This window comes from Dermacentor albipictus, chromosome 2 (assembly GCF_038994185.2).
Source record: "Dermacentor albipictus isolate Rhodes 1998 colony chromosome 2, USDA_Dalb.pri_finalv2, whole genome shotgun sequence".
NCBI lineage: Eukaryota > Metazoa > Arthropoda > Arachnida > Ixodida > Ixodidae > Dermacentor > Dermacentor albipictus.
This window is the reverse complement of record NC_091822.1, coordinates 87071756-87143075: the sequence shown is the minus strand read 5'-3', so window position 1 is coordinate 87143075 and position 71320 is coordinate 87071756. Positions and strand designations below refer to the sequence as shown.

The 71320-nt window shown below is 48.4% G+C and overlaps 3 protein-coding genes across 5 annotated transcripts; all 3 read right to left on the bottom strand.

The window, feature by feature from the left end:
• Nucleotides 1–16514: 16514 nt before the first annotated feature.
• LOC139055737 (uncharacterized) lies at nt 16515–16865 on the bottom strand. Its single transcript, XM_070533269.1, has one exon. It carries the CDS (start codon nt 16863–16865, stop codon nt 16515–16517), a length of 351 nt encoding a protein of 116 aa, XP_070389370.1.
• A 27-nt stretch (nt 16866–16892) lies between these two features.
• LOC139055736 (uncharacterized) lies at nt 16893–20147 on the bottom strand. The gene is made up of 5 exons (XM_070533268.1): nt 19571–20147; nt 18743–18952; nt 18262–18635; nt 17340–17763; nt 16893–17119 (listed from the first exon to the last, which is right to left on the bottom strand). Exons 1-5 carry the CDS (start codon nt 20145–20147, stop codon nt 16893–16895), a joined length of 1812 nt encoding a protein of 603 aa, XP_070389369.1.
• A 1885-nt stretch (nt 20148–22032) lies between these two features.
• On the bottom strand, nt 22033–60365 carry LOC135900998 (monocarboxylate transporter 9-like). Of its 3 annotated transcripts, XM_065430627.1 has the most exons (5): nt 60230–60365; nt 51510–51711; nt 37993–38136; nt 33434–34621; nt 32991–33304 (listed from the first exon to the last, which is right to left on the bottom strand). In XM_065430627.1, exons 3-5 carry the CDS (start codon nt 38027–38029, stop codon nt 33003–33005), a joined length of 1527 nt encoding a protein of 508 aa, XP_065286699.1. In that variant the 5' UTR covers nt 38030–38136; nt 51510–51711; nt 60230–60365; the 3' UTR covers nt 32991–33002. The 3 variants fall into 3 exon arrangements, with proteins under 3 accessions (XP_065286700.1, XP_065286699.1, XP_065286698.1); XM_065430628.1 differs by lacking the exons at nt 32991–33304; nt 51510–51711 and adding an exon at nt 22033–23905; XM_065430626.1 differs by lacking the exon at nt 51510–51711.
• Nucleotides 60366–71320: the final 10955 nt, after the last annotated feature.

Here is a 71320-nt window from a genome sequence, read left to right as displayed (position 1 = left end):
TGTTACATTCAGGATAAATACCTATTTTTCAACGCCTGCTATAAAAGGGGGCATTCCTGCTTCTGTCAATTGCAGTAGACCGCAGCTCTTGGAGTCTGCAGTAAGGCGCGCTCGTACTGTTCACGTTTATCAACATTTGTCTGATTTCTGGTGGCACGGTGTTTACGAGATGTGTTCCATGGTTGTTCAACATTTTCTGCCAAAAGTAATGAGTTAGGCCCACGAAATATTCTTTTTTTTTTTACTTTAGCTGCCTTCGTGCAGCTGCGCGGGCCGATTGGCTTGCTTTCCGACGAAGCGACCAGGGGCCCTATAACGTAAAATTATTCCAATACGTTTTTATTCCGAGCTCCGGATGTCAAATTAGCGTAACCGCCGACGCAAGCATCGGGCAGTGACCGGCAGCGTTGCCTGAGCAGCCCGATCAAACGCTCTCCTACTTTATAGCAGGTAACTTTTTCTTGCCTTCATAATGAATAATATTACCTACATTGAGCGGTTTTTCGTTTGTAATTGGATGCCAGGAGGCGAGCAGCACGCTCATGTGGAGAGGGTATCGATGTGGCTGAGCCGCAGCCACGCGTGTCATATCTTGAAAGCGATCTGCGTTAAGGGTAGAGTCTAAGCGCTTCGATGGCTGGTACCTTCGCGCTGGCTGCGCTCTCTCGCCGCTAAGTTTGCGTTGAACCGATAGTCAGTACGACGGTCACTTCGCCTGCTGATACGCGGCGTAGTCTAGGTGCGCCGACGACTCATACCATTGTGAGTGCTGCGTTCTCGCCACTCAGTTTGCTTTGAAGTAAAAGACAGCGCGAAGGTCCATTCGCTCGCGGCTGCTGCCGCGCTTCCTGACGCCAGCGTTTTGACGACGTCCGCACCCGTGGAAGTGGGGTGTGTTCATGTTTGCCTGTGCGCGCTGACGCTACGCTTGTTAATTTAGTTAATAAGCGAACGTTTGCAAGTGTGCACGACCGATAAAACTGCTCTCTTTGTTTAGCTGTCTATAACTTTGCTTTTCCAACGAAAGGCTCTCGCCTTTCCGGCGGCAGGGCACAATTCATTGAAACACTCATCGAATCAAATTGCAGGGCGTTTAAAAATGCAGTCCTAATGGCCGGCGACAAAAACAAATTTCGTACTTTTGACACGAAAAACATCGTTGCTTCTGCTTCTATAGGACATCGCGTTACATTACATATCACCATAATCATAATCAGCATCATCATAATCATCCTATTTCATGTCTACTGCAGGACGAAGGCGTCTCCCTGCGATCTCCAACTACCCGTGTCCTGCGCCAGCCGATTCCACCTAGCACCCGCAAATTTCCTAATTTCGTCGCACCACCTAGTCTTCTGTCATCCTCTACTGCGCTTCCCTTCTCTTGGTGCCCATTTTGTCACCCCAATGGTCCAAGGGTCATCTAATCTGCGCAATACATGAACTGCCCAGCGCCATTTTTTCCTCTTAGTGTCCATTAGAGTATCGTGAATACCCGTTTGCTCTCTGATTCGGACCGCTCTCTATCTGTCTCTTAAATTTATGCCTAGCATTCTTCGTTCCATCTATCTTTGCGCAGTCCCCAATTTGTTCGCAAGTTGCTTTGTCAATCTCCAAGTCTCTGCCCCATATGTGTACACCGGTAAAATAGTATAATAATAATAATAATAATAATAATAATAATAATAATAATAATAATAATAATAATAATCTACATATATACCGTATTTACTCGTTTCTAAGCACCCCCTATTTTTCACGATCGCGATGCCCAAAGTGAGGGGGAGGGATGCTTAGTTTCGAAAAGTCTAAAATTCCCCCCCCCCCTCCCTGCGCGGGAACAGCACATGTCCTATAGCATGCTGGAGCAGCTGTAACCGGGTGCATTGCGCGCTAGCCAGCAGAAGCATGCTGTTCGGCTTCACGGAAGCGAGCATGTTGCGTTTGCGCCTTCGACAAAAAAGTTATCGCTCGCCGCGCACTTGTCCGCTAGCGCGGCGGCAACACCTGATCGCAGCGCTGCACGTTTACAGCGAAGGACAAACATTTTAGCGACCTTCTCCGGCATGACGTATCCGACTTTACCGGCTGCTGCCTGGTACGTTTGAAGCTACGGACCTGTCAACGTTTTAGAGAACCGCCGTCAGTGTTAAAGGATGATAAATAGCTGAGCCTTGGCACGGCCGGATTCAAGAGGCTCAGCGCTAAATGTGCGTAAACTCATGGCCAGACAGGCCGGTCTGCGGCCGTGATAACCTTTCGCCCGTTTCACTCTGGCGGCATTGCATTGATGCGTGGCTTGCCGCAGCCGCAACCATGGCCGCGGCGCGCTCTCCTTCGCGACAAATGCAGCATGCGGTTCCGGCCCGTTTCTGGCACTGCATATGTAAGAAGGGATTTCGTTCGACTAGTTCGACGCGTCCGATGCAGAGACGCACGAAATATATTGAAAATGATGCACTACCGGAAATGATCGCTCGAGAATGTCCCTCTTGAATATAATTTTCATTTGAACGTGATCTTTTGTTTTCGTGCGCTATCGCGGTATATAGTAGTTAAAGTCATCACGACAAAGCGCTTGCCAAGCAAGTCTTGATGGGTAAGGGACTGTGCTGTTGAAATGTAGCTTGTGCAGCTTCTTCAACTGCAGTTTACATGATTTGTGCGTGTTGGCTTCCCCGCGTCACTCTTACCTGCTGCGCCGCGGTGCATGCTCCCGCTCTGAAAGTTGGGGCAGCAAAGATGTGTTCGGCCTTTCTGCACTCAGGGTTATGTACTTCACAGCCATTGGTCGTGCTCGAGTACGTAATCGAGCACCCGACGGTCACGCAACTCATCGGCATTTTTGCAGCAGCTCAAATGATGAGCGAGCAATGCGGCTGCCTGCCTAAGTGCAGCATGGCGCAACTGAGAGATCGAATATGTATGCAGAACCCACGCACTGTGCAAATTGATGTAAGCGAAGCTTCGTCTGCGGTTAGCGTTCATAGAAGTTATTTGGCGGTGATATATTGACGGCATACGACAGTCGTGACGTGATGTGAAATGTTACCTTGCCTGCTCCGCTCAGCGCTATATACGAGCCTTCGTCTCGTCGGCACTAAGTCCACGCTTCGGCACCATTCTGGGTTGGAGCTCACAAAACTGCCTCCTTTCTCTCTCTCTCTATTATCTCGGTAATATTCTCCCCAGCTCCTCCATCTACTGTCGTTGCTGTTTCAGATGAGCGCGGAAATAAGCGCGGCAGCTCCTGCAGAGCATTTGTGAGGGGTCACGCCTACTTACGGCGTCCAGAGTGCATTGTGCAAATGCGACGCGGCGTAAATCTTGACACGAGCTTCTCTGGTCGTCTATCCTTTGTGCCACACTCCTGCCGTATACCAACGCGATAGCGTTAAGGGCCCCGTGAAGTAGAAAATCCGGTTCCGACGCCGCGGGCATTGCAATATTCATTCTGAACCACAACCGCGCAGGCTTTCCACGTGGCGCATATATTGTGTTGGATATTTTAGAAAGTTATTCCTGGGTATTTTGAGAATGACAGCTCACAAACAAATGTACTGAAACAAAAGACCGACAGCGCATGCCTTTTAAGATTTTGTTACATGCCCACGTGTCGTTTACGCCCCGACGCTGCCTCCGTTAGTGGCGTCCATCTGAACTACGTCCTGACGTGGCGGCGTTGCAGCAGCAGCATCACCAGCAGCGGAAAGTCGGAGGCAGAGGCAAACAAAGCTTCGCTTTAAATGTTACGTACGGTTCTTCAATATTCACCATATCCGCATCGCCACCGCTTTGCCGTCAGGTGCACATGTCGCCTGCATATGCGCTATTTATGAGCTGCTAATACCAAAATTAGTCTATTACCAACGCTGCGACTTTGCAGAGATTACTCTGTGAGTATACGCTGGACATTTCTAGTCAAGTTAGCCCAAGTGAAATTTGGCAGCAGTTGGCATTCAAGTACCCCTTCCGGCTCTAAGCATCGGCGGCGTTATACCTTGTAACCGAGCGAACGCGGAACGCAGTGCCAGCTGAAGGAAGTACGCGCGAGAAGGAAAGGGGAGGAGGGTACAGTGGGAGCATGAGGCGGAGGCGGAGGAGGAGCGGAGGGGACGTGGTCTGCGCATGCTCTAAGTTGCCGGCGGCCAGGAACTTTTCAGCCGCGTGGGCATTCTCAGCTGCAGATCCGAGATGGAGCCAGAGTGGAGTGAGGTGGTGAGGGCTGTGGTCGTCCGCGGTGTCAGCTTTCGAGGTCATTCCTCGGTACGAGTGTGTGTGACGGGGATCACTGCTCCTGCAAGGGGAGATGGCGAGCGGCTACGAGCAAGGCTCGATGTGACGCTCCCTTAGGTGTGTATCGCCGCTGACACTGGTGACACGATTTCCCTGCGACGAAGGGTCGCTCTCGTTGGAGCGGAGGTGAGCGAGCGCATCTAGAGAGAGAGAGAGAGGGAAAAAAATTACCGACGATTACGTTACTTCCTAATGCGAAATTTGAGCGCAGCAAATAAGCTGTTTCACCTTTTCGACAGATTGAGGCAAAGAAATCGAGCAACACATGTATGCGCTATCACAGAATTTTTTTTTATTTTTCACACGTATTCCTTTAACAAAGACTCCACTAACAGTTCTTGACAGTCATGAAGGAAGCTTTGTGGTCGGAGAAATAGACTGATATATGTTCGACTTGGTACACCAATGCTTGATTCTCAAAGACGAGATCTATACAAGTGCCTCGCGAGGTTGTCACAGCCGTGGGACGCGTTACGAGCGAGAGGAACGGGATGTTCTCCCGCATAAGTGTTAGGAAATTGCTGTTTGTCTTTATGTCAACATTAAAGTCCCCCACTACTAACATCGGTGTGGATCGATGGACGGTTCATGCGAGTTGCAGGAAGTGCACGACGTCTTTCGTGAGTGCGGTAGGGGCGAAGTAGGCAGCTACTACCAGCAAGCCGTTGGGCAACTTTGCGGCGCACAGTTCGCCAACTTCATGTGACGTGCCAAACATTTCGACTGGTATTGCAGAGAGACCTGTGCGCAAGTAGATAGCGACTCCCGCCGCTCTGTTGTGGTCTCTGCGAGCACCACAGCAGTATAGGACGGCAGCGGCATTTTCGGCTCGGGCGGTGCACATATACAGATCCGCCGCCACCGATCTGGCTCTCTGATTGCCACCGCACAGGGGTTGCATTGGAGGAGGAGCGAAGAAAGGAATTAAGTTCGAGCCGGCGCTTTGACAACCGGAGACTCGCAGGAAGAGGGGGGAGGGGGGCGGCGTGTACACCCAGCGGCAAACGATGGGGGCAGAAGCGCGCGCAGCAAGCGGACAACACGATAAAGGGAGGAGGGAAGAGATAGCAGCGACTGACTGATGCCGCTGACACCGATAGTGAGTCAACCCCAGCTGCGGAGTTGGTTTCAGGGACAACGCCGCCGATGCCGACACAAACAATATGATACCCTCGCTTCCGCAGCGCTAAGAACCAGGTCTAGCCGTGGGAAGGTGGTCACGTATTTGTCGACGTGCCGGGGCCTACGTGAAATAACCGGCGCGTCGGCAACTGAAGAGCACCCTATCCGCCACACAAGAACAGGGGGGGGGGGGACCCTTTCCTCCTCTTTCTGCATGGCGGCGACGGTGTTCTATGCAGTCACGTTATCTTGACTCTCTAGCGGCGTCAGCGGCATCCAGCGGTATCCGTCGGTCGCTGCTAGCGCTGGGGGGATGAAAGGGGGGCGGAGCTGGTTACGAGGCCGACGACAACGCCGACGACGACGCGAAACCCAGGAACGGACGCCAAAGAGCTGCGCTCTAAAACATTTATTTCACTCCGGCCCCCTGTCAGGGCCTACTGGGCATTAGGGTGGTGGTGAGAGGCTGCCGGAAACGGGGGCGAAGGTGCGACGTTGGTAGCGTCGACTCTTGGTTGGGCTGGGCCCGCTTCTTGCTGTACTCCAAGCCCAAGCGCCATGGTGAGATCCGTTAACGCGGCCACATTACGTGGTGTTGGGTCAGCCAGCCACTCCTCTAGTGTCTGTGGTCTTTTTGGTAGCATCCTAAGAATATATTGAAGTGCGTGTTGAATTCCCGGGCAGTCCCAGGGTGTATAGGGTGTATTGGGGTATCCTGCACACTGTGTGCACTTGAGGGAGCCGTCTTTTCCAGTTATTTAGTGTAGAATGCTAGGTGTGGGTAGGCAGTGCGTTTGGGCTTGGCGCTAAGTGGCAGCGGCCTCGCGTGTTGAGGAGTGTGGTGGAGCTGAGAGAGTAGTTTCTTGTTCATGCCATTCCTCTAATTTAGGCGTCGCATATTTTAAGCTATTTGCTTTAACTCTGTAGAACTGAGTGCGTCTGCCACTGAAGAGGAGGTCCCAGAATATTTGCGCGGGATAGAGCGTGGGCCTTTTCGTTTCCTTCGATGTTACAGTGCCTAGATACCCATTGAATAGTGATGTGGTGTGTCGGATTATTCATCATATATCGATGTAGGATTTCGCGAATGGGGTCGGGCAGGTTTCCCGCGAGGAACGCTCGGCATGCTGCTTGAATGTCTTTGTGAATGAGGATGCTGGTATGTGTGTGCTGTGGTGCTGTGACTGCTCCAGTTATCGCCACTATTTCAGCTGTTACTTGGCTAGGGAGGCCTGTGTACAGGCCTTGGGTATACGCATTGGTCACGGCGTTGTATGCCGCCGTGCGGTGTGCTGTGGGGTCCGTACCCGGGAATGCGTCTGTGTAGTACACAGTTGTGTCCGGGGTGTTATGTTGGGTGCGTTTTGCGCGTGATTGTCTTCTTCCTTGGTCTGTTTGCGGGTCCATGTTTCGGGAGCATTGGTATCGTGTGAATTTTATTAAACGCTTACAATGGTGGAGGTGGCAGCGTTATTCGAGGCATGTCGTCTCGAGAATGTCGAAGATCTTTAAGCAGCGCTTGACCTTGGTGTGATCGTTTCAATCTATTTATTTGTGATTCTGTGTGGACGCCCAATAGTCTGCTAAGACTTGTAGGTATGTCGGTTTGGCTTACTTTGTGATTTGGTGCGTATCTTGGAAGACCTAAATTGATTTTGGCGAGTTGCCTGTACAGGTTATCCAGTCTCGTGCACTGCGTTATTGTGAGTTGAAGGTATGGCAGCTGGTATAAAATAGAGGGTTCTGCAAATGATGTGACTATTCTACATAGATGGTGCTCGCAAATTCCTTTCTTTTTCCGTCTAATGCGGTATAGCAGTTCTTTAAATTGGTGAAGTTTTTGTGCAGTTTTTTTGCATCCAAGTGTCGGCCTTGCCGTCATCTTAGATGTGGAATGTGGAATACGAGAATACGAAGTGTTTTGCGTTTTGCAATTGGTTCATTTTCAATGCGGAGATGGATGAGGTTGTGGTACCGGTTGGCTGAGTGACCTCTTTGGTTCGTAACTATCATATATTCCGATTTTTTCGGTGAGTTAGAAAGACCAATTTCTTTGAGATGGGAGTGTATGACGTTGATCGCTTGTTGTAGTGTGCTTTCGATGCCACCTGGAGACCCTGCATGTGGCCCTAATGTAATATCGCCTGCATAGATGATGCATCCTAGGTCAGGTAGGTTTTGCAGCTGCGCGCTGACACTGTCCGATGCCATGGAGAAGAGAATCGGGGATAATATTAATCCCTGAGGTACTCCCCGCATGAGATAACGTTTCTGATATTCCTCTCCGTTTACGTTGACGGTGACTGTGCGATCGCGAAGAAAGTTGTGTATGTACTGTGTCATTCGCGGGCCGTGTTTAAGTCTTTGGAGGCCTTCTTGTGCAGCAGTGTGGATGACATTGTTGAAGGCGCCCTTGACATCAAGTCCCACAACTGCTCTGATTTGGCTGGTACTTTCTGTGGCATATACATCTTGGTATATCATATACATAGCGTCTTCTGTGTTCATATGAGGGCGGAATCCTATGACTCTCGGGTCTGATCTTTGGCCTCGTTCCTGGAACCAGTGAAGATGTGCTGCAACCATTTTTCCATGGCTTTGCGTGCGTACGAGGTCAGCGATATAGGTCGGAAATGTTTTGGGTTGTTGGGTGATTTGCCAGGTTTAGGGATTGGTATAACAGAGGCGTGTTTCCAGCTTGGTGGGATTTCGCCTGTTTCCCAAACTTTATGTATTCGAGAAGTTCTTTCTGTTGCTTCGCAGGTAGATTGGCCGGCATCTTGTTTGTGATGCCGTCTGTTCCTGGGGTTGTGTGGGGTTTGGTGTTGTTAATTACCTCGAAGCTCTTGCGTTGTGAATGGTGCATCTGCTTCGTGTGGTAGGCTGTTTTGCTGGGTTTCTAAGTGTGGTGTTTTGGCTGTGAGCTGGCCGTCGCAAAAAATACGTCTGCAAACTGTTTGGACAGCTCTTCATTTGTTATATTGTGAGTGAGTTGGATTTCGACAAGACGGTTTTTTCGCGGGGGTTGCCCCAGAAAACTGAGAAAAAGTGTTCAGGGATTTTTTGTATGCAGTGATTCCCCTGCCTGTTAGCATGTGTGTATCCAATTGGAGGCGGCGAGGCTATCGGCATATGTTTCAGCTTCTTCTGTGAGTTCCTGTGTGCGTTTCTGTAGTTATTTGTTGCGTTTGTTTCTTTTTCACTGTTCCACTAATTTGTGTAGTTTGTCCCAGATGGCCAGAAGATCACCATCTACTTCGGGGAGCTATTCTGTACGTTGTATGGCGGCGGTATGTTTGGTGTAGGTTGAGGTTACATTCTGCGTCCACTCATCTCACGTGGATGATGTAAGGTTTTCAAGAGTACATCAGAATTTTGTCCAGTCCGTCAGTGCAGCAGGGCCAATTGGGCAGTCTTTGTTCCTTGTGTGTTTGCGTTTCTTTTTTGGCATTGGGATGCTTGTAGTGATGATGCAGTGATCACTACCGAGTGTTTCCTGTTTGTGTTCCCATTTCGGTTCCTGTGTTATTCGTGTCCAGGTGAGATATGGGTTGGTGTCGAGTTCTACCGAGTTTCCCGTGCTCGTGTGTTGGATGATGTCGTTAGCTAGGCTGAAGTGGAATTCTTCGGAAAGAACTAGGAGTTGTTTTCCGTTGGGTTTGTTAAAGGTGTAGCCCCATTCTATGTGTTGGCTATTGAAGCCTCCCAACCAGATGGCATCACGTTTGCTGTAATTGTGGAGGTGTTTGCGCCATTGTGGACCATACTTCATTGCTTTTGGGCAGTGATAGGTTTTTATTACGTCTAGTTTGCACGTTCCGTAGAAGCAGCTGCGCGTGTGTACAGTTTATTCTGTGGCCGTGGTGATGGAGTCTGGAAATTTGGTTCGCAGTGTGCTTGTTCGCTATAAGTGCGGTTGTCATAGTGGGCGTGTGAGTCGACGGTGTTGTTTCCTTGCCAAGAGAGCGTTTTATCAGTTTTTGTGTAATGCTTGGGCTTGAGTAGCCTGGAAAGGTTATTGGGCCTACTGTTTCCTGCAAGGTGATAACATGTGGTTTGTGTGGTGCTGCGAGAATGAATTGCACGAAGTTCTTTTTGCGACGAATGCCTCTACAGTTTCATTGCCAGCTTGTTATTGGGGGTGACACGTGGCTTTAGGTTGAACGGAATGTATTGGGGGGGGGGGGGTGTCTCTGCTTTAGGGCTGGCCATATTCATGTGTGGATTCACTGTTGTTGTCGTGTGTGGCCTTCTTGCTGGGGCCCTTGGTTGGTGTACTGTCTGTTTGCTTGCGAAGATTTCGTTGTGGTTCCAGTGCATGTATTGATTGGTGCATGCTTTCTACCGTACATCTGAGAGTACAAATGCTCTCTACTAGCATATTCATTTGTGAAGTTAGTTCGGCATAAGGTAGCTCGGAGCGTGACGTCAGTTGTTGTATGCTCTCTGTGAGTTGGTTTGTGATGTGTTCATGTGCGTGTCCACGGTGGCGTTCCCGTTTCTCTACGTTTTCGAGTCTGCGCAAGACGTCAGTAATGTAGCTGGGAGTATGGTTGTCGTGTAGTGTGGTAGTGGCTGACTGACTTACCTGAGTGGTCTGTGGCCTGGGTGGTTGGTCGGTCAGGCGGTCCTCACTTCTGTCTTTCGATGTTTCTTCTTGCGTGGCTATTTGGTGCGGTTGTCGAGCGGACGTGGGCCCCTTCTACAATGGCTGTAATGGTCCCGCGGTTTTTGATGTTTTAGGCCGCACGATGTTCCCTTGCATGGGCTTAAGCTTTATGGTCCGTGCTGCCATGGCATAAGTTTTGTTGCATTGTTTTGTTCTTTCTGCTTCCTTTGGAATGCTGCCCTGTGTCTGCGCGTCCACTTCAATGGATTGTTTGATTTGTTCTATTTCTTCCGGCGCTGCGAAGTGGTTATGCGTAGTTATGTGGGGGAAATTATTTTTTGTATTGTGTGGCGGCTGTTGTCCTTTTGCCTGCAATTGATTTCGCTTGGGCTTTGGTATAGAAGATTCTGGATGATCTCTCCTGTAGGCAGCTGTTCGAGTGGCCTTGTCAACGGCTTGTTTTTTTGGGCAGGTGGGGTCTCGGGAGCTGTGCGCGCCTTCACACTTTAAGCACTTCATGTCGCAGTCTTGGGTGTGTATTTAGGGTCAGTTCCCGGAGTGAATTGGGTGCCGCATCCTTCACCCGCAATGTAGTCTTGTGCTGTGGGGCAGACGTCCCTTCGGTGTCCTATGATTTGGCATAATGCGCACTCTACTGCGTTGGGCTTGTAGGGAGCCAACGATGTGACTACCCGTCCCCCTATGCGACGCGCGGGAGCTTTGGGCCTCTTACTGTGATCAGGACGCATTTACTCTTGCCGAGGCGCCGCGTTCTGAGAAGTTCAGCGTCCCTGACGGGGATGTACGCACTAATTTTGTCATCCGGGATTTCTGTTGGTAGTCCTCGAACTACTCCGCGAGCGTTTCCTGGCTCACTGGCTTTGTAAGCTGTGGCTTGGTGTTCGGTGCTGTTCTCAACGACTGTGTGCAAAGCGAGAATTTTCTGCAGCGTTGATTCTCGCTTCATGGAAGCGATTAGGAAGTTCTGGGTGCGCCTGATGTGGATGTCGAGGTCCTTGGTTTCTGATGCAGTCAGTGCGGCGGCCGTGACTAAATCGTTTGTGAGGTGGAGTGCCGATGCGGTAGCTAGGTTGATGCGGTTCTCGAGACGGAGGACAACGTTCTGTGTTTCTTGCGTGCGTCTGATCGAAGTGACCAGCGTGAATACAGTTCCGGATTCTTCGGTTGTCGCCCGCAGGCTCGTCTGTGTCCATGCTATGCACTGACTGGCCGGGCCTACCGAGCCGTGGTGTCGTTTGACTTAGCGGATTCGAACACAGTGATCAGCGTTGTGGCCTCGTTGGTTAGAGTGTGGTTCAGATAGCCATTGTAGTCACTCAGGTGGTGCTTAACTTCCGATGAAAATGCACGGAGCTGGGGAGCCCGAGCCGCCGGGGTCTCGTGGCCAACCGTGCCGCTCGCGGTGCCTCGGGAGCCCCCGGCTGGGGGCGGCGGTTCGAGCCGAAGTACGTGCCGTGGAGCAGCGGTCCGGCACGTCTGACCTCGACGAGCGCGCGTGGTGTTCGCGAGCGCATCTAGACACCATAGCTCTCGGCGTTGGTGGAACAAAAGCACGCGAAGAAACGCGTTGTGCCGCGTACGACAGACTCTGCGGCGACGATGGCTGCGATATTGAGTCTGAGTAGCGCGCGTCGTCTATGTGGAAACAAAGCGCTGTATGAGCTGCACGGCGGCTGCTGCGAATCGCACCCGCGCAGCACCCACACGCTACCTTTCCCGATTAACGAGGCGGTCGCACCGCACTTCACTGCGTTTGCAACGCGCCGCGTGAGACAGATTATCCGCGCCAGCTGTGCTACCCACAGCGTCGTTCTCTTCATAATAAGAACCATGCATCTATATATTATTGACACAAAATGTTGACACGCGACATGAAAGCATATATACAGCTGTGTTCAAATTTCGCATTAGTGAGTATCGCAATCGTCAGGGATATTTTTTACCCATTCCCACTAAAACTAAAAAGTTTGCATATAAATAAGCTCATACTTTGTGACTTATTTTTCTTGCATTAACTAGCGACCAGCCGATGACACGCCAGACGCCCCTGATGCATGCGCCAGACATGCCACGAGGCCGGATGCGAATCTGAGCGTTCGTCTGTTCGATGACCCATCCCTCGCCTTTTCTTTCCTTTTTTTTTTGAAGCGTGGCTGTTATCCTTTAGTTAGTCGGGATTTTTCGTTGCCTGCTGTCCAACAACACGGCAGCTGGAAAATGTGTGTGTTTGAGTTTCCGGATCAGATAAGTATGTTTTTTTCGTGCCTTTGAATTACAGACCTTTGCTATCATGTCTAGGTTGGGTGTAAGTCGTACTTTACGAATTTTCGTCACACATATTACTTTGAGAAATTCGATTAGATCGCTAATGCACTTGCTCCAGGCGGAGGGCCCAAAAACAAACGGCAGCTGGAAGGCTTTGTGTTCGAGTTTCCGCATAACCGAATTCTGTTTTCTCGTGTATTCAAATTACAATCTGATGCTATCATGGGTGCAGGTTGTGCATAAGGCGTACTTTACGAGCTTTTTGAAGCGCTTCACTTTGAGAAATTCATTCACTTTAATAACGCACTTGCGCTACATGGAGGGCCTACAAGATGAGGATCTGTGCTGTGCTTACGGCAGTGCCACCTAAAGGCCGCGGCCACTCAGACATTCGTCAAACGGCAGCTGGACATATTTATGTTTGCTCGTCTATTCAAATAATAGTGCGAGGCTATCACGTCTGCAGCTTGCGTGTAAGTCGTACTATACGGCTTTTAAAGCGAAATCCATAAGTGTCTCTTTGCAATTGCTCACACCCGAAAAGAACGGCGTCTAGTCCAGCGATGCAAAAAATTAGTGATGCAGAAAATATGATGAGCATGAACGGCTCATACGCCCGTGAGCAAGCAAATATGCAATGGCTGAATATGAATGACGAAATGAAAGCAAAAATGAAGGAACGAAAGAAAGATTGAAGACCGAAAGAACAAAGAGAGAACGAAAGAAAGGAAGACGAAATCAAGACAGAAAGGAAGAAAGAAAGAACTTTTTGGCAGATAGCGCATTAGGTGCTCGCATGTTTCGCTGAGGAAATCGACCTACAGCGCCATACGTTTACTTCACACAGCGGCTCGGTATGTCTTGCCAGAAGGTTGACCCCTCCGATCGTATAGCCTAATGCATTTCTTCTGACCACTTTCTGATTATGAGGCACGCCGTAGTGGAGGACTCCGGAAATTTCGACCACCTGGGGTTCGTTAACGTGCACCTAAATCTAAGTACACCGGTGTCCTCGCATTTCGCCCCCATCGAAATGCGGCCGCCGTGGCCGGGATTCGATCCCGCGACCTTGTGCTCAGCAGCCCAACACAATAGCCACTGAGCAACCACGGGGGGTGCCGCCTGCAGATGTGCTACGCGAAGAGAATGGACACGAGACGACACATGCAAATACACAATCAAAACTTACATTGGAAATCAATAATCAAAGTACAGGCAAGAAGTGCGGGAAAAAAAACGAGCAGTTCACAGAAAATTATAGCATCTCATGTAATATATCAGGACATGCAGAATGAAGAAACAATGAGATTTTAGCAGAGGGCTCACAGGTTGCACCTCCATCATTCGACGTGACGCGGTGGTGTCATTTGATCAGTTCAGTTTGGCGTTGTGGCTCCGGTGTGCCTACCGGTTTAGTTCCTCCTAATTATCGGCGGCGGCGGCAGCGACTGGCTGAGTTGTCGATGACGGCGCCTGGAACTGCGCAAACTTGCGGGCCGTCTTTCTTCCTGCGGATCTCTTAGCGACCGCCCGATCCGAAGTTAAACGCGTCTCTCCTCCAATTGGCGTTCTCAGACAAGCGGTCATCCAACAACCGGCCGGGATGCGGTGTTTCCTTCTTTCGCCTATTTCTCCTCCTGATGCCCTGTACCGAAGCACTTTTGTTTTAGTCTGTTTTTTTTAGGTTTGGCTGTATCGGGACCATTTTCAATGTTCCATCGGGTCGTCCGACGCGACTGTATGGCTGCTCCTTTGCGGTCCAGTATTCGGTGTCTAGCGGGGAAGTACTCCTGTGACTACACACGGGCGCGTGACGTATGTCGCTTGTGGTGGTAGTGCTTGGGTAACGTCGTCTGACCTCAGTGGAATGGTGGCGCTTGTCTAGCCTCCGTTCTAGCTTTGCTGTACGTCCACGTTCACAGGGTCGAATGGAGGCGGATTTAATTTTGTGTAGCTCTGGTTTGTTGGGCTTTTGGCGTATTCTTGCATTCCTTCTGTACATCGACGCGGCACCATTGCGCTATCGGACTACGGCAGCGTGAGAATTTGTTTTTCGACAATCTGCGCTGTATTTCAAGCGCTTTAGGCTTACGGCACGGCATCGAGCGTTTGACGCAGTTAGCGAAAACAGCTTCGCCGTTTAGGCGCAGTTAGTTTGGCCGGTACTGTATCTTTCTGGGACATGTTCGTAGCCCTTTCTCTGACCCCTAACATTATTGAAACCGATTTCGTTACTTTTTTGGGTACTTTTGTGGCACGTAGTCTGCACCGGGCGTTCAGAGGCCGTTAGCGAAAAGCAACTCCGCCATTGTGACGCAGTTTTCGCGTTGAATGAATCTAACGAGGCTAAGAATGTGACGCATTTTTTGGCCTCCACAATAAAATATACCTTCTTTCGGTACTCACGCTTCTCGAAAACGCGACAACTGATTGCAAGGAGTGATAGCACGGCAGTATATTCCTTGCGCCAGCAGAAAGCCCAAAAGTTAAGGCCGTGAAGCTCAAAAACCATGAGCTTGTAACTCGCATATTGTATCTTGGGGAGGACTGAAAATTCGGCGGCGTGTTACGCTTCTGTAACACCTGAAGGCGAAAGCTTGCACACGCTTGGAAATGAATAAAGTTATACGATGGGAGGTGTCAGATTTCTTGCATGACATATAACGAGCCGCAGTGTGTAGCAAACGTGTGGCGCTTTAGGTCGACCTCCACAACGACAAATACGAGCACCTAATGCTCGTATGCGTAAGTTCATATGTATGAGCACCTAAAGGCGCAACAGACTTGTCGTCAGTAAGTGTTACAGATATGTAACACAAGCCGTACCCAATTACGTTACATCCTCGCAGCAGGGGAAAGCAGCACTCGCGGTCAAACGCCTTGCTCCTGCCGTTTCTCACGTCGCACCTCGTTAGTCGCTTGGCGAGCATCCTCGGCCATTGTGTACTTCCGAGTCCTATCACGTGATCCACTAGGCCCCGGGCGTGCGTACTCCAATCGCTGTCTCACTCGTTTCATAGACAATTGTCACCAGAACCGCCACTACCACCGCGGGACGTCAGCGACGCAGCACCTGGCTGCGCACGCCACTTGTTCGCCTTTCCACCCGCCGTTCGTTCGAAGAAGATGACTTGCGTTTTTTTTCTGTAAAACTCGAATAGACGCCTCCTTTATTGAAGGCCATCGCACAACAAGCCAGTTCTCGCCTTAAAATAGGCTTTGAACTTATGCATTTGTATTGAGTGCGAGTAGTAGGTATTCTGCGAACGTCTTGCATTGTCTAGGTGGGAGCCTGTGCTGTGGCCACCTCTATGTACTTGGCGCACTGTCGCGGCGGCTGGGGCCAAGTTATGTAAAAAACGTGCAGTCGTCCGTATATTTGTGACCTTAAAGTGCAGGAACTAAGGCCCGAGAATCGGGGAGTGTGTGAAAACCAGATGTTTTTGTCATATTTGATGCACGGCATTGTTCAGGATGAGTCAGATTGTCACGATCCGCCCGGGTTCGTGAACAAGGGAGGGCTCGAGGCACGCCGCTAGATGGACGTTCCGTAGCGTGGTGGTGGTGAACGATGACTGACCGCCGAGCAGCTGTGCTCGTCGGTGTTTATTGCGGTGAGGTGACCAATGTTGCCTACCAAGCATGGCAGGCCACGGAGCCTGGCGGGCCAACGAAGATTATTCCCGAGGGTGCGTCACATGCTTGCTACACCCCCTTACCACCAGTTTGTTTGCCCTGAACAAAAAAAAAACTTCTAAGCTCAAAGTACGAGGCTGTGCCTCTGTCATAGCCGGGTCGACAGTGCCTGCTACCCAGGCGAGTAACGGTCCGGTGGCCTCCGCCGCCGAGTACTCCGCCTGGGCACCGGTGTTGACGGGCCGGGTGCCTCGCTCCATCTCACTCCATTCGGAGGGTCTGCAGTGGTCGGCCTTGTGACTGGTAACGGGCTCGACACTGGCCGAACGGGCGCCACGCCACTGGAAGCGCTTGCCACCTCTGAGGTGGGTGGTACTCCACTTGAAGCGACTGGTGCTGCCGCTAGTCCTCCTGCGGGCTGGAACTCGGAAGTGGCAGTCGAGGGTGCTTGCCAAGTCCCAAGGCGAGGCCTAACATGGTTCGCGTATCTGTGCCAGGTGGCCCCGTATGGCATGCGGACGAGCAGCGATGAGGCGCTGGCAGGAGACACCACCAGTCCGGCGAACTAGGGTGGGCCAGGACGGAAGTTCCTGGTGAAAACTGGAGCTCCTGACTCAGGCAAAGGCCCGGGACGGGACCATTGGTCAGCAGCCAGCTCCTGCTTCAGCTGCTTCAGGAGCACTGTGGATCGGAGGTTCGTATGCAAGACGTCCAAAGGTGTCTTGACCATCCGACCCAACAGGAGCTCACAGGGGGCACGGCCAGTGACATCGTGGGACGTGGTCCGGTACTGAAAAGGTATCCGGGAAATCCGCGTCCAGAAATCCCCAGTCTGGCTCTTCTTGAGCTTGTCCTTGATGGTTTGCACCACCCGCTCGGCTGCACCATTTGAAGTAAGGTGGTACGACGCAACCATCAGCCGGCGGATTCCATTCTTCGTCAGCTAGGCCAGGTACTCTGTGCTGGCGAAAGCCGAACCATTGTCGGATACGATGACGTCCGGCAACTGCTGGGCGGCGAAGACCTGTCGTAGCGCTGCAATGGTCGTGTCTGCTGATGGAGTGGTGACAGGTAGAACCTTCACCCACTTGGAAAGGCGTCCACCACCCCCAGGAAGTAATGGCCCTTGAAGGTTCCCCCAAAATCCACATGTAGGCGGGACCAGGGTCTCTGTGGGAACGGCCAGGGGGCGATTTCCACATGACGTGAGGTCCGCTGATGCTAATGGCAGATTTGGCAGCTCTGCACCATGTGAGCGATGTCCTGGTCCAGGCTAGGCCACCAAACATGGGACTAGGCCACCATCTTGGTGTTTTCCACGGCAGGATGACCCGCGTGCAGCAACTGCAGGACCCTGGGCCGGAGACTTTGTGGGATCACCACCCTGGACCCCACAATAGGCAGCCCTGCTGTGAGCTCAGCTCAGCGGCCTTGTGGCTATAAGCCTGCTGAGCCAATGCCCCACGGCACACCGCCTTGGTAACCTTAGACAGTACTGGGTCCTGGCTGGTCGCTTGAGATACCGCAGATCTGGAGAGCGCCTTCGGGTACACGTGCTCCAGCATGAATACTTCAGCAGGTTCGGGAACAGCATCCGGCACCTCTGGCAGCGGCAGGCGGCTCAGGGCATCAGCAGGTCCCAGGTCCTTTCCCGGACAGTAAACCACCTGGTAACTGTAAGCTGCCAGCCTGAAGGCCCAGCGTACCACTCGAGGTGATGCGTGCACAGGAACTGCCTGCACAGGAACTGCCTTGTCAGGCCCCAGCAGCGGCTTGTGGGCCGTGACTGCCTCGAACTTCCGAACCCACAGATACTGGTGGAAGCGTTAGACACCGATCATGAGGATCAAACCTTCCTTGTCCAGCTGGCTGTAACGTTGCTTTGCCGCATGAAGCCGACGAGAAGCAAACGGCACAAGGCGTTCCTGGCCATCCTTGTCCCGGTGGGCCAGGACTGCTCCCATGCCGTACGGCGACGCATCTATGGTCAGGACGACAGGCTTAGCAGGATCGATATGTACCAGCACTGGAGCCTTGGTGATTAGCTCCTTGCTGCGCTGGAAGGCCCGGTCTTGCTCCTTCTTCCAGACCCATTACTGACCATCTCGAAACAGAAGATGGAGCTGCTGTGGATGTTCCGACAGGTTCGGCAGAAAACTTCTGTAGAAGTTGATGAGGGCGAGGTAGCGCTGAAGCTCCTTCTTGTTTTAGGTCTTAGGCGCCTTGAGCTGCTCAGCTCAAGGCGCCTCAACTTGGCCTAGCCCCGGCTACCCGCAAGCATCAGCTTTGCGGGTAGCCGGGGCTAGGCCAGCCTGGGAAATGACATATCCCAAGTACTCAACAATGGGTGCCAGGAAAATCCACTTTTCCAGCTTGAGCTTAAGGCCGGCGTCCTGCAGCTGTGCCAGGACGTTGTGCAGGTTTTGCACACGGTCCCTGTCATCGCTGCCACTAACTAGGATGTCATCCAAGTACACCGCAACGTGTCTCATGCCCATGAACAGGTTGTCCATCTCCCTCTGAAATATGGCTGGCGCTGAGGCCACGCCAAAGGGTAAGCGCGTGTACTGGAAGAGCCGTAAAGTTGTCGATATTGTGACATACTTCCGGGAGGCATCCTGGAGCACCAGCTGCTGGTATGCATCCCTTAGGTTGAGCTTGGGGAACTTCTGTCCACCGGACAATGCTGACCAAATATCATCAATCCGGGGCAACGGGTACTTCTCGACGGTAGCGACGGGGTTGATGGTAATATTGAAATCCCCGCAGATCCTGACTGCCACCTCGCTTCACGATGGTACGATGCCCTATCTGATGTCTTGACGGGCACCAGGATGCCCTCTCGCTGTAACCGCTGCAGCTCCTGGGCGACCCCGTCCTTCAGGGCGAACGGCAGTAGAGGAGGCTTGAAAAATGTGCCCACCCCTGGCTGGAGCAGTGACTTCAACTCGGTCAGGAGGCTGGGGACGTCTTTCACCGCATGCAGGCTGACTTCCTGGTACTCTGGCAGCCGACCGTCCAGTGCATGAATCCAGTTTTGGCATAGCAGCGTCGGTGATCACCCCTTGGTTAAGTAAAAGGGAAGCGTCACCTCCCTGTCGCCAAAGCGAACGCTGACCTGTGCCTGACCCTGGACCTGGTAAGCTGCCCGGAGTAGCTGCGCAGCATCACGCGCGAAGCCTCGACGGACACGCTGGGAAAGTACGCTTGAAGAGCTTCCCGGACATTACTGACATGTTGGCCCCTGTGTCCAGCTGCATGGAATGTAGTGCCCGCTGATTTCGACGGTCAGCATGTACGGCGACACAGACGACAGTACAAAGCCTGTCTGCCACGTGTCGAAAATCGGTGGGTCCTCGGCCGTGACGTGGAGCCTGGCCGCGGAAGAACTTGAGCCTGCTGCCGCATGCCCCCGCCGCGTACCCTTGCGATGGATGCCCGGGCCACGGTCTTGTGTGGTACCTCAGCTTGAACCGGGCTGCTGCTGCTGCTCTTTGCTGTTCGTCCTAACCCTTCGGCATACGCGTGCCAGGTGCCCAGTTTTCCCACACGTGAAGCATTGTGCTTGAGAGAACTGGCACTGTGAGGGGGAGTGGGCACCACCACAGCGAGCGCAGGTACTGCCGTTTGTCACCAACTTGTTGACCGCCGCTTCCGCCGACGTTGAGCCAGCCACACGGGCAATCTCGGCGGAGTGCTTGGCTGCATCTTCCATTGCCAGCGCTGCCTTCACGGTGTCGTCCAGTGAGAGGTCGGGAAGCTCCAGGAGTCGTGTCCGCATGGCGGTATTGTTAATGCCGCAGATGAAACGGTCCCGGAGCAGCGAGTCCAGCTGGTCCCCGAAAATGCAGGCACTCGCTAACCCTCGTAGTGCAGCACTGAACTCTCCGTGGATCTCTCCTTCCCGGGGGCTCCGGTTGTTGAAGCAGAAACGCTCCATTAGTGTGGGCGGTGCTGGGTTGAAATGCGAGCGCAGTATGGCGAGCAGCTCACCCAGCGTCTTACAATGCGGCGTGGCTGGCTTGAGAAGGTCGAGCAGGAGACTGAAGACACGGGTCGCGCAGCTGGCACAGAAAATATCCCACTGGTTGGCCTCGGATGTGTCATTAGCCCGGAAGAACAGGTGCTCTTCTTCCTCGTAAATTGCCCAGGCGGACCTATGTCCCTCGAACGGCTCGAGCCTTCCGTACGGTGGCATGGCGCCAACAACGGGGGGCAGTGTTTCGCCGCTCGCGGCAGCGTGGGACGATCCGTGCGTAGTCGTCGCCAGCCTCGTCACCAGTGTCACGATCCGCCCGGGTTCGTGAACAAGGGAGGGCTCAAGGCACCCTCCGTTAGACGGACGTTCCGGAGCGTGGTGGTGATGAACGATGACTGACCGCCTAATAGCTGTGCTCGTCGGTGTTGATTGCGGTGAAGTGACAAATGTTTCCTACCGAGCCTGGCAGGCCACCGAGCCGGGCGGGCCAACAAAGATTATGCCTGAGGGGGCGTCACATGCTTGCTACAGAGATATTTCCCACACCATCTTTGTAAAAGCGAATTGCTTTTGTTTGTAATATTGCCAATTCACCTCCTTTGAACGTTTACTCTGTCTATAGACAGGTTTACTAGAGTGTCTAAATATCAAAATGACACACTTCTATTTACTTTTTCTTCAGCTGATGCCATCCGGTGGAACTTCGTACGGTAACTACTACTGCATACCTGGTGCGACAACTCACAACATTGGATGGACGCACCAAAAGCCCAGAACGAACATTTATATGTAGCGAAACAAATATTCCCTAAATTTTTTCTCCTTTGAGAACAAATTGAGGATTGCGCAAAGAACGACGCAACGAAGAATGCGAGGCATAACGTTAAGTGACAGAAAGAGAGCGGGTTGGATCAGAGATCAAACGGGTAGAGACGATATTCTAATAGACATGAACAAGGAAAAATGGCGCTAGGCAGGTCATGTAAAGCGCAGATTAGATGACCGTTGGACCATTAGGGTGGCAGAGTGGGTACCAAGGGAAGGGAAGTGCAGTAGAGGATGACAGAAGACTAGGTGGTCCGACATAATCAGGAAATTTGCTGGTGCTAGTTGAAATCGGCTGGCGCAGGACGGGTAATTGGAGATCGCGGGGAGAAGCCTTCATCCTGCAGTGGACATAAATTAGGCTGATGATGATGGTGATGAAATATTTCCCTACTTCACAAGGGGTAGTGCGTCTACTTTGTGAAATTTCGCGTTTTACAGGGGATAGGTTCAATGGAGCCTTGTAAAAGTCGCTATAAGTCATATTTATTTTACTCAATAAAAAGCACAACTTCTCACCTAGACAGCGCGCGTTTGATCAGTAGAAGCATTAACAAATGTCGCGCCGATTAGCGCAGCCGGCGGAACACGAAGCAGGAAGCGCTCAGAACGCGCATGCCCAAAACGGAAACCAGAAGTGTGGTTCAGGTTTTAATGCCAGCCGCTTGGTGAGCTACAGTCAATTCGGCCGCTAGACTCTGAGGGAATATGTGCCCTTGTTGAATGTCTTTCTTTCTGTGTACGCGTTGGAATACATCAACACTCGCCGCATCGCTTCTTAGCGCGTACGGCGTCAGGCGTGGAGGCCGCGTCGTGCGCTTACGCGCGACGTCGTCGAAGCATAGCACTGCTAGACTTTGTGCCGGAACTGACACCCTCGTCACCCGTGCGATGCACCCCACGTGACCATGACGAGCCAACATGACTTTCGGAACGACTCATTCGCTCGGCGCGCGAACTGCGTTTACTATGACCGGTATGCCACGCGTGTTTTGCGGACGATCATGGCAGTGGCTGAAGTTGTCAGCTGTAGCGGCTGCATTGAGCGATGCTTCGCCGATGCTGCCGCAGGTTTCACTCAGTTTCACGATATTCGTAATAAGTCGCAGTGGATGCGAGTGAACCACTAGAGGTTCTTAAATATATTCTAAAACTAGAAAAAGGAATTTCAAGTCAAAACCTACGTTTCATTGTCATCTTTAACACATTGCCTAACGTACCTAAACACAAAGGTTAGGGCGCTAAGCAGACGAGGACGAAGTGAGACACAAACGAAATATACGGGTGTCAAGATACAAATGTTTATTCACAATAAACAACGCAATTTTATACATGAACCTTAGTGCAAAGTAGTCACAGTGGAGTCACAGTGGAGGGTGATAGGAATTAACACTGCTCGTAGGCCAGTGACCTGTACTGAATTATCATGGCAGGTACATATGAGCACGCGTGCATTACAGGCTTAATCCGAGTATCCGACCAAATGAGTCAGCGACACGTCCTAATCTTAGCGATGATCACAGGCTGTCATTTATGAATGAGATTTCTTTGTCACTTAATGCTAGTGACGGCGTGCTAATGCACCTATTTCCAGTTTTTTTTAAATGAAGAAAACCTCGGTGATTATCTACCTTTCAGTGCCGTCTTTTGCTTTTCTTAGAAAGCTCCTTTTCTCCAGAAGTGGCACACAACCAAAGCGCTTGCAGTGTGGTCTGCCAAATGCCCGGCCATGTTGCTGTTGACCGCCAACCAATGCTCTCTCACTCGATCGGTGAAGCATTGTCCATTTTGTCCAATGTACACCTTGCCACACTTTAGTGCAATATTGTAAACGACATCGCTAACACAATCGGTCTAGCTTGTGACGTGCTTCTTCGAGCACGTAGCCGGCAGCTTCTTCATCATGACATGGCAAATTTTGGCCAATCTGCATAGGGTGCGAAACACAATGCCCACATCGTATCTGGCTGCGACATTCTTTATATTGTGGGGCATCTTGTGTACGTATGAAATTTCGGAAGTGTTCATTTTTTCCTTTAACTTCTGCTCTTTTTTCCCGTGTTTTATCTTGTACTGGAGGCTTTCGCACACACCCGAAATAACGGAGGGAGGAACTCAAACGTCTTCCAAGTGGTTAGTCTGATTACTGAAACCTGTAACAAGATTGTGGTCGCATGAGTTCATTAATGCCGAATTGAAGCATGTGTTCAGCTTGATCAGTTTAGAATGCACGCTGTCAAATGGTAGAAGGCATTTCTTAGTCTTGGGTTGTACATCCAGCACACGTGGGCCTTTATGAAGCTAAGTTAAAGTCCAGAAATTGAATTTAGTTTTGGGGTGGGCAATTCCCAGGTGAAATCTAGTCCGCCAGTGTCTGTCAATAATGTATGAGCTAATTGTGCCACAGCAACGTCAAGGCTAGTCTCAATTAGATTTAAAAGCACAAGGTAGTCATCCATATAGATCTTAACTACATTATAATTGCTGATTTTGACAAAGATGCGCATGTCAATGCATGAAAGTAACTGTCGCATAAAACCGGAGCTACAGAAGAGCCGATGCTTAAACCGTCTTTTTGAACATAATAAGAACGGTTAAAACACATGACAGTGGACTGTAAGTACAAATGCTAAATACCTAATAACTGACCAGAACTCATGCCAACATTGTTCTGGAAGTCCACTTCAGCTCATACTTCGTGCGTAACTTTAGTTTTTAAGTCATGAACCAACTAGCTCAGCAAATAGGCGCGTAGAAGCGAGCTGTCAAGCGTTCGTGTAGTGTGGGCTTGAAAGTCAAGAGCCGCACAGTTAATGGTAAAATTGTGGGCACGAATAATTAGCAGCTAACCCACAAGGGACGCATGTAAGATGTTTCCACGAGTGGAACATTTGTTACGCGGACGCCTTTTCGTACTGTCGTTACGTCGCACTAACCGTTATTACAGAAAACCTTAGAGCTTTCTGCAAGGCTACAACAATTCTGAAAGTCGATAAAGCGAGCAGCCTAATTAACCAAGTATATCATCCAGTCTTTCCGCCGCCTTCTGTCTAAGAAAGATCGAAGTCCGAACAGGCCACCGACGCAGCAGTGGATACCAGCTTGAAACTGATAAAGTCCATCGTAGCTTCCTTTTGTGTCTCGGAAGTAACCTAAAGAGACAAAAAAAGTTGTTTTGAAGCGAGTTTTAGTACAAACCGATCTTGGTTTCAAACGTGATGACCAGGCTCATATTACATATCCCATTTGCGCTGTATTTCCTTATATTTCTTTTGCATAACACATTTTTCAGCAGACAGGCACCTCCGTGTTTGCGTTAGCCTTACTCTTGCTATAGCACACCACTGCTTGAACGCTTTGAAAACAAACACGCACAATACGTCCCTGGCATTACATAACTGAGCCTTAATACTAGATGTGAAAGTGATTGCCTTCAAGGAAAGATAGATCCCATCTAAATCATACTTTGGCAGTAGCCTTCTTTGGTATAAAAGAGTGAGTGGTTGTGAGATAAACCATCGAAACAACTGATACCTGGTGGCAGTATGACCTCACAAGCTTATAAATACGGACGCCACGGTATATGTTTCCCGGATTTCTGGCGTTTTCAGCGTCGTGTAAGCTCTGGGTCCTCTGACGTTTCGTTTAGCGGCAATTCCCGAACTTGATGACAGCCGTCGCAAAGGCACTTTTCCAGCTCATGCCATCCAGATGAAGCTTTGCGTCCCTCGTGAAATCCGTAGAGAATTCCTGTCTTATGCCTGTGCGAACTCGAGGGGAGAGCAGGCGGCGAGTGTGATGGTATAGAAGAACGCCGTAGTGAAAGAAGAAGGGCAAGCAGAAGGATAGAGTAGAGGTGGGTCAGGGGACTCGTTAGTTTTTGGATCGGCTGAGATTTTGGTGGTGTGTCGTGCACCGCTTGGAACTCGCTCACGGCGCTGGACTCCAGTCACTATATATATATATATATATATATATATATATATATATATATATATATATATATATATATATATACATATATATATATATATACATGTATATATATATATATATATATATATATATATATATATATATATATATATATATATATATATATTGTGAGACGAGGTTTAGGCAGCCAGTCTCTTCTTTATTCTCCCGAGACAGAGCCCCACCACCAGGTCCCAAAACGGTGATGATGAGTATGTACAGGTGAGAATATGAAGCGTATGAATAATGCTCACACTAATTTCCCCGCACGCGCAAGCGGCCAGCCAGGCCGCGACTTAGCCAGGAGGGGAACGCCGAACGAATCGTTTTAGGCGCGAAACGTGGACGATCTCCGAACCACGACAACGATGGTCGGAAGAAACGTCTACGGGAGTAACGCGATAGTTCACGGGGGATGTTTGTTCGTTAATAATATAGGGTCCAAGAAAGCGGGATTCAAACTTCTCGCACAAACCGGGTGCACGAATAGGCGTCCAAAGAAGCACTTCCTCTCCGGGACGAAAGGAGACATCGCGACGAGAGATGTCGTAACGTTGCTTGCGATCTAGCTGACTGACTTCTGTGTTGAAACGAGCACGTTGACGGCATTCCTCAAGTCTCGAAACGAACTGTTCGGGTGTACTGTCTGAGGTGTTAGTTGGAGCATTGAAGAAAGCGGCGTCGATGGTGAATGTCGGTGAACGGCCGAAAACTAGGTAGAAAGGTGAGTATCCCGTAGTTCGTTGGATAGCGGTGTTGTGAGCAAAAGTCACGAAAGGTAAAAGTTTGTCCCAATTGTCGTGGTTTGGCCCGATATACATCGATATCATATCTATTAGTGTGCGATGAAATCGCTCGGTTAAGCCATTTGTTTGTGGGTGATATGCGGATGTCGTCTTATGAACTGTGCCACAAGCTCCGAGTACTTCTGCGAGCATTGTTGACATGAAAGTCTTGCCGCGGTCGCTTAACAGTACACGAGGGGCACCATGGCGCAGCACAATGGCATCTAGAAAGAAGGTGGCGACGTCGGAGGCTGAACTAGAGCGTAGAGGAGCGGTCTCTGCGTAACGTGTGAGCTGGTCAACAGCTGTCACGACCCATCGATGACCCGCTGGCGTTATGGGCAAAGGGCCGACTAGGTCTATCCCAACGATGGCAAACGGTGTCTCGGGACATGGGATGGGCTGTAAAAGCCCAGCAGGAGGCGAAGTCGGTCGTTTCCGCCGTTGACACTGAACGCAAGAAGCGACGTACTTGGCCACAAAGGTAGACATGCCTGGCCAAAAGAAACGGCTCCTAACGCGGTGGTATGGTTTGTGGAATCCCAAATGGCCAGCAGATGGGTCGTCGTGCAAGGCTTCAAGGACTTGTGTGCGCATCGAGCGTGGAAGAATAGGTACCCAGCTGTGTCCGTCGGAGTTGTATATGTAGCGGTACAGCACATCGTTGTCAAGCTTAAATAGTCGCAGTTGTCGACGTAATCTGGCATTTGGTGCAGATGTAGTTCCGCACAGGCGTTGGATGATGCTGTCGCAGTAGGGGTCAGTACGTTGACACGAGGCGAGGTGAGAGAGGCGATTGGAAGATAACGTGTCAGTAACCGTGAGAGGTAATAACGGTAATAACGGGAGTGACGACTTAGTCTCATCATCAAGTGGCGAGCAATGGAGAGATGTACTCGAAGCTAATAATGGCAGCGGGCAGCGAGAGAGAGCGTCGGCATCTTGATGCTTTTTCCCAGACTTGTAGACAACGTCAAAGTCGTACTCTTGTAAGCGTACCACCCAGCGACCAAGTCGTCCGGACAAATTTTTGATTGACGACAACCAGCATAAGGCGTGGTGGTCGGTTATGACCGTGAAATGGCGTCCGTAAAGATATGGTCGAAATTTTTGGATCGCCCAAACTACTGCGAGACATTCCTGTTCTGTGATCGAGTAATTCATTTCGGCAGGTGTTAGTGCGCGACTGGCATAGGCAACAACTCTCTCTCGTGAGGTGGTATCCCGCTGTAAAAGTACAGCACCGATCCCATGGCCACTAGCGTCGGTGTGCAAGCAAGTTGGTGCGTTGTCATCGAAGTGACAGAGGACAGGGTCGCTGGTTAATGCCTGCTTGAGGGCTTGGAAAGAAAGTTCGCATTCATCTGTCCAAGGGAAAGCAGTGCCCGACGTGAGCAACTTGTGTAGCGGCGACGCCATGGCTGCAAAATGACTGATGAAGCGGCGGAAGTAGGATGCCAGGCCTAAGAAACTTCTTAATTGCTTTTGATTTTCAGGGCGAGGGAAGCGATGCACGGCAGCAACCTTTTCGGGATCTGGTCGAATGTCATCTTTGCTGATAAGATGGCCCAATACTTTGATGTTCTTTCTGGCAAAATGGCATTTCTTTGTGTTGAGTTGGAGGCCAGCGTTGGAAATGCAAGTGAAAACTTCGTCCAAGCGCTCAAGGTGCTGACTAAAAGTTGTAGAAAAAATAACGATGTCATCTAAATAGCACAGACAGGTCTTCCACTTAAGGCCACGTAAAACTGTGTCGATCATGCGTTCAAATGTTGCAGGGGCATTACATAAACCGAACGGCATGACGTTGAACTCGTAAAGTCCGTCTGGCGTTGCAAAGGCTGTCTTGTCCTTGTCCGCTTCGTGCATGGGGATTTGCCAGTATCCGGATCGGAGGTCTAGACTAGAGAAATATTCCGCACCCTGGAGGGAGTCAATGGCATCGTCAATTCTTGGCATCGGATATACGTCTTTGCGCGTGATCTTATTAAGGGCTCGATAATCGACGCAGAATCGTACGGAGCCGTCTTTCTTGCGAACCAGCACGACAGGAGACGACCAAGAACTGGAGGATGGCCGAATGATGTCTCTTTTGAGCATGTCATCAACGTTATCCGCAATGATTTTCCGTTCTGCGGAAGACACGCGATACGGGCGGCGGCGTACAACCGAACTGCCTTCGGTTTCGATGCGATGTACTGCGACGGAAGTGCGCCCCAGAAGCTTGGAGTGGACGTCAAATAAGGCTCTGTGTTTGTGCAGGAGTGCCAGAAGGTCTTCTTTCTGCGCAGTGGTCAAATCGGGATTTATCGCGGCCGTTAAAGCAGCGGCAGCAGTGTGATAATCAGTTGTGGTAGACAAAGGTGGTGATTCGGTGTGAAGCGGTACCAGCGAAAGAGGTTCGGTGTCAGTAAAGCATGTCACAGTAGAGCCCTGGGAGAGCACAACTGGGGAAGAAGTAGGGTTATGAACAGCGACTGAGGCTCTACCGTCCTGAAACCGTACTAGGCTAGGAGCAAGGCTAAGCCCACGAGAAATACAGTAACCACTCGGTGCAAGGAACACATCACCATTAATAATAGTGTCGGAAGTCAGCGTCAGAATATGCTCAGTGCCCGCGGGAATGAAACAGTCGGTAGACGTGACAAAACGCAGGCTGTGATCATTGACAGAGCACGAAGATTCAGTGTCTGTCATATGAATAGTTCGCTGACGGCAAGAGATTAAAGCTGAGGCGGAGGACAGGAAGTCCCATCCCAAAATCATCGCGTAAGTGCACGAAGACAGCACGACGAACTGAATGTGGTGGAGGATGCCATCAATGAAAACGCGCGCAGTGCAAACACTGGAGGGCTGAACAAGAACTGCATTAGCACAACGAAGGGGAGGGCCATTATACGGTGTCTTCACTTTTCGCAATCGAGAACACAAATCAGCACTAATAACGGAAAGCGATGCACCTGTGTCAACCAAGGCTTCGATTCGGACACCTTCAACAAACACCAAAAGTACATTTGACGGGCGCTCCGGAGGCGTTTCACGTTGTCCAAAAGATGCAGCTTTTCCTCCTGAAGCTGCACCATTTAGTTTTCCGGGCGGTGATCGGAGGACGAAGTAGCCGGTCGTAGAGGGGAAGAAGAGCGCCGCATCGGTGATGGAGAGCGACGACGCGGGAAACGCGATGAACTGGCAGTGTTGAAGTCCTGTGGAGATGGGGAACGTGGTGGATAATAAACGTAGTCAGAACGCCGACGTCGTGGTACAGGGCCAGAAAACTGATCCCTTTCAAAGCCGTCATAGCCACGTCTTTCATCTTGCTGACGGCGTCGGCAAAACCTGGAAATGTGGCCACGGATGCCGCAGTAGTAACAAACCGGTCGAGGTGGGCTCCACGCGTTATAAGACGGAACAGGCGATGGTCTTGCAGTGATAGGATTCAGGGACATGTGCGGTGCAGGTGCCTGTTGTGGTGGCTGCTGGGGGAGTGGCGCTATAGAGGCAACCTGAGCGTACGTTGGCGTATGGATAGGGTGCGGGCTCGTGATTTGCGGGCAGGTCACGGCAGCTAGCTCTTCCCTCACGATATGGCGTAGGCCGCCACCAGGAGGCGTGAGACGGACCTCAGGAGGGTTTGACGAAGCTTGGGCGTGCAGTTCCTCACGGATGATGGAGCGGATCAAAGCACGTAGCTCGCTGTCGTTGGACGCCTTGAAATCAGATGTGTCAGGGTGTAAGCGGAGCATATGAAGGTCATCGAGACGCTGACACGTACTGATGATGTCGGCGACGGTAGTGGGATTCAGCACTACAAGAGCATTGAATGCCGCAGTCCCAATACCCTTGAGCAGGTGGCGTACACGGTCACTTTCTGCCATCGAGGTGTTCACGCGGCGGCAGAGGGCGAGGACGTCCTCTATGTACGAAGTGTAGGACTCGCCTGAGTGCTGTACACGCTCAGCAAGCTTCTTCTTAGCGATATCGGAGCGGACAGACGAGTTTGCGAAAATCTGGTGTAGCTGGTTTTTAAAGATGCTCCAGTTGACCAAATCGAGCTCATGATTGTAAAACCATGTTTTCGCAACTCCGGTTAGGTAGAAGGCGACGTGAGCAAGTTTTGCTGATTCGTTCCAGTGGTTAAAGTCACTCACGCGCTCGTATAGCTCCAACCAGTCTTCAACGTCGTCACCTGGAAGCCCAGCAAATACCGGTGGATCCTTCTGAGGGGTGGTGACTGTCCAAGAAGGGGTTCCCGCAGGAGTCGGCAAGGTGGATGTCGTGGTACTGGTCTGCTGGTCTTGCGACATGGTCGAGTGCAGTTGGTAGAGGCGGCGACCCGAGCGGAGCTCCAGGGATGTAGCGTAGGTGAAGCTGGAGGGAGACCGGGAGCGAGAGGGCGAAGGGACCGGACAGCACACTCCACCACTTGTGAGACGAGGTTTAGGCAGCCAGTCTCTTCTTTATTCTCCCGAGACAGAGCCCCACCACCAGGTCCCAAAACGGTGATGATGAGTATGTACAGGTGAGAATATGAAGCGTATGAATACTGCTCACAATATATATATATATATATATATATGATTTCATATCACAAGGAGCCAACAAAACACTGACACCACTAACAACATAGGGGAAATTACTACTTGTGCCCAATACATGAAATAAACAAACGATAAACTAATGGAAATGAAACTGGATGAAAAAGGAAAACTTGTCGCAGGTGGGGACCCAACCCACAACCTTCGCATTTCGCGTGCGATGTTCTACCAATTGAGCCACCGCGGCGCTGTTTCCCCATCCACTTTCGTTGGTACTTATGTTTCCTAGTAGAACCCTGGGAATGTTAGCCAGCGCCACCACTCACAGAATTTGGCTGTGGACGTGGAACGTCCTTTCTGCCGCAGGCGTCACGAGAACGTGATCTTTTTGGGTGAAGGCGACTGGTCAATATAACCACACATGCTACCTGAAGGCATCCATGTTGCCGGATTCGAGACTCTCGTTATGTAATAAGCGAGAAGGATGGGGATTTATCCGAGGGGACAGATTTTTTATTTGTCATATCTTAAGAAGCCAACAAACACTGACACCAAGGACAACATAGGGGAAATTACTTGTGCCTAAGAAATTAAATAAAGAAATGATAAACTCATGGAAATGAAAGTGGATGAAAAAACAACTTGCCGCCATCTTCCCACAATCTTCCACACAATCCACAATCTTCGCATTTCGCGCGAAATGCGAAGCATCGCACGTGCGGATGTGCACCGTGAATCCTCATTCTTCAAGGCCATCCGCCAAGCGCAAGTACCTTATTGAACTAAAGTTATGTTTAAAGGTCAATTCAGTCAGAATATGCGTAAAGTACGACTTACATGCAAGGTGCATACATAATATCTTCGGAATATTATTCGAATCTGTTACGCGGAAACTGAAAGACAAAACCCTTTTTTCGCTGCCGTATGACGCTTGAGAGGCCGCGGCCGTTAGATGCTGGAGCACAGCATACATCCTCATTCTCGTAGGCCCTGCGCTTGGTGGAACTGCATTATTAAGGTAATTAAATCTTTGAAAGAAAATGCGTCGAAAAATTCGTTGAGTACACACAACCTGCGAACATGATAGCATCGGATTGTAATTCGAATATAGGAGAATACTTATTTCTGCTATGAGAAAAATCAAACACAATGCCTTCAAGCGGCCGTTTGTTTTTGGGTCCTCCGCCGGGCGCATGTGGATTGTTAAACTAGTTAAATTTATCAAAGTAAAATTTGTCAGAACATTTGTAAAGTTCGACTTACGCACAACCTTCATAAATGACCGCATCGAATCCTCTACCCATTAGGCCATGGACTACCCAGTGACCCAAGCTGGGTAGAAAGAGGCGTATGATTGGGTGAAGTTTCCAAAGAATAGCAGTCGCACTAAATACGCTAATATAAACTGATAATTTTATCCGTTCGACTACCAAGCATTAACACCAATGGTGGGAATTTAATAATGATCACGAAAGGATTACGAATGGTAGTGAATAACAACCACCGGTGGTGGTTGAACGTGAGGTCTTACGGAAGAGAAAGCCAGTGGTCTAATCGGAATGGCAGAATGTGGCAGTGGAAATGCGGTCGGTTAGGGCGACCTGGTCACGGTCTCCGCATAAGTCAGCCGAGTTTATACATGGAGTTCATGTGCATTTAGAGAACATCTGCGTAGATACTGCCTTAACATTTGGTTAGCCTATAGACCCCTGGATTTACCAAAACGCGATGTTTTCCATCCATTTTCTTCAAGCAATTTTCCATGTTTCGCCGACTACTGGGGATTGGAGAGAAAGCAACCAGTGGCTATTGGATTGTTGGTCGAGGAGGGGGGGGGGGGGGGGGCTGTGCTCGTAAAGGAGTGTTTCAATTCAATCTTACAATTCAAAATGTTTATCAATGGGTATTAGTTAGGTGATACTTATAAATTCCCTTATATTCAACACATAGATGTCTGGATGGCATAAACATGTTGCGACTTTATCTGCTTTAAGGTGTACGCAACTTTTTGTCTATGTGGTATAGCAATGCGTGTTGTGGAGTTTGACATACGTACATCGACATAGAGGGACCACTGATGTGCATAATATTTTGCCTATGGCTCCCTCAAATGTCCGTCAGCGAGAAAGATGAACTCTCCGACCTGGCTTATTTAAATTGGTTACATTTATTCAGCTCGAGTTTATGTTCTTCTGGAACCTTTTGTTCGAAGCTCTTTGCCCAATTTGTCTTCTTGAATGTAGGCTAATATTTTATGCGTTCAATATATTTGATTCAACACATCTTCTTTCACTATGCTTATTTCCTCAGGTTTCATGTGTTACCATGGTGACCTTGCGTTGTGGTCACTGTCATAAGTTGCGAGAACTTGTGAACATATTCAGATCTGTTTCAATCTCACTGTTGAACAACGTCCAAGACCATACCAGCACGGCCTAGGGGCAGCGAGGCATTGGAGGCGACATTTAAATATTAAGCTTACTCTTACCATTTTATAAATTCAATGTCTGTACTAATCAGTGTATAAGCTGCTGGAGATGAGGAAGTTGCAGTGGTAAAAGCCACTTTTTTTTTCAGGCTCTAACAATCTTTTTGAAAACTCTCCCTCCTCCCACCCCCCACCTGGGAATAAATAAGCTTCGAGGCCAAAGGCTCTACTACAACTAATGTCGCAAGAAAAATTACCCAGCGCCACCGACGAGGTTCGGGTGACTTTTTTTTCCTAAGCATTTGCTGTGCTGCTAAATCAGGAACTTGGTGGTCCTGAATACTGTGTGCTACTATGTCAACTGCATGTTGTTCTCATTGGGACCGAGTTGTCGGCATTCTTGCCGTCGAGGTTGTTGAAATTGTTTCGCAGGAACCGTCTGAATCTGAACACATCCTCTATTGTGGGTATGTGCCATGTTTGAGGCTGATCATCTTCGCTGTCCTGTACGCCTCCTTTGGGGCACTTACGCTATCTTCACGAGCGTGACAACGAATTGCCGGCCAACATAGCGCCGTTCTGTCAAGAACAATTTCAAAGCGATACACATAATCGCCTCCTCGTACAGTATTTCCAAAATATATGCAGACGTTCCGCCGCTCTCAGAGTCTCTGTGGAACCAAAACATTACACTAATTGCCAAGTGCTGTTGTAGCCGCACCGCTCCGTGATTCACGTGTTCGACTCTAAAGTGGGCATTGCTCCAGTAGCTTGGATAAATTTTCTTTTCCCCTCTTGCGGTGCTGAAGCTGGGGATGATGAGGTCGCCTGACGATGACAAAAATCGTTGTCAGGGGGTCATCAATCACAAAAGCGGTACGGATGGACAAGAAAATCCCAATTTCGAGCACTTGACTGCTGTCGCAGTAAAACTAAAAGAGTGCATGTCGAACTTACCGATGATATGTGGGCTGCACAGGAAAAGAGGTAACAGCGTCAGTCCAGCGAATCCCCAGGTTGTAGCGACGCTCTTGATACCGATGTAATCGGCAATCACCACAGGCTTCATGGCGACCAAGCAAGCCGTTAACATTGTCGCGCATGCGCACACGAGAATATAAGCCAGGAAAGAAGGAGTCGCTGGTAGGGCCAGCATAGACGCGGCGAGTAGGAAGAAGCTTGCTGATACCAATGTTGTCCTGCTCACTATGCTGTAGTCACTAATTAGTGGAAGCACAATACGACCAAACATCTCTGCTGGTGAGCAGTACATCACAGCAAGATCAGCGTGGCTCCGGGAAGACCCTTTGTCAAGCGCGTAATCTACTATGGTCGCTGGAAAGATGACCATTGTGTAGTCCATTGCTACGACCGCCAACATGCAAGCGTAAAACCTAGGCTTGGATAACAGGCTACCGATCTCTCCAAATGACGAACAAGAAGGGGGAGATTTCCGCAAATTTATCCGGTTCGCTTCATTTGATGTTTCATCTTCGTTCACACGTGTTGCCTTTCGCTCTTCTTTCATTCCATCTGCCATGTAAGCCATCTTGTTAGTTCTTTCTTTCTTCCCCGGAAACTTCGAAATGTGAAGCCAGTGGTTAACAATGTTGGCGTTATTTGCCTGCTGAGTGGGGTACTCATTGCTACTCCTGCACGAATTTATCTCTAGTTCTTCTGGTCTTGTTACCCAGTTGTCAATAAAGTCTACCAGAGTTACATCGTTTGGTACAAGAGAGCTCACTGTCTTTATAGATTCTGCAGAGCCAAGGCCATTACTTCCAGTGCCTACTCGAAATGCTAAAGGTTTTGGAACTGCATGATCCAGAGTGGCAGTGGTAATCGAAGAAATGCTCCTACTTTCTTCATTAGATGATTCGGTCTTACGGTTCCGAGCGTTTATTTCCCATGGAGGCTCTTTCAAAAGCAAAGTCAGAGCTGTAGCATTCATGGTGATCGCAGCGTACACTAGCATAGATCCTCTGAACCCGTAGGCATCCTTCAGCAGTGTGAGTATCATTGGAAAAAGCAGTGAAGCCAGCGAGTATCCGGCGTACTTGATGCCGCTGGCTATTCCACGGTATTTGTCGAAGTACATCATGACTACGATGACCAGGGTCACGCTGACAATGCCGACGCCCACACCTGTGGGGAAAGACAAAGAGCACAATGTAATTGCACTGCTTCATGCGTTGACTCTTCTCACTGGCTGGTGCAATGATATCAAATCAATTTTCTTTTTGTCCAGCGACCCAGCTGCACTACTCTAGCCATAAGCGTTCTTGTAGTGTCGTACCTGAGACCTATATAGAGACCGATGCCGAGCGCTGACTCCAGCAGGGCGATTATATCGTGCGTTCTGAGTAAACGTTAATTTAGCAAAGCTGGCCATGAAATTTTCTATGAAATAGGGATAAATAACTAAACACCATTGAGAATGCTGACAGCTGATCGCTGCCTCTAGGCAGGGACATATACCGTAGGTTAAAAAAGAAAAATATTGCTGGCTTTGACGATCATAGTCGATGGTTTCTTCTACAACGTTTTCGCGCCCACTAGACCTCCTGATACACCGTTGACAGCTAAGTACAGTCGACCCTAACTTGCGTAATGACCAAGTTGAAAAAAAAATTTTCAGGGAATCTTTGCAGCGTGCATATTTTCTTATTCTTCTTTATTCAATACTGCAAACCTTGTACAGGTCCAAGCAGGGTGGGTTAAATGGCAACAAGGCAATATTAACAAAGTTGAAAACATCAAAGTGTGGTGAAAGGCAATAAAGAATCATTCCAGTCGGTTACAGTGCGAGGAAAAAGTGAAAACTTGAATAAATCTGTTCGCGCAAAATACGGCTCAGGGAATTAGGATGTTGGGGGCGTGTATGCATCGACGTTGAAAGCGACAGATATGGAAAAGGGTTAATAGCTAGATCTTGATTCCAAAGCAAGAAAAGGAATTGCAAATGTATGTTTTTCTTCGTTGTTCAAGGCATTGCATACCGTTAATCTGCATTAATTCAGAGGGTGAGTCATACGGGGAAAATGTATAGAAAAATAAACCTTACAGCTTTTCTCTGTACCGTTTCTAGGCGGGTGATATAGTGTTTATTAAACGGGTCTCAGACAACGCATGTATATTCAAGTTTCGGTCTAATTAGTGAACTGTAAGCAAGTAATTTTACGCTAGGGGGGAGAATTTCTAAGCTTGTGTCCTATGTCCATGGCAGAAACATTCTCTTGAATTCGGAATTCGCTGCAGTGAAACTCGACGGAGGTGGCAACTCGCGCTCCTGCCGCTTGGACGCAGACTCGAACGACCTAGCTTGACGCTTACGAGCGGCCTCCAGTGCGCGATCTTCACCGGTAGCTTGCACTCGACACCGACGATTAGACTCTCGCATCTGCTCTAGCTGAAATTCTTCAGAGGCAAAGACACTGGCGTGTTCTCCGCTTTCGCACGGGTACGTTGTCGTCGGTCATAGTTGCGTCTCTGTTGTCGATGCCTCTCCTCGTCCTCGGCTTGTTCTTCGGCCGTCCGCCAATGCGTAGTGTTCCGACTTTCGCCATTTTTGTTGGAGTTGCAACTGTTGGAATGGCTTACCTCTGCAATGCACGATCGGGTTCTGACACACCGTGGCGGCTACCGCGGAGCACATGCCTGTGTTTCCTGCCACAACTGCAACGCCGTTGTATTTAGGGCAGACGACAGCAGACACAGCTGGGAAAACGGTGGCCAGCGCCGGTGCACTCCCTTAGTGCGCAGGTGTGGCGCGGGGTGAAATCGCGTGTTCTTTTTTTCTGCGCCGCACTATCGTTCGTTATATTTTTGTTCACTTCACGGACGCTAGCCAGCCCAGATACCCTCCCTACGAGACCACGCATATTACTCTTTGATATTGGTTCGTCAGGTAAACATCGCTGTAAAATGTTCACCCCGAGATACAATTGCGTATGGCGCGACTTTTTTTGCGAACGCTTTCAAATTAAAGCCTGTGCAAAAGAAAACGGCCTTATACATAGTAGGCAAGGAGACTACGTTTCTTTAATAGCACCGCGCGTTTTTCAACCGTTGGCACGCAAATATTTTTACAGTGAAGCTAGTTGCCCCGTGATAGTGTTCATGTGTAGACACAAAACCATCATCATCAGGATTGTCTCCAGCGTCGTCATCGTCTTCCACAGCTGGCCGATCCACGGCGGAGATGAAGCAGGCTTAAGAGGAAGCTTTAGCTCGGGTGCTCCTATCTAAATACATGTAAAAGGAGAATTCGTTTTTATAGGCAACCACTGCACCAAATTTGACGGGGTTTGCTGCGTTTAAAAGAAAAACTTAAAATCTAGTGACTGTTGGTTTCGAATTTTCGATTTAGGTCGTCAATTTTTTATACAAATTTGGCAAAAATCGCAAATTTTCAGAAAACGAAACTATCAAGCTTACAACTCCGTAACTCAGCAAGAAAAAATGATATCGCAATTATGTGAATTGTACCTGAGAGCACATCTAAAGCGGACAAAATTGATATGTTACACATGAACCTCAAAAAATGGGTAAATGTGTAATTACAACTTTTGCAGAACCCTCGTAAACAACGTAACAAATTCACGTAAGATATAAACTGACATAACAAATTTGTCCGCTTTGAATGGTCTAATGGATGCCGTTTACAGAATCGTGATATCTGTTCTTGATGCAGAGCTATTAGTTTGTAAACTTCGTGCTTCTATTTTTTTCAAATGGCTGAATTTTTGAAAATGTTTTTAACAAAATTCAAGCCTAAATCAAATTCCACTTCCAACAGTCACTAGAATTTAATTTTTTCTCTCAAATGCAACAAATTTCATTAAAATCGGTCCAGGGGTTATCTCAGAAAAACGTTTTTGCGTTTTTACATGTATTTGAATAGGCCGCGTCGGAGTTGGGCCCGAGCTAAAGCTTCCTCTTAAGCACTCCCGATACGTAAGCCGATGCCCAATATTGTGAAATACTGGGCCGACCCGGGGCGGAGGCGAAGGAGGCACTAAACACACTCCTTACATGAGCCGATCCCGAACATAATGCAATACCGGGCTGACCCGCGGCGGAGGTGCAGTTTGTCATTAAAAGGGCCACATACACACCTTCGCCGGTCATCCTTGTTCACAGAGGGGAAGGACAACGTGCTTTTTCTTTTCTTTTCCGAACCAGCTTGTACACGAATGAACCGGTTCAGAATGCTCCAAGCCCGCTTATTATTTTACCTCCGGAGCTCGTCCTGAAACCGACCAAAAAGTGTGAACCCGAACTCGAACCCGAACCGGACTCGAAAATTTTTGCATCGACACTCTGGCGAACGGACCGAGCAAGTACTACACTTATGTCAAGTGCATTTAGCGATGTAAACAATAAATCTGACGTTGGCGTGAAACCTACGTACGAACAGAATAACTCTGAACACAAACTATCTTTGTGATGAGTTTACATTAAGTTGAAAGTCTGCGGGTGTAGCTCTTCGCGTATGTTGACACCGCTTAACTTGCCATGGATTGCGCCTAGCGTCAGGGTCATGCAGGCCATGTTGGGAGCGAAGACGGCTCCCAAGATTCCAGCCCACAGGAACACGCTGCCAATCAGGCCCAGCTGGAAGATGGACAGGTGCTGCTGAGCACAGGAAACCAGAAGACCTGCATTGACGGAGAAGTACAGAACCAGGAGCGAGTGAGAGTGATACCTCCAGAGGGTGCAGTTTAGAAGGGTTGTGATGTGTACGTCTTGGTGTACTAGCGCAAGGCAAACAAATCAGCACTTATGAAAAGCACGTGAACTGCGTGGGCACGTGCTCTTCCTGCGACGATCGTCATTTCGGCATTAGCAGGGAATACAAATGAAGCTTCCTTTGGCTATCCGAATGCACGGTCTCGCGTCCTCTAGTACGAGCTTCGTCATATCAACTTCGTCATACGCACGACAGATGCAAGCTTCGTAAAACTGGCTTAATTAGCACGAAATGCTGACCTACATTGTAATGGCAGTAAGTGCACATCTGTTGCACCTAATTCAGACGGTATATCACGGCTTAACACCTTTCCCTATATTGTCGCCTCTTAGAGATCCCAAAAGAACTCAGGCTTCTAAAGGCAATATCTTATGATGTTGAATGGCTTTAAAATTTTTGTTTAAATTTGGATAATCATATTCTGGGGCAACTCCGTATGTGCCACATGATGCTTTGGCTTATGTAACATATGGGGTTAGGATTAACAATATATCGCCAGTGAGTGCACCCTTGTTCTGCGTAGGTCCACAGTAACGAATAAACCGATGGCAAGTTGGAATCATTGAAACACACAGAGCTCTTAAAAAACAACTCCGGCTATTTATCAAGCCCAATTGATGTTGCAGCGTCCGTCACTACGTTGTCCTCGCTTCGCGGAAACCCTGTTTACATCGCCTTACCTCGCGGTGGGAAGTCCTAACAAGTTTCGACCCAGGGCATTTAGTTTTTTTTTAATACTAGCCATATACGCTGCTCCTACTCCTGTTGACAAAGACGACGCAATGATTACGTCTCCTGTCTTCGTTGCAGAGCTTCAGCATCCCAGTTTTTGGCCCAAGAATCGCCGAGTTTGGTTTGGGCAAGTAGAGGTCCATTTTCAACTCATGCGCATCACTACACAGAAAGCAAATTACCTGCACGTCACCGCCGCGCTACCCTCCGACATCGCCGATGCCATAGACGACTTGCTAGCAGGTACGCCTTCGGTCACCATATGCGACGACCTGAAACGCATGGTCCTACAGCGCCTCTAGCCATCGCAACAGAGTGGGTTCCAGCAGCTCCTCTTCTAGGAACTCGGCTACCAACGACCGTCAGGACTGCTGCACCTATCGTATCAGTTACTGGGTGAGCACTCCACAAACGAGAGCCAACGCGAGCTGTTCTGCAACGCCTCCCACAGTACGCACGCATGGTACTGGCGGGTTCCGACGAGATGAGTCCTGATCAGCCAGCTGCGCTTACTGACCGCATATAGTCGACCATCTCACCAAATTGCCAGTGCACTGGAGAAGCTGATGACTGGCGGCTACACTGAAGACCAACTTCGGCGCAGCCATTCGACTTCACAGTCACGCAGTGCACCTAGAGAGTCGCCGCAGCAGCTGTGCTGGTACCACCGTCGCTTTCGCGAACAAGGAAGTCGCTGCACTAAGTCCTGTTCATGGACGGTAAACGTACCGAGCAGTCACTAACGGCGGCATGCGACATCGGCCTTCTGACTAGCCGCCTATTCTCCGTAGTCGACCGCATCGCCGGCAGCCGCCTCCTCGTCGTTACCGGAGCTGAGCTGCCTATCGTTTCCGCCACGGGCGCAGATCGCCAACGCGACAAGTGCATACCCATGCTTGACGCAGTGAACACCGCCATGGCGTCGTACGCGCTCCAGTCAAAAACGCTAGACATCGGACTCCAGCGCTTGCACAGATGGTTGTTTGTGGTCACCACCGTAAGCACTGCCATAGTGGGAGTGGACTTCCTTAGCCATTTCAAACTAAATGTGAGTGTTCGCGACTGGTGCCTACAGAATAACGTCACATCACTCGATGTGATTTGCCTGCAGTCCCACCTCACCTCATCTGGCATCCGTACGTTTCGGCCGGCCTCAACGTGCGCGAAGATTCTTGCTGAGTCACCGCAACTTACGAAGCTCCAAAACGAAGTGTTAGCCGTGAAACACGAGGTGACGCATCATATCCCACCACTGGCCCACCCGTTGCAGCCCGGCCTGGAAGCTCGTCTGGACGGAGGTTGGAAGTCATCCGCCGTGAGCTCGAACCCATGCTTCAGCTCGAGGCTGTTCGTCCTTCCTCCAGCAATTGGTCTTCGCCTCTCTATTTGGTTCGAAAGCAGGACAGTGGCGACTGGCGGCCTTGGGGTGACTGGGGTGACTACCGAGCTTTGAATGCCGTCACTACTCCGGATGAATATCCCCTTCCCCACATACATGACTTCGGCGCCGGTCTCACATGAACGAAAATGTACAGCAAGATCGATTTGAAGAGTACGTAACACTAAATTCCTGCCGAACCCAGCGACACCCCAAAGCCTGCAATCGCAACTCCATTTGACCTATTTTAGTTTGTCCGTATGCCTTACGGTTTGAAGAATGCGGCGCAAGCTTGACGTAGTAGTTCCGCAGAACTACAACGTGAAGCTTTTAAAAGGTACCTGGAGGGGGTTACGTGCGGACGCTGGTGCATTGTCGTCTACCTTTACCACATCCTCGATGCAAGTTGCACAGACGGAGAGCACGAAGAGCACCTTTGCCTTCTGTTTGAGCGAGTGCACGAACACGGCCTGGTCCTAAAGCCCCAGAAGGGCATTTGTTTAGTATAAGCCCTGGATTCTCTCGGCCATCGCCTTTCACCCCAAGGCACCAAGCCACAGGAATCACGGTTGTGGGCAATCAAGAAATGCCATTCTCCAATCTCCTTCTGGAAATCGCGCGGGTTTCTGTGGCTCATAAATTGTCACAGGCCCTTCGTACCATCCTGTGCGCGAATTCGTCAGCCACCTACTGACCTTCTGTGTCGCAACTCCGAAAGAACGCCTACCATCCACTGGTCCTCGGAGCATGAACACTCCTTCGTAGGAGCCAAAATGCGGCTGGCGACTACAGTGTTGCTGATTCATCCGTTGCCCGACGCGCCATTCGCCTTATGGTAGACGCTTCGACCACGCCAGTGGGTGCAGTACTGGAGTAGCACATTGGCACAGAGTGGAGGCCGCTGGGCTTCTTCTCGCAGCGCTTCCAACCTACAGAAGCTCTATACAGTACCTTCAGGAGGGACATGTAGGCCATTTTTTTTGCGCTGTCAAGCATTTCCGTTCTTTCCTTGAAGGCTGTAGCTTTTACATTCTGAGCGTCAACAAGCTGTTGACCTTCGTTTTCAAGAACAAGAGTCGCTCGTACTCAGAACGTGAGCTTCGGCAACTTTCCTTTATTTCCGAATTTTCCGCGGACATCCGCCATATCTTTTGCACCTAAAATCAGGCATCTGACGCACTGTCGCGGATGAGTGCGGTGCCTGCTGGCCCTGTTAGGCTCTAGCCTTCGGCCAGCAAAGCGACCCTGAGCTGCACCAATGGCGGGACAAAGGCTCGTCGCTCCAGCTTACGTAGGTGCCGCTTCCCTGTACAACAACACTAGTCACGCGGCACACATCGCAGGCAGTTCCTCGCTCGTTCGTGCGCCATCATCATCTTTCAATTGCTTCCGGGGCACTGTGGCGTCGTCGGAAATGACCTTGCTGACGATGCCGCCCGGTCAGCCCATAAAGAAACCCTGACACTTCCTATACCCTTATCAAGGACAGATGCTGTGAGGGGTCTTCGATTACTTGCTCGAACCAAGACTGAAGCTTTGTGGAACACACCGATTTTCTCCAACTACCGTCTCCAACGGTTGGATCCTACATTGAAGCTGCAAATTTCATCGAACTTCTCCCGCCGTGATGCAACCTTACTCTGCCGTCTCTGGTTAGGGGTGGCTTTTACGAAAGCCTAATCATTTCTTATTGAAATGTCCGACACACCCATCTGTGACTCTGCGACACCGATCTGTGACACACTGAACTGTGAAGAGACGATTGAGCATGTGTTGCGTTTTTGTGATCTCTATGACAACGAACGCAACGTTGTTCAGAGGGTGTTAAACCGGTTGAGGCTGTCTACCAACCAGGAAAACCGGGAAAATCGGAAATTCTAAGGGGAATTTGAATAGTCTGGAAATACTCAGGGAAAATTCATGGTATTTTTGCTCCTATCGGAAAAAATTAGCTGTAACTCTATTGAAAGGGATCGAAAGACGTGTTTATGCTGGCTGCAGTAACAGAGGAATCGCAAAGAATCGTCATTGACGCCGTGGCATCGGCACGATGTATTGCCAGAGTAGTTAACGACCGATTTTCCAGACACCCGATTTTTCAGACATGCCCGATAATTCCCGCAGCTCTGCGGCACCACCACGTACTCCTTATAGTCAATGTATGTTGCCCTGACTGCAAGTCTGAAATGGCATTTATTAAAGCCACCACCACCGCCATTTTGATTATCTCGCCGCCTCGAACCGGCACTCTCGCACGCTCAAACGCTGGCAGCCGTAGCCAACACCGCGGCAACGTTAGGCCTAGCTGCTTCTACGTTCGCTATTAAGCTTCGTGCCGTGCGGTGCCGTGTTTTTCATTTAAAGAATTCGCCGCTTTCAGCTATGGCACCGAATCCGCCTTTGTAATCCTCGCGATTGGCTTCGAAGCTCGCAAAGCAGAACGCGTTGCGTAATGCCAGTTTCCGAAAGTTAGCTTCGCCTCAGTACAGCATTGTTAAGCGGTGAAGCATAACAAGCGTGGGAAGGGGCAATTGTCACGGGACACGGTATGTATTCCTTAATTTTACAAGCGTGCACCCACGTCTCCTGTCACAGTACGAGCACCAATATGTGTAATTAGTCTACTGGTAGGCATTAAGGGGGTATGGTAGGGTAAACCTCCCAGAATATGGCATTTGCAATCTCGGCGCAAAAAAATATTCTGCACTATCAGGAACAAAGCTGCTAAGGCACGACCTCGAGCACCCGCTCAAAGCGGTTTAAATGTCGCGCCGAAGTGTGCCGCGTGCCTTGGCGTTTAAGAATGGCGGGCAGAGGCTGGTTTGTTTATTATTGTCGTTCGCGGTTTTCTTCGTTATGGCGTGTTTTCTTTTTTGCTTGCGTGTGTGTGTGTGTGTGTGTGTGTGGTAAGTAAATGATTTGTACTAAAAATTACATGTTAATTAGAGGAAAGTGGGACATTGGATATTATATCTGTTTAGTTCAGATATAACCTATTGGTATTTCCAAAAGCACCGTAATGTCATCACATTCCTCTGCGTTCTTGCAGAGAAAAGGTACATCAAATAATTAAATACACCTGAAATTTCGGCAGTGCGCCACAGCAAAGGCAACTCCTCTAGACTCAAACAAAGTGTCTCATGTTGTACCCAAGAGCAACTTCTGCAAGCACGCCAAATTTGATGCGAATATCTGCAGGCGCATCTAAAGTTACACGTTAAAACAAACATGTACCATTTACCCTACCATACCTCCTTAAAATGTTTTTCGGACGCGCCAGTGGCAATTTTAGCTCTTAAGGGCATATAAGACATGCATTCATTTTTTGGGACTGCCAGATTTTTCGGATGTTTTTGCGGGCCCTAGGGAGTCCGAAAGATTGGCCGTTGACTCTACAACTGACCAAGAGGATGCTTCAAATGATCCATGGGGTGAAAGCGTGGCAGAAGGAGGATGAGAACAAAAAGGACCGACGCACTAAGGAATTAGCGGGAAAGGAAGCGTGCCGCCGCTTTGAATTAGCTTGAGCTCAAGAAACAAAGTGTTGGCTGACGCCGAGATGCAGGTGTGCCTCATCCAAAGCAAAATAAACTTTTTAAAGCAGTGAAACCCAACACTGACCTTGGGTACGGACGGAGAGTATGTAAGGACAGTTGAGCTTGACTTCCCAGCTGCTGAGAGAGACTCTTAGTTGTGACAAAGTTCAGGTGTCATACCGATGAGCTTGCTATCAATTGATAGAAATAGCTCATATTAAAAAATATTTACTTATGTATGCATCTCCTTTTCATTCGTATTTGAAAATGTTCGACTCAATTTGAAATGGGTTTGAGCATTTTTTTCGCTGTGCATTTTACTAACACCTTCTTTCTGTTTTCTTTTTAAATACAATAGATGTTACTCCTTACTGTTCAAATTGGATTAAGTCATTTTTTGTTTCAACACGCTTACAAGAGAGTGACAGCATCGGGCAACATGGTATCAGCCTGTCTTGACATAAAACAAAATTCTTGCTCATTCAGGCAATTTTGCAAAGGTGCTCAGGGAAAACCTGTAAGAATCTGGGAATTTGGGAATCTCAACTTGGTAGACACCCTGCGATTAGATAACAGACCATTTTAAGACACTAAGGTTCCCGGACCATGGGCCCATGCGTCACAGACTTACAAAGCGACGCGGGTACTGCTACGTTTCATGAAAGCGACTGGCCTAAGTGATCGGTTATAGGCGTGCATTCATGGACATCCACATGTACTAACAACCATAGTACCTACTTCTCCCTCCTTTTTTTCTTCCCTTAAACCCCTTCCCCTGTGTAGGGTAGCAAACCGGACGTGCGTCTGGTAGACCTCCCTACCTTTTCTTCCTTCCTTTTCATCCTCCTCATCCTCCATCAGTTTGAGCGCACAATATTAGGTTCACCACACGGGTTAAGTCATCCTGGCATCAAAGCAACACAGAAGCTTATCACAGACAGCTCCGTCTGGCCAGGGATCACCAAAGATGTTTGAAGCTGGGCAAGAAGCTGGCAATCATGCCAAGCCGTGGAAGCAGTAAAAGCGACCCGGCACACGCATTGAGCGGAGCCGCTTTTTCGATCACCAGCGCCGTTTCGATCACGTACATTCAGACCTGGTGAGATTTCTTCCGCCCTGCCAAGAGTTCAGGTACCTTTTCACGTTTGTAGAATGGTACGCAAGATAGCCTGAGGCGACGCCTCTACAAGACATCACGGCCGAAACAGTGGCCTAAGCATTTGTTGCTATGTCAGTGTCGCGGTACGGTTGCCCTTTGCGCATAACTACTGACCGAGGCCATCAATCCCAAAGCTCACTTTTTTTCTTCTCTGGCGAGACCGCTGGGTACGCGCTTTCATAACACCACGGCTCACCGCCCACAGAGTAACGGCATGGACGAGCGTCTCCACCGACAACTGAAGGCGTTATTGACCGCCGCGCTCGACGGACAGCACTCGGTTCAAAGGCTACCTTTAGTACGACTGGGGCTGCAAACAACAATCAAGGATGGAGTCAGTGCAGCCGAGATAGTCCATGGCTTAGCAAACCGCGTTCCAGGCCACTTTTTCGGCACCCATCAATACGCTTCGCCAGCGGCCATGCGGCTCTTAGAGATGCTACATTCCTGGCTCGACCAGCTTCGTCCTACAGCCCCACGTATCGCACGCGGGCCGGCTGTGTTTAGTTTCCCGGTGATGGACACTGTCACGCACGTCTTTCTGCGACGCTACTCCCGTTCCTGTGGTTTCACGTTGAAAGAAAGCTTTGAAAATTGACATTCGCGGCAAACGAGAGACAGTGTCGTGCAACCGCGCGAAAGCAGCCTATCTTGAACATTAACTCTTCCTTCCCTTCGCCATGTGCACCTAAGCCTCCGAAATTCTAAGAGGGGGGGAGGGGGGGTGAGTCCTTGTAGTGACCGTCCGTCACTTTATTGTCCCTGCTTCGTAGCAATCTAGTTCTCCTCCCTCCCCTTGCCTTGCGGTGAGGGTCATTGCCAGCTGATCTTTCTTAGAATAGAAGTGGTAGCCCGCCTACAGCGTCACCACAGCCACTTGGCAAACCTGCTTTTACTGTCGAATAAAGACGCTTGACTTTACGTTCTAAACCTGTGAAAACGTGTATTCCTTGCCTCCGCTAGACTGAGCTCCTAACGGTATCAATGGAATTAGCTGGGTACGTACCTTTGCGCACTTCCGTCATTTTTCCATAACGACAGACTTGAGAGATGTGCATAGTTTTCGCAAATAAATTGCAATAATGTTCTCGAGTTACCTGCTTTGCCTCCGTCTCAGTTACTGACCAGGTTTTGTTAAGACGTAAATTGTGGAATATGCAGAGCATGGTGGAAATTATTGACAGACAACCGAGACGAAGGCGTCGCGTTATCGACGTTCGTGAGCTAGTCTCTGGCACGAAAATTTCCTGTCGCAAGAAGTTACGTTCCAGGGGGAATGAAAAAATATGGGCGTTTAGGGGTTTTGCGTTCTTGGATGCACGAACTTCGGCCTTCGCGAGCTGCCAGAAAGTTTGAACCAGTGTCGATCGCGTTCAGCCAAGGTTGGACATAGGACAGTCGTCGCCGAGTTAGTGCTTCTTCTGCCGGCCCACCTGACCTTAAACTGAAGCCATGAGGACGAAGAAAACTCTTTTTGCAATTCAGTTTTGTCCAAGAGGATTTGAAATCAACCGTTCTTAATTTTGTGTAGCGCACGCTCAAAACGCTAGAAGCGGCGTCATGGTGCACTATCAACATCAGTACGTTGCCATTATCCACGGCTGTCAACCACGCTCGCCGGTGCTTCCGTAAATTAAACGTGCTTTCTTTAAATGAGCGATTATACGCGCAATGTTTTAATCTATGTCCGATTGATGGAACACGTGAATTGTGTGCATGAAAAGAGTACGAAATATGAGAAATAGTCAGCATTACAGCGCATATGCTGTATACGGTTTCCCGTTCGCTGTTGTCCGAGCTGTCCAGTTGCTCCTACGAGCGCAACCCATAACGAATCGATGGTGCCTATGTGCACAAAATCTTCTTGTTTTACTATGCTCTGAGAATATTTCGACGTACCGAGGCGTAGTTTGCATAATATTCTGCGCGAATTACGAGTGGTCTGTGCACTAGTCCATCTAAACAAACGTACCAGTTGGTGCTTGTACCTGTCACCAGCGCTGTTCGTGAGACATTGTGCTCTCCATAAACTGACATACAAATGTGCAATCAGTGCTCAAAGGCATCATATAGCAAGCATACTAAATGCTTGCTTGAGAAGGGGCAACACACCTAGAACAGCAAGGAGCAAGTGATAATTAGATCAGTGGCTAGGGCTATCATTGGTCTTCATCTTAGAGCACCATGGGCTGCGTTCGGCGACCGGCGTTAGCTAGTGACTGTCGTCGCGGCGAGTCAAATGCGAAGAATGATTCGTGGCCACTGAATTCTTTGAAGTCTCAGCTGCCACTGTCTTACAGCTCCGAAGTGCTGGTACCTCTTGACACTGTTACCCAAAGACATTGTTCTTACTGTCCGGCGCGGTCACGAGCCACGTGAGTGTCTGCTTTTCGCTGCTTTCGTTCTCCGCGCCGGCGCAGTCGATTTGCCTTAAATGGGCAACTCCGATGTGTTTTTAAGCATGTTAGGTCTTTGTCATCTTCAAATGGCACTGACAGTTCTTTCGCTAGTTAGGTGGTTCAGTTTGCTTAGAAACCCATCAATAACCTTAAACCACCAATAAAGGAAGTACCGAAACGGGTGGTTACTTCGTGTTAAGTCACGATAAGTCGACGACGTCAAGTCCTACACTGCCGTAATGTGAACACGCTCTACACGTGGTGCTAAAGCGAAAACAGCGAAGCGGACACCATCGCTGACGACACGGGGGGCTTTTTCAGCTTTTTTGAACTAAGCAGCAGCGATTTTAGCGACTATATGAGCGCTGAAGGATCACCGTTTGCGTTTGACCGGCCGCCGCTGCTCGAGGCATCTATAAGGTGCTCGAACTGAACACGTTCTGCTGCGGCACCAGGAAGAGAATCACTGGTTATCACGTCTGTCAATATGATGATTGTCAGCCATTGTCTCGTAGAAAGAGGAGCAAGCTTCGTCGTTTCTGGGCAAAGTGGCGGTGTAGTTTATGACGTCGCAGACACAGTGTGGTCTGTAAACAGTCATACATTCGTGGGCATGAGCCGGGAACACGCAACCGATCATTAAAAGCCATTTTTCAGAGAAATTATATGACTTGCGCTCGTATCGTTTCGCACTGATAATCAGAGTGCGAAAGAGAACGTATATTAAAAATTTTGGTTAAGGTGATTGGACATCGAAAAATTGACGGAGTCGCCCTTCAAGCGCATGCCGCGCTCGCGTGCCAGATATAACGTCACACGAAGGCGTTCTCTCGACTGTTCGGGCAGGTGTCGGTTTTATTTCTGCCCTTTTTTGCACATTTGAAATTACGTTCTCATTCGGGGAGAAATTTTACTGCCTAACGAGTGACAGGTGAGTCTCAGGGACATCAAACTGTCATTATCCTGACGAAGTCGAAAAGTTGCCGGAGTTACTCTTTAATGGCAGCAGCGTCATGGCTTTTCATACGTTCAATAAATTTCCTATAATTAACCTTCCCTTTTCTTTCGTCGCTGGGTGTGTCTTCATTCTTGGCCATGCCCTAGGATAGGTATATGCCACTGTGACGTAAATAGTAGAAAATCTGTAAATGTATTAATTGCGTAAGAATTTCTATGCCTATCCAACGAGGAAACCCGTCCGTCAGGTAGGACAAATCGCTGTCAAGAAATTAACGTATAAAAAAAATAAATGCAAAAGAATTCACCGATATTACGATACTCCCTAATACAAATTTTGAGCGCAGCTTTATGCGCGTTTTCATTTCACGACATTTTGGCTGGCGAGGACAATCTGTCTCGTGCGGCACATTGCAAAAGGAGCGAAGTGTGGCGCGGTTGCCTCGCTCAACTGCTTCGACTAAGCGTCTCCTTATGCGCCAGATATGTCACCAAGTGTCCATCAATCCTGTATTTCGCAGGCGTGTGAGAAGAATGCGCAACAGATTCACTGCAATTATTTTGATGGCGGTGCGGTGAACGGGCGAGCGCGGTAGCGCTTGCCGGCGCAGTATCAGACTCCCTGAAAAGGAAGCTGGTGCATGGGGGTGTGCAGTGATTTGCCGTCAGACTATAGCCTCAGCCACATATGCATGATGTGCGATCATGCCGTGAGTTGAACGCACTTAATTCTATCATTTTTTTTTTCATTTATTCTAAGCTTTGCTTGCTCTTCGCTCTCGAAGGACGCCGTAATTGAAAAGCACAGCCATTTCGGTTGCACCCTTGTCTCAGCGTAAGGACTTCTTGCCTAAGCAGTTGCGCACAAACAGCGCAGCTTAGCGACTTCTACCCGTGGTACTCAACCATCCTTTGCCGAAAGTCTGCGAGGCGGCCTCAGAGGCCTCTGGAATTCCACGGTATCATTGTTCATCATCGTATATTTGGTTTTCAAAGGATATTGCCATGAAGCCTTATTGTAGAGCCAGTAGGAGCGTTTCCAAACGATCCAGAACATGTAGCATGGTCTTAGCAAACGGCACCTGTAGCCCGCAGAGGAGTGAGCGCATCGCAGTTAGGAGGTAGTCTCTTTGTTTTCATTTTCTTGCCTATCAGACTCAACCACTTTTGCATAAGCATAACCCGACGCGTTCGTGCCTTACTGTTTGGGTGGCAGCGATGGCCATTCTTTGTCAGATTCGGTGGGTGGGAACGTGGAGTCTAAGTAGCGCCTCAGTTCCACCTACTGCTACCGAAGAAGGTATCTGGGGCTCGCACCTTGATGGCAGAAGAAAACCTGGCAAGCGAGGAGTTCGGCAAGCGGTCGATGGTCCATCTGTTTAAGGGAATACTCTCGTCTTGCTGCCGTCCGCGTCGCGACCGGCGTCTTCGGCGGCGTGTTCGTGTAGCAGCCAGCCTTTGAGTGAAGTTGCCCGCAGCCTCTTTCGGAGCACACATGTTTCGTCCTAATTTTGTGGCAGTCTTTTGATGTCGATTCGTGCAGACTGGCGCAGTTTGTACATTTTAGGTCTATTGCATTGCATCTGTGCTTTTGAGGACACCCTCCATACCAATCGCATGTTACATCGCCCTTGCAAACCGCGCTCAGGTATTCTACATTCAAATATTTGCGGCATTGCACCAATTTTGCGCCGTAAGAACACATGCGATGTCTTAATAGACAGTTTTAGTTACACGTACGTAGAGGCTTCACGTACGCAAACGTGAAAAGCCTACGTACCTTACGTGCACACCATCTGAAACGCTTTTAGTTACACGTACGCGACGCACGCCAAAAGGGACCCCGTAGCTCATTCTATCGGGAAATGTGAACACGGCGGTAGCCAATTCAATCCTGTCGCCGTGTTTCGATGCGAGCCGTCTCCGCGCGCGCGGCCCGCTATCGCTTGTTCGTGATCTCGCGGAACTCCCTCGCGAAGCTGTCTACGTGCGCAAGAAACGCACGCAAAGAATTGAATCTCACGTGCGTCCGTGAGACGCGCGCGCGCCCGCTACGTTCTACGCATGCGGACTGCTCACACGTAGAAGCTCTACGTACGCAAAGCCTCTACGTACGTGTAACTAAAACTGTCTACTGTCCAACCTTTACGTAATCAGGTAAGGCTTCAGAGTCAAAGCCTAGTTTTACACACCGAAACTGACAGAAGCTGTGAATGTCCATTATTTGTGCAGTATAGTTCAAAACCCTCTCGAAGTCAGTGTCTTTGATTTGCTTATCCACGTCAGAGGTAACATCAGCCTTCTTTGCCCATGACACGACTTTCAGAAACTGTTAGAGCGTTGAGCGATTTCCTAGTGCGCATGATCTCACTAGTTCCTTGTGAATAGTGCTACTTGAGTGACGTAAATTATGCTTCCCGACAACGCCATGATGATTTTGTCGTACCAATGGCATTTTATTTATTCGATGTGCTTTTCCTTATTTTAGCTGATTGTAATAGCATCACAATTTTTTCCTGTCACAGACTTGTACGCTTTTCATTGAACTGATGAATCTGCATTAGATATATGCCGAGTTTATACGCATCAAGCACATATTATACGGAGAATCTGATTTATGCATGCGTAGGTTTGCAGTTGATATCAAGTCCTTTGTATATTTATAGAGCGCATTTGGGGCGCTTCATTCTGTGCAGCTGTGAGAGCTTTTCATTATTTCAGTTTCATTTTCTATTTACACTTTGCTATCGTGCAGTGTGTTTAGGTGTGTGTGTTTGTTTAGTTATAATTTTGGCACAGCGGGCTCTTCAGCTGCCGAACTTCTCGTATTGTCGCAGCTAGTGAACAACAACTAAGTGTTGTAAATAAAGGTGCGTTCCACAGTACAGTAGCTCGCTGCACTCCTTGCTTGAACGCTAATCGCGTTAACGTAGACGGGCATTGTGATGTGCGTTCTGCCAAATTTAAGGCTTATCGCGCGATTTTTTTTTTATAAAACCTTCACATATAGCTTTCATCAATGTTTGATGCAACCCACTAGGAGACTGCAACAAATATGAAGTGACCGGAAATGAGTAAAAGGGCGCTGTACGGGACTAATGAAACAGTGGCACCACTCACCTGACGAGTGTGACACGCATGAGAGGATGCCAGTGGGCTACGAGGCTGCCTCTCTGTCAACTCCAAATTCTTCAATGAAGGAGACATAGAAGAACCCGGAGTTCATCATCATCACCGCCATAAAGAAGGCGGTGAAGCAGGCGGCCCCGGCTATGCCCCAATTTCTGTCCATTTATGTTTTACAGGACATCAAGCACGGACACTGCGTGGAAAATTGTTGTTATTCACCCAGTGGTCGGGACTCGTGGCGCATGCCTGCAGTGGGGGATTGGCCACAAATTGAGGGGTTAATATGACCGGATGAAAGCAGGACATTTAGATATTTGGAAGTTGAGACTTAGAAAGGAAAATTCTAATGTGCGGAAAAAAGGTAAATATATAAATCCACAGTCAACACAAAACAACGAATTAAGAAATAAATTATGCAGATCTATTTTACATGTTGGGGTATTAAAATCGAAGCTTTCGCAGAGAGATTAAATCTATGTCAAGCAGTTGGATGTATTCTGCACGGAATTTCGCACCCTAGCGATTACCTGCCTGCCAGCGAAGGCGATAAAACGCGTAGACCCCCAACTAAGGGACTTACGTGGCCGTGCATTATGCGGCCTCCGAGGTTGGCCCGCTTTGCTATGGCACTGCATGCAGGGTCGGCCCGCCGACTAGAATGGACCGATCCTTGAAATAGTGCCACAGTAAACTGCGCTTGACTCGACGAGAGATGGAATTGCATATTTCTCAAGCCCCAAATCCTAAAAGCGTACTCATCGAAAAGATTGATTTTTAAAGGAATTGTGCCCTTGCTGACGCATATATATATTGCAAGATAGAATATTTAGGTGTCTATGGGCGAATCACTGAGCAATTGCGTGGGAAAAAAGTCCAGGAGCCATGACACAATTAAGGCTAGTAAGGATAGTAATGCTACCGTACTATCGTGAGCAATATGAGCGGGAACACTGGAGCGCGTGTCAGATAGCCTGGAACACTGCTATGGGCGATACGTGACGGCCGCCGTCGGATGTTTAATAATAGTTGGCACTCCCCCCAGGCGTCTCTAATACAAAGTGCGGAACTTCGCTTCGCCAGCGCACATTGATAAAAATGTTTGATATTGCGGTTATTGATAGCATTCCGCACCGAAGCGTGGCCAATAGCAGCGCCCTTTTGAAACGTAAACATTCGAGAGCTACTTCCCTGGCAAATCTGTCCGTCTATCTGGAACTCGTGACGCGGTGTGCCCCATAAGATAAACATCAGGTCCTCTGAGGGTATATGTGAAAATACCTTACGCCGTAATACCTTACGTCACGTAATGCCGTAAGCTGCCGTTTTCTACAAACGCAAGCGGGGTGGGAGTGTCAACAGTTAGCGGAAGAGCGTCCCCCTTGCTCCTCCGTTTTCGACAGTGCCATCCGCGTATCGCTCTGACTCCGTTCGAAGGGTATTTGCCACGCCTTTGCGTGTTTCCACTCATATTGCTCACGATAGTACGTATCAGCATTCCTGCAAGACAGCACCACCCAACCACGATGGTAAATGTTTAGGACTGTTTGCAAAGAATGGCCTGACTTTATAATGTGTGCGTGCGTGTGCTTGTTGGGGAGGGGGGGGAAGCGGTATGATCCGTCTAATATGGTAATAGGTTATATTGAATGAGGTAATTCTGGACCGACAAGCACACATTACTGTGGCTGAATTCGGTAGGGTGAAGCGGTGTTGGCAGTAATATTTTTCTGATTGCAGAAAAACGTGTACGTGATACAACGTAATCGTCCGTCTCCGCTTCACCACAACATGAGCACAATGGTAGGGAAACCAGTTCAGGCGTGTTTGAATAGCTGCTCAATATAGGTATGCGGCAGTGGAGCCTCGTGATGGATGCTATTTGTTTTCGTGTTTGACAAAATATCTCTGTGCCAGGGGCTTAGAAGATGTCAGTAATTTGCAGCTTTAGTGATTGCCGAGCCTGACAATGCCTTCACAATGACACTCCTACAAAACCTAGTTGCAGTGACATAGGCAGGCAAAAGACTAAAAGGGAGAATCCGGCCGCCTTGCCTAAAGAATCTGTAATTTATCAGTAGTCCTTTATGGCTAGATACGCAAATTAAATGGGCACTTAGGTATCCATCTACCAATGTTTTGAACCATCATAACGTGAGTTACAAGAAGAGTAAGGAATGTACACAAAAATGAGGAATCAGTGACCATCACGGCTGATATAATGAATGTACCTAATTTCCGTACAGTGAGCATCACTGCCATGAATTCAGCCAGAAAGATAGGTATAAAATCTAGCAGCCAAAGAGAAGACGTCCAGTCAGGAATAGGGTAAAATATAGCAACACCTGACTTTTCTTCACACTGAGAAGCATCTGTCGCAACGGCGATTTTCGCTTGAAGGCTCTGCAGATGATCTCGCATTGTACCGTCATGAATAGGATCAGGAATTAATTTTTAATTATTAGAAAAAATGTCACCGAGACGAATAGAAATAGCAGCAGAGCTCTTGGGAGTAGGAGTACATCGCAATTTGCGGACGCTCAAGGGATCAAGTAATTGTTGAAGGAATGTAGTTTTTAGAGTAGGTAACAGCGGCCAGTTAGCACTAAAAAGTACCACAGGCTTGGTAATAAAGCCCATTCGAGAACGTCGTAACAGTCGCTCTTCATTTCCGGACAATGTCTGCACTGTCAAAAGGTTGAACAAGCACGAAACAAAAGGAACTTACAATTCTAGATGAACATCAACATTCGCAACAATGTTAGGAAGGCCGAGACACAAGCGCAATGCTTCTCATTCTAAGATGATCAGGGGGCTCGTCATTTGGGCTGGAAGTCCAGAGAACACAGTGTAATCGTGTTCTAATACGGGAGGAATTTACGTACGATATATTATTAGGAATGTGTCTCTGTTCACTCCCATTCGGCGATTACTCAGCCTACGCAAAATGCCAATTGCAGGAGTACATTTGCCACTAACATAAGCTATGCGTGGGCACCAGTTAAGAGAGGCGTCTCAATCACCCCAGCGTATTTAATATACTCTATACTTGTGCTATGTCGTGAAGATGGGGACACAATGAGATAGGTACTAAGTCGCGTAACGGCAAAACGAGAATTGCACATTTCCTGGAATTGAGTGAAAAATTGTTGTTATCCAGCCACCGCTGCAGAAATGTAACTTTGCAATGGTTAATTAAGAGGTGGATTTCCTTTTCAGATGCGAAAATTGCAATGTGGTCAGCATAAACATGAGTAATTACTTCTTCAATGCAGGGAATTCAGCTCTCCAAAATAACAGAAAGCACCAGGGAAATGACTGAACCTTGCAGTACTCCTCTGGTTTGTTTGTACATAGAAGAGAAGCTGCTTTCATAGCAATAGAATTATCTTTACCTGAGGAATGAGTAAACCCACGCAACTACACGCTTCACAAAACCACAGGAGCTCAGCCGATTCATGAAAACAGCGTGTTACAGGATGTACTATGATTTCATATCGAAAGTCGCTAATGCAGCCTATTGATGATGACTCCAAACGAGTTGTGCGCCGCTCTACAAATCAACATGGACATGCCAGATGGTGCTGGCGGACCAGAAATACCAATTTGGTAGGGAATAAAAATTGAAATATCAGTAACACATTTTACGATGTGCAAGCGAAGAATCCTCTGACTAAATTTTACTATGTTTGAGATAAGCGCAATTGGTTTTTATGTTCTCCAAAGCAAGCCCTTCTTTTCGTATCTTAGCTAACATTATTACTTTGGCAAGCTGTCACTGTAAGGGAATTCGTGCAGTTTAATTGAAAACCTTATCAAGTCATAAAACGGTAGCCCATTACTGTAGCAACATGTTTAACATGGCATTTGGTACTCCTTCAGGACCAGGCTGCATTCGGCAAGTACATTAGCATTTCATTTAATTCAAATAATAAAATCAGCGGGAAGCCATCTGAAGGATCTAATGCAAAATGGGTAGCAGGAAGACAAGCTGCACAGTGGTTTTCTGAACTTTTGGCAATCTCTTCTACAGAAGCGCACATTCCTATACTCACGCGTACGCTCGTCATTCAACCAGCGACAAGCGGTGCTTTTAGCCGATGGAATGACATATTCAGTTTTCTTCCCAGAGCCCTCTACAGCTGCTCAGTATGACAGTAGCAAGTTTTGTAAACGGCTGAACGCAGGCACGTCTGAAATTCTGTGTTGTTCAGAAATGTGCATGCTTGGCAATCTAAGGATGTTATTGGGCAAGTAATTGCGAAAGACAAAGAAAGATTGTCACTGTTGGTTGCGGAGTCAACTGCGAACCACGACGAAACAATCAGCCTAGCGCTAGAGAGCGTTAAATTTAGCACTGAACGAGACTGAACTCGAGCAAATGTTACATATCCTGCATTCCTACCTCAAATAATAATGTCATTACTGCATTCCCATTGTCGCATACCAAAAAACGTCTTTCTACAGACAACAGGTGTGCGAATTCCAGCTCCCTGCAAGGAAAATTTGCCTTCTACAAGCAGCCACTGCACTATCAAGGTGAAGTGTAACTTGCACACCGGTGGAGATATAAGCATGTATAATTGAAAATGAATGATGCCTCGAAATGCAGAAACATAATGCCAAAATTTCGCCTTCGGAAACGACGATATGAGAAGCAATCCTTGCCTTATCGAGATTGAAAGAAGTGCCACTCTGCCACCGCCTCGTGACTGGTGATCTAGTTCGAGAGACCGAAAGCATATCAAACAAAAATTCTTTTTATGTGTGAGCAGGCAACGACGAGGCCCACGCCACGGCTGGAGCTCTCACACGCCGAGCCGCTGCAGATTATGTGGCCGCCGCCCCCGCCCCCCAGAGCGGGGCATCGCATCTGCCTGATCGGAACACTACAACAGAAATGCGGCAACAAGAATCACAATGGGCGTGGAGTGATCGCTTGACAACGTTCAGAGACCTCACCCAACACTACAGACTCTAAAGACGCACATTCCCGCCACCACACAAGTTAAACAGAAATGAGGCTGTGACTTTACGCTTGCTCCAGACGCACCTACTCTAGCCCCGTGGCCCTACATCACTGCTACCCGGGTTTATATCCAACAGATGCCTGTAAAGCTTGCGGACAGCGAGCAACGCTGCGACACATGTTCTGGGAATGTGCCGGCAACCACGGTAATGGGATCACATCCGTTCGCGACGCGTCCGTAATCGCGGCCGTTACCACAGTACGGGAAGCCTCGAGCTCGCTTCTTCCCGACGCCGCCGCTGCTGCGGGGGCCGCCGGGGGCCTTCTCCATCGGCGTCGCCGCCGCTGGGAGGCGGCTCTCAAAAGTTCAGAGTTGGCAGACCAGCTCTGGGCCGTCCGGCGAGCCAAAGATGCCGCCCGAGTCCAAGGACTTCGAGCCGCCACCTGAGGCCACCACAACAAAACTGCCACACTATTCATTAATAAAGTTTCTTCTTTCTCTATCTGTGAGCAAACTTTCGTAAGAAATATAATGTCTGGGCTATGTCAACTAGATAGGCATGCCAATCTGTGGAAAGGGAGAAAATAAAGTGATTGCTTCACTGCAACACTTTCAACTGTCCGACGGTGTTGAAGACAGGTGAATGAGGCAAGTACCCACTTCAGGTTCTTTCTTTAAGCACAGGCGATCGCTGACTATTCTTTTTTTCATTTTGTCTTCATAGCCATAGAAATTGTGGATCCCACGCATATGGGAGCTATAACATCAAGTTCTATATCTGTGACACTACAGGAGCTTGAATGGGAGGATTGATGCTGGCCTGATCCCACTAGTGAAGTATATGCTCGTTGACTGGTCTATATGTGTAGAAGCCGTCTCTACCACGTGATTAGGCATTTGAGTGGCGGCACCAGATGCTAGTGATTGCAGCGGTGCTGTAGGGATCTGTAGGATTTGTATCATCTGATTGGAAATGGTTGGCGTCAAACTCTCAGATAGGCCGGATATCAATTTATTCATAGCTTTAGTCATTGTATTTTCTACAGCAGAAGTCGGTTGCTTAAGGAAGGTTAATATTGATGTCTGAAGTGTTGAACGCTTAACACGAGGGTACCCAAAGGCACTATCTTTGATGCACTAAGTTTCTCCTCAGGTAATTAAACCTTAAATTCCATTTACGTCCTCCTGGGCTATGCCACGATCTCCAAAAATTGCGACATTGCAGTGGACGCTACTTATGTGGTTCCACACGAAGGACAATGGGCCGCACCTTTAGTTCTGATGGATATCTAGTGCCCACAAATGCATAAGTGATTGATTCAGCAAGAACGCTCAAATGAATTATAACGCAACTGCAGCCGGAAATAGCGATGACCTCAGCTGTGGAGAGCTTGTGTAGGGTTTCAACAGGACTTAAGTCGGAATCTGCGCCCCGTACAAGGCTTTTAGTGCACTCAAGGTGAGGCACGTAAAAGCTCTCACCGGTATGGAAGCGTATTTATGCGCATTTCAGTAGATCTTCAGAACTACTCTCGTTCGGTGAGCTAAACACTGTACTTCTCCATCCTAGCAATCGGACGTCAGTGGTCGTTTGGAAGTAGTTGGACATTACCTTTTAGTTCCTTCTGCACAGCTCGTCTGCTCGTGAGCTTGATGGAAACTACATTCTTAGTCACAAGTGCAACGGGAATACTGCTGACACTACCGCGAGAAAGCCTAAAGGAAAATTATTGGTTGGTAGACATGCTGACTGGTCGGAACGAGCTTGGCCAGGGGAACTGGTCGACATCAAGGAAAGAAGGCTGATGCAAAACATGGATCCAGATCAATTATGGACTCAAGTTAGAAAAGTGAAAGCACCTGATACTTTGCCAAAATACCACTGCAGGTTGAATCAGTCTCGTACTTCAGATACAAAAGCATCTACTTTTTCTTTTATCCTTGAGCGCAAGTGCCATGCAGCTTTGTTTTCATGATGATTCGTAATTGTCACTGGCTATATAGATATAATATTTAGCGCATAGATAAGAGAGGCCGACAGTTGCTGGCAGACTGCAGTCGAAGTGTTCACCAACCAGATCTGCCCACAGTGTTGGTAGGTGGTGTCGTCGAACAGGTCTATTAAGAAACTGAAGAGGCCATGAAAGTAATGCCACCGATGTAAGTTTATTATAACTGCATACTACGCTGTTCACATAGTATTCTTGTGGCCCAGCTGGTGAAACTTACTTGGAAAACAAGCACCCGTCTCTCTATACCTCCTTTTGGTTCCGTATTGTCTGCATCATTCTAAATTATGCTGTGTAAGCACGCCAGAAAACGAAAACGCGATCAGTAAGAAGAAAACGTAATATGACCGGCAAAGAAATTGCAGGCGTCTCTTTCATAGAGTGCGCTGTGATGTGTCCTTGATGAAACCAATAGTTCAGCGGCAAAGTTTCCAGTCAAGTAAAAACACGTTGACGAGAACTTCGACTACCTAGCCAAGCCGAAAAATAAACGTTTCGGGCTTTGTGCGGAACTTTCGTTCTAATAATACGACCAACACAGAAAAAGATCTTATATATGTTTTAGCACGTGACGAAATCATTAAGCATAGCTGATGCTGAATTCCTCGGTGCGCTATTAGGAATGTTCGGAGAAATGCGGGTGATGAAGGCCTCCATAAAGTTCACGGAGTCTAAGGTCTAAAAGCAGGACTTGGGCTGTGAGAGACGCTGGGGCGGACGCCTGCGGAATGATTGTAACATCTCGAGCTGCTTTATTTCTCGCCATGAAGGAACCAAGTCTTTATCCCAGAGGGGCGCTTGCCCGGATCACCTGACGAGAAACGCCTCGAGTCACAACACACACACATCCTATTTATTTCAATCAATTAAAAAAAATAGCTGTGGCTTAGCTAAGGTTACGCCCAGGATGCGAAGTATACTAGCCTTTATTTTAACGCGACAGCGTTAAGGAGCGGTGTTGTCCGTGTTGGTGTCTGCGGCGTTGCACTTCATGAATAAATCGTTGTCGCGCCGAACGCTGCGTTGCTCGACGCTCACCGCGTCCGATGCGGGGGGCGACGCCGCGAGCGACGGCGCGAGTTGGAGCCCCGTTTCTCATCTGTCTTGACGTCACGGTGTCACGTGGTATTGAAGGCGACACCGCCGCGCCTGAGGAGCTGGGTTGAGCTCTCGTAATATGCTTCGCATAAAAGATGCCAGAAAGGGGCACGACATCGTCTTGGCGCTCGCGGCACATGGCTCTACACAGCCGCAGCACGGCAAGACATTCTCGGCAGCACAAGCAAGCACGGCACATTGAAAACATCCCACAAGCAACCAGACCAAATGAAAATCTAAAGTAAGCAGGTGTCTGGGAAACACGCTCTGGAACACAACAGTTCGCAAGAAACACATTGCAACAGACAGCGTCGGAATGAACGCTCGCTACGCGTTCTACCTAAATAACAATTTTCGCTGGTTCCTTGCGTGATATGTTGCAACAAACTGTCATTTGCGAGTAGCACCGATGACCGATTTCTTCCTATTGTGTTTTGCTTGGCGCCTAAGACAGGCCTATGGGTTCTATCTAGCACATAACCTACGAGCCGCCTCAGAGCCAGCTACCACTTTCAAGTCATCATGCTAGCGAGATGAATCCTTGCCACTATCACTGGAGCCTCACTGGGAAACTCGAAGTCGGGCGTCTCTAACAGACACTTCCAGGTGCGTTACTTGGGGCCAGTGACGGTCTTACCAGAGCAGGAAGTCCGAAAGCTCAGCCGCAGTGCCCGTGACGACGCCCAGGCTGAAAGCGGGTTCTATGCGGCAGGTGCAAGCTTTGTCGGCGTTTATAAATGCTAGCGCCAAGGTCATGCATATGCGAAGCACGCTTTGCACGGGGAGCGCGCAAAGCATTCTGCCGTCCAGCTGTCGGCTGCAGCCGTACGCATTTCCTGCATGTGTGCGCTGATATCTGTGGTCACACAGCGTCCAAGCATGCGCAATCATGACTCACATCCGTGGGCACCTATGCCACGGAAGCATCGTGGGCTTCACGCCCTCATCCTAAGTAGTAGATCCTAAGTACTCGAACTCCAGCTTTGTCGTCCCACTCTCGTCATGGGATGGTCGTCAGAATACGGTCGTCTTACAGTCGTCATGCAATTGCTGTCACGCCACTGGAGTGACGCAGTCGTGGTCGTTCAGTCATCGTCCTACTGTCGCTGCATCCGTTTTCATACCGTCTTGGTCATGAACTCGTGGTCCTGCCATCTTTGTCATTCTAGTTACGTCATTCGGTTGCATTTATACCGTCGTCACGTCATTGTCATCATACACTCGTCCTCATCGCATTGTCTTCATGTCGTCGTCTTCACATGGTTGTCGTAATGCCATCGTCATCATTTAATAATCGTCCTATAGTCATGCCGCTGCCGTCACATCGCCTTTGTCGTTCCATCGACGTCATTCCTTCTTCGTCATTCAATCGCAGTCGCTGTGTAGGCGTCACACAATTGTCATGCTGCTATGCGCATGCGTGGCCTTGGCAAGCCAGTGTCATGGTCAAGTGGGACGACGGGGAGTATGTCGCATGTAGCCGACGCAAAGAAATTCTCAGAATGACCACTTCAGATCTTAAATAAACTTCGCTTCAGAAATACTGTGTGTCGCTACACTGCTCTCATGATAATCGCATCACCATCGATAGTCACCGTGAGATGATTTCTGCCATAATTTTTCTAAGTAATAGTAGAAAGGCTTTGCTGTTAAGCACGTTGTCTCAAAACTTTCGTGCTGCAGCCTTTCTTTTTCTTTTTTCAACCCTTCAAGTATAAGAGGAGTTCTCGCACCGATGCAGGGCTTTCTGTTTCTCTTCGTGCTGTAAGCTACAGAGGGGGAGAAACTGAGGGGTCAAAAAAGACCAAAAAATTTGACTGTTTCGGTGGCGAAAGCACTCCGTGGCGTCCGTGGTAGACTGCGCTGTATACGCAGCACGCCGATGCCAGGCTCGCAGGCCACGCACAGCAAACTCAGCTACGCGCAACTGCCGTATGTAGACCGGCAGTGAGAAGACGAAATCAGTTTTCTGTCTTTTCGATACCGCAGGCGCATATAGTTTTCATTACTTAACTCAATGTTAGCCATTATAGTATTAATGAGGATGTTCTAGCAATCATGATAACAGCGAATAGCTGTTGCTGAGTCCAGCTGCTTGAGATGACGCCGAATGACGACCTTGTGGAAGTGAGAGAAAGTGTTATATCGATGTTTTTTTCTGACAGGAGATTTTAAATTTTCTGAGGCATGCGTTTCAATAATATGTGGCACATATTTTCCAAAGAGCCTCTTCTACAGATCGGAAACATTTTCTTACTGTGTTCAGAAAAGGGTTTCAGGGTTTATTCAAAAGAAAAGACTAAATGATTGAAAACTAATGGGAACACACATTGAAAACAGCGGACCTTTTTTCGCGAATAGTCACTGAGTGCTCATTCAGGCAAGTGTTACCATACTTCTTATATTAGAAGCCTCAGAGATTTCACGCATGTCGCGATTATGATACCAATCTGTGCAGCTGTTTCTTCAAAACGTGGCTTACACTCGCAGCCCTTGGATTGCAAGAATATATCAGAGGTTCTTTTGTTAGTTAGATCTGTTTTTGTTCTTCAAATTGTTTGTTAATACGGCGCGTCATTTGGTCGATATAACCGAACGGCCGCAAGTGAACGGTATACGATACACGACTCATGCAATTTCGGTATTTTTCGTTCATTTGACCGCTAGGGCATTGGTCTGTCAGCCTCTACAAATGCGTCCTTCCTTGCATGAGACTTATAACACAACCTCGAACCCGTACCATCACCCGACTTGCTTCAATCTACGGCATATTTTGTGCAGATGCAGGATAACTGCTGTTCCTCTTTTTTTCTGCAATAGAGCTTTTTCGCTGTCTTGCGTCTTAACTAATAGAAGTTCCTCATCAGCCGACGAGATAAGAAATGCCTTGAATCCTTAGGAAAGAAGCCTGTCTTTTCCGTGAAGCTCTTTCCAAGCTTCTCACCGTCGGATTTAAACAGGTGCTCATTGCTGTTGCATGATAGTGCATCAATAGAACTTGCTCTATGTCTAGCTGGTTCTTGCACTGATGCGTAATATGTCCGGCGTCCACTGCCTTGCACTTGCACAGTAAATGGTGTTACATAGCACGTGCCCTTCGATACTTCGTTATGTTGTAAGACTCCACCACTTGACTCCACTACTTGCCAATGTATGCACAATAATATTCGCACACGTTCTTTTCTATATAGGATGTCGAATAATTCAGAATGAGACTATGACCTTCAGTATTGACAAGTGCGACTGGGAGCTTGCTGGTCGGTACATGTGCCACAAGAAAACCACTTTCCTAAGAAGACCAGAGAACTCCTTTCGTCTGTATCCGCTAATATCCGTGCCTACTAGCTGACGATACAGAGGCCCCGAGGTATTTCGAGAATCGCAGCTTGGAGGATGTTTTAAAGCGGAGATTTTTTTTGCCAACCCTTCCGGATTTTTCTGGCCTTGGCTGGGTAATGCTGTCATGCAGAATGGCTCACACGCAAGACAGCACTCCCGTATTTTCTGTCCTAACAGATGTCCCCGCTGCTGGCCTAGTTTCTTATGAGATTACTCAGTGATACATCAACATCATCATTATATTTCTATGTTCACTCCAGCGCGAATGCCTCTCCCAGCGGTGTGAAATCAACCCTGTATTGCGCCAGCTGATTTCAAGTTATGTCGGAAAATTTTCTAATTTCATCGCACCACATATTTATAAACCATCCTCCACTGAGATTGCCTTCTCATTGCAACCATTTTGTATTTCTAATAGACGACCGGTTATCTGTGCTGCGCAATAAATCATCTCTCAGCCTCAGTGCTCCCTGTAAATGTCAACTAGAATCTCGACTACCCCGCTTACTCTCTAATCCACACCGCTGTCATCTTGTCTCTTAACGTTACGCCAACTTTTTTTGTCCCATTGATTGTTACGCGGTCCTTAACTTTTTCTCAAGCTTCCTTGTTAACTTCCAAGTTTCTGCCCCTATGTTAGTACCGACAGAATGCAATGTTTGTTCACTTTCCTTTTCAAGGATAGCGATAAGTTAGTTGCCAGTTATGATTTCCTAATGCTTGCTGTAGGCCTTCGAACCTGTGTTTATTCTTTCTGGCATTTTTTTCTCATCATCAGGGTCCCCTGTAAGCAGTGGCGTAGCAACAGGGGGGCCGGGGGGCCGTGGGCCCCGGGCCCCAAGTGCAAGGGGCCAGGGGGGGGGGGGAGGGTGTCATATACGCCTGAAGACACCCCTCTTTCGGCCGGCTTGACTGGGCGCAAATTGCAAAGATTGTTTCGGTATCCAGTAGCCCGAGCTCATGCACCCGATGCGTTGCGCCGCAGAATTGTCGGCTGCAGCTCTATCAACACCCCACGAAATAATTGCACGAATGTGCGGGCTAAAAAATTTAATTCGTGAAATGGTCGCTAAACTACTCGCCTTAGCGGAACGTTACATGTGTGGTGCGCTCGTGCTGTGCATTCATGCTGGGAGCAGGAGTCGCTAAACATACAGTGAGCCGTTGTAAGGCGTTGGGGCTCTTGGGTCCCTCTTCCGTTCAGAACGCGCAGCGAAGACGAACAAAGACAGCAGCAAGAGGGCGTTCAACCAGCGCGCCCGGCGCTCGCGTTTACGGCGAAGCGTTCGTTGAGAGCGACGTTGCACAAGTGGGGCCGTCAAAAGTCGCGAATTGGATTCTCTGGATCGTCTTCAGACTCGGTTCGGCCGAAGAGTTTGGCGGCGTATGACTCGACAGGCTGTAGTCGCGGGCCCGCCGCGATGTCCGGCTCGCTTTTACTTCCCCTCTCCCGCTCGCTCCGAGAAGCCGCTGCGAAACCTGCCGTTATGTTTCACGCTTTCCTTCTTACCATCGAAAGTTTCAGAAAACTGTTGTTGTGTGACTTCATGTCACAAGTACAGTGTCTGTATCAGCTGCACAGAATTTTATTTTAAAAAAGGTGAATTTTGTAAGCATACTTCCCGAACGAGATTCTATGAAGATATGTCGTTTTGTGATTACTAGGAACTCGGTAGCGCGAAAAATATGGCAGATAAGTAATAACCATATCCTTAATAATCCCGTAATTAGTACTTACAGAGGAAGCACTTCAATTCGAGAATTGAGGACTCAAAGTCGTATTATTAACTCAACAAAAACTTCTTAAACAAAATAGTTTTGGGTGCTACAGCTTACAGTACTTTGGCACTGCGGGCGGCGCCCAGTATATGGCAGCAGCGAAATAAATATGAAGTAGTGGACCAGTGACGGTGATCCCTTAATCCTCTCCATTGCGAGTGCAGACCAAAAGTAGTGCAAGCTTTCGCTGGCACGGGCTTCATCGCGGCCTTTTCTTTCTTTTTTTATGGTGACGCCAAAAATCGACGCGACGCGTGCTCTATTCTGTTCCGAATCTTGCGGTGGTACCGCAGCTCCGATAATCACGTTTGTCCGTATAGCAGCAAATGAAAACAAGGCTTTATTGATCAGAATGAAGAGAACTCGTAATTGTCATAGCATTGGCGCCCGCGCATAGGGGAGGCAAGTAGCGTTTTCTAATAGGGTGGGGAGATCAGCGTCCCTGACAAACAAGTTAATTTTCGTTTTCGTTCAGGGCTGCCCACAGACAAAATACTGCGTGCCATAGTACCTACGACGATTTTTGTTCAGTTGTTGTTGGGCAAGATAGGAATGTCGGGATTCAATTTTGCAAATGCAATATTGCCACTAAAATTGGTAATTAAAAGTTTATTTTAAAGATATTTTTTGTTACTTGTGATGTGAGTCATGTTTTCCACGATGCCGCATTTGTATTGGCTGCCAAGCCTTACAGTTTGACAGAAGATGTGCACATGGGCTTATCACACGTTATCAGTGCAGCACCCTGTGTTATTTGGCGCAGGAAAAATAGCGTGTATATTTGCTACATTCGCGATCTCTGGGAAAGAAAGCGAAGGAGAGGGGGACCCGGGGAACGTGCGCGGTATTTAAGGCGGCTGTACTGGTGCTGAAACCCGTAAATTGTCGATATCCTCGCCTTCCTCGACTACATAACGGGGGGAGGGGATGACAGAAGACCTATGGGCCCCGGTTGCCAGACGACCTAGCTACGCCATTGCCTGTAAGTAACTAAGCCTTGATACACGTATTCTTGCACCGATTTACAGGCTCACTGCCAATCATAAATTCCTCTCTTGCCAGGGTATTTAACATTACCTTTGCTTCTGCACATTAATCTTGACCTCTAAACTCTTACGCTTTCTCCACTATGGTCCTCAATCAGTTGTTTGAAATGGTTCTTCCCATTCTGAACAGGATAATGTCACCTGCCAACCGTAGGCTGCTGAGATATTTGCCATTGATCGTCACTCCTAATACGTTGCAGTTTAATAGCTTGAATACTTCTATTGATACTTTTTGGCGCAAACAAACAGGGACGAAGAAAAGGGGCAACACAAGGACGAGCGCTTTCTAACAACTGGTTTATTTTTGAAGAACTACTTACTTAAATACCCACAGAACTGCGCGGTCTAGTCAACAGAGCACCCTACAGCGCATATGATACCCGCTGATCTGCGCCATCAAGTCAAAAGAGCAAACGTCAATATTACATATAACACTTGTGATAAAAAAGACGTGGACAAAAGCCACCTGGTCATACTAAAAACAGCAAAGTGCATAAAAACAACCACTTACAATAAAATGCGTTAAAGATGTGATGATAGAAGCGAATTTTCTTTATCTAACAATGAAACAGAAGGATGGCTGATGCATTTATCTTTTTGTTTTTCTATCCAGTATGCTTCCACGATTTCCCTAGCGGTTTGATTCCTATGCCTGTATAAAATGTCTGTGCTAGTAAGACAAGGGCAGCAACCATGTTCTTGGCAATGCATTGCCAAATGCGTACTAGGGCGACCTTTAAGGCTAGACAAGTGCTCCCTTAACCTAGTGTTAACGCATCTCCCAGTCTGTCCCACGTACACATGACCACACGTCATAGGAATCTGGTAAACAACGTTCTTCGCGCAAGCAGCAAATTGGGTCTTGCGCGGATGTTTAACAGTGCATTCTTTCTGTACATCACCCTTACTTTCAAACTTCTTTTTAACCTTGGCACACACACTACCTATTTTGTTTCTTGCTGAAAATACTACTTTTACATCATAACAACCAGCCACTTTTTTAAGTCTGTGTGAAAGGCCGTGCACATACGGAATCACTGAAACATTGGAACCTCCATCCTTCTGCCTTTCATTCTTTGTGCATTGTCCTTTATCCTTGTTAAGTTCTTTCATTAGTCTAGCACACGTCGCCAGCAACACAGCGAGCGGGTACCCAGCCTTTCTCAACCTGTCAACTTGCTCAAAGAATGCAATCCTTACAGTGTGGTGGCATGACTTCAACAACGCTGACCGGAAACACGAAATGACTATTCCATTCTTCACAAGCCTGGAATGGTTTGAGGCATAGTTCATTAGCGGTTTTCCAGCTCGGGGTGAGAAAGACCAACACACATGTTCCGGTAGGAATGTTAACTTGACATCAAGAAACTGTAGCCTCTTATCTACCGGTACTTCCGAAGTAAATGTTAAGCCCTTTCCCAGAGAACTGAAGGCTTCTACAGGTACGGTCGCCCTAGTACGCATTTGGCAATGCATTGCCAAGAACATGGTTGCTGCCCTTGTCTTACTAGCACAGACATTTTATACAGGCATAGGAATCAAACCGCTAGGGAAATCGTGGAAGCATACTGGATAGAAAAACAAAAAGATAAATGCATCAGCCATCCTTCTGTTTCATTGTTAGATAAAGAAAATTCGCTTCTATCATCACATCTTTAACGCATTTTATTGTAAGTGGTTGTTTTTATGCACTTTGCTGTTTTTAGTATGACCAGGTGGCTTTTGTCCACGTCTTTTTTATCACAAGTGTTATATGTAATATTGACGTTTGCTCTTTTGACTTGATGGCGCAGATCAGCGGGTATCATATGCGCTGTAGGGTGCTCTGTTGACTAGACCGCGCAGTTCTGTGGGTATTTAAGTAAGTAGTTCTTCAAAAATAAACCAGTTGTTAGAAAGCGCTCGTCCTTGTGTTGCCCCTTTTCTTCGTCCCTGTTTGTTTGCGCACAAAAAGTATCAATATGAATATGTTCCAACTAGGCCGACTCGCAGTTATGAATACTTCTAAGCATGCTTTGGGTAGTGTAAGGCCGCATCGATTGTTTTGTGTTCTGTGTCGCGAGTGGCCCACGTGCTTTATGCATGGAGAAGGGGTACGCTCCCCTACACATCCCAGGGACAGTTGTTTGTGTTTTATGAGTGGTCAGAAGGCCCGCGTGGTGTCGGGTGACGAGTTACGGCAGGCACCAGAGGTACGCGGTGCGGCTGCAGAGAACGGATTCGGAGAACGCGGTCTTGTGCACACGGATCTGGGATTCCGCCGACGGCCATAATAGGTCCACAACGTCAAACCATGAATAGGACTGTTGTACGCGGTGTTGTGTCGCCGTCCTCCCGAGTCCCTGGCTGGCTGGAGGAGCTTCCAAGGTTTAGGAGGGCCTAGGAAGCGCGTGTCTACACCCCTACGCGTCCAAGAGGCAATCGTCGGCCTTCGTTGCCGAGAGCTGAGAAGAGGCCGTGTACTGTGGAATGACGACTTACAGTAGGCGCTATAGAGATGCAGTGCGCATTTGAGGAGTGCATTCGGAGAACGTCGTCTTGTAGGCAAAAACTTTGGTTGCCAGGGACGGTCATAATTCTCCGACGCGGACAAAGTTTGAGTGGAGCTGTGGTACGCGGTGTTGAAGCCCTGGCTTCCGAGACATTTGCAGGCGAGAGACGCCACCGAGGTTTGATACGGCCTAGAGACGCCATCGGGTTTTGAAACGGCCTAGCAATAAATTGTGCTGTCCTGGCGTGTTTTGCTGAGGCCGTCACTGACTACGTAGAAATGAGAGGGAAGCAGAGTCGTAGGAAGAATGAATTTCCCAATATATTTACTTTTAAGGGTAAGCCCATCCCTTCGGGCTGTGGTTTAACAAACTGTTAACCCTCATTGGACACTGCATCTGTGGGACGTGCCAACGGCCTTACCGCCCCTTTTTTGTCTATTTGAGCTATAATAACCGGGACGATATGCTCTCCCTGAGACAGGGCTCAAATCAGGATTGCTGATAGATCATTTTGGCTCCGTACAATGTACGTTAAAACGAGTCTGGGCTCTAACAGTCATTGCGACAGTCGAAGAGTCAGAATTCGTTTTTCAAGTGTTCAAGTTGTAATGCATTTGTTTTATCTACCATGTATGCATAAAAGTTTACCTATAAATATGTTTTGTGCATCTCATCTCAATCGCTTCCTCTCTGCGTTCGATCAACAACTGCCGACCACCGCCCGAGAAACTTCACGTTCCAACGGAGAAGCGAGGACAACAGACGAACGAAGCTTTACAGACAGGTTTGAAAATATTGTGTCTACTTGCGTCACCCTTTTATTGATTACTATGTTTCAGTTTTTCCTGCGTAGAATTAAGGTAGATGTGGAGTCTTTAGAAATAGTTTCTAAGATATTCACGTATACTTCCTGTACTCCTAGATTCCGAAAGGCCTCCGTGACTGTTGCTATCTCTAGAAGATCAAATGCCTTTTCGTTCATAATCTATCAAGCCATATAGAGAGGTTGGTTCTGCTGCAGTTTTCTCAATTACCTGGTCGATGGCACGGATGTGATGTATTGTAGAATAGCAATTTCTGAGCTTGATTGTTCTCTAAGTAAATGGAAGTCAAGTGCTACTTCATTAAATTAGAAATTAAATTCAGGAATATTTTATGGTACACGGAACACTACCTCATGAGCCTCTAATTTTTCACTTCCTTAACGTCTTCCTGCTTACGGACCAAAATTATGTTGGCAATACCATATGCCTGGTACACTTGAAATCATGAGGCATTGGGTATAATTTTTAATTATAACGTCATTTCTATTTTTGATGAAATCGACTGTTGTTCCATCTTCATGTGTCGCCTAGTGATACTACAAATGATGCTTAAATATTACCATTGCAACAAATATACGTTATCAAGAGCACAATTTCTTCAATAACGCAAACTATTTTTATGCCTGTTTTCTTAGGTATCGGGATTTGGAGCACCTGCTTGGTCGAGCAAAAAAAAGCAGTTTACTGTTGCCCTAACTTCAGGGCCGGTCCATCTAGAGGGCCCGCCGACCCTAGATACAGTGTCGTGGCAAAGTGTCGCATATTGTCTCCAGGCTAGCTCAGTAGGTGGTATGATCCCCTCTCACGTATATCTCGTGGAGGGGATCTCCGCGTCTTCCCGTCTTCACTGGCATGCAGGTAATCACTATGACTCAAAACGCTGTGCAGGATATAATCAGTTGCATGGCAACCGCGTCACGAACACTTCGCTTCTGAGAATCCAACGTGCGTGTTGGATCTGCGCAATTACTAGTGTGGATACCTGGAACGATTTACTGAAATCGAAGGGATAAGCGTGTCTGAGGGCAAAGAACATAAAAGTCGGAAATGCTCAAAGCTTGGGCGGAATGGCCGGATGCATGCCTGGGACGGCTTCCCACAGCTGCAGTAGCGCAGTTTAGGTACATGTACTTGGGCAAAAGCATCCCGATTCCCATAGCGCTGAAAAATCGATTCGTAGTATTTCCGGCTGCGTTCTTACGCCTGCCGCCCGCACTGTGCCTCCGTCTCAAAACAGCAGTATGTTTGAGGAAGGCGAAATCTCAGTCGCAGAATACTGTTGCTTGCTCCTATCGCTTCTTTTTTTAATCCTTTTACTTACCTTTTCACTCTTTTTTTAATTTTTTCTTGTGATAGCCACCGCAGGATGGGTGTATATGTAACGATTGCTCTCCCCCCCTTATGTAATGCCCTAAGCCAAGGGCCTTTAAAGGTGAATAAATGATGATGATGATGAGAGTACAGGGGAACGCTTCCTAGGCATTTGCGGATGACATCCGCTTAGCAGCGGTTACTGACCTTACGTGATTTGGCCGTGTATCGTAATATTAGCGATAGTGAAGAAATTGTCCCATAAAGCTCGTTCATCTTGGAACGAAATTCGGAAGCACTTGCGAACGGTCTGTATCAACGAAAAAGAGCTTTCTGGTGAAATCAGTCGCTCTTTCACCAGTGTTGGAGCATACGCTCAAAGCAGTCGCATGGAAAAGGAATATACAATTGACAGAAAAAGCTCCGAGTCTGTCACATTTTGGCCGACATCCCCACATGAGATTGAGAGAACTATAGCAGCTTTAGAAAACGGCGTTGCAGCAGGAGCCGAGACGTATTCGCCATCAATAAAGCACATGGAAAGAATAATCAGTCGCCCTTTATATACAGATCAATCAATCAATCAATCAATCAATCAATTAATCAATCAATCTTTATTTCGCATTCGTTCACTTACAAAAAATGAACGCTGGGACAAGAACTAAAAGCTGCTTTGTTTGCAGCTTGACAAGGTTCTTGCCCGTATTCATGGCAACGGGGACACAATAAAATAAAATTTGTACTCTTTATTTTGTGCAATGTACAAATGTATAAGTAGAAAAGTGTAAGGTGAAATGTACAATTAGTGATGCAAAACAGTGTGTTTAGTCAGGACAAATGACATATATGAATATACAGTATTTACCAGATATACATAATTATTCTCAATTGCTGAAAAATTTATCATATAACATTCTATTAACATACCAAAACACAG

Coding starts and splice junctions, on each gene's coding strand:
- LOC135900998 (XM_065430627.1), bottom strand. CDS start 38,029: ATGGCCTGCATGACCCTGACGCTAGGCGCAATCCATG. Junction 34,622..37,992: donor GACGCTAGGCGCAATCCATG/GCAAGTTAAGCG, acceptor CTTTCCCCACAG/GTGTGGGCGTCGGCATTGTC. Junction 33,305..33,433: donor GTGCAGCCCACATATCATCG/GTAAGTTCGACA, acceptor TGTCATCGTCAG/GCGACCTCATCATCCCCAGC.
- LOC139055737 (XM_070533269.1), bottom strand. CDS start 16,865: ATGGTTGCGTCGTACCACCTTACTTCAAATGGTGCAGCCGAGCGGGTG.
- LOC139055736 (XM_070533268.1), bottom strand. CDS start 20,147: ATGCCACCGTACGGAAGGCTCGAGCCGTTCGAGGGACATAGGTCCGCC. Junction 18,953..19,570: donor CAAGTTGGTGACAAACGGCA/GTACCTGCGCTC, acceptor GTCGGCTGCCAG/AGTACCAGGAAGTCAGCCTG. Junction 17,120..17,339: donor GCAGGGCTGCCTATTGTGGG/GTCCAGGGTGGT, acceptor CCGTTCCCACAG/AGACCCTGGTCCCGCCTACA.